The sequence below is a fragment of the Micromys minutus genome (assembly GCF_963924665.1).
Source record: "Micromys minutus genome assembly, chromosome: 10".
Classification (NCBI taxonomy): domain Eukaryota; kingdom Metazoa; phylum Chordata; class Mammalia; order Rodentia; family Muridae; genus Micromys; species Micromys minutus.
Genome location: NC_137979.1, coordinates 21,657,939 through 21,712,724, shown reverse-complemented (window position 1 = coordinate 21,712,724; position 54,786 = coordinate 21,657,939). Strand labels below are relative to the sequence as shown.

General features: G+C 49.3%; 7 protein-coding genes across 12 annotated transcripts; 2 read left to right on the top strand and 5 right to left on the bottom strand.

Annotated features, from left to right (window-relative positions):
- Nucleotides 1–346: 346 nt before the first annotated feature.
- ACADVL (acyl-CoA dehydrogenase very long chain) lies at nucleotides 347–5,442 on the top strand. Its single transcript, XM_080923170.1, has 20 exons — nucleotides 347–487; nucleotides 555–633; nucleotides 891–956; nucleotides 1,045–1,117; nucleotides 1,201–1,265; nucleotides 1,358–1,492; nucleotides 2,151–2,295; nucleotides 2,422–2,551; nucleotides 2,640–2,765; nucleotides 3,048–3,246; nucleotides 3,382–3,486; nucleotides 3,906–3,992; nucleotides 4,076–4,138; nucleotides 4,219–4,320; nucleotides 4,398–4,495; nucleotides 4,574–4,646; nucleotides 4,736–4,808; nucleotides 4,887–4,959; nucleotides 5,056–5,131; nucleotides 5,204–5,442. Exons 1-20 carry the CDS (start codon nucleotides 426–428, stop codon nucleotides 5,342–5,344), a joined length of 1,971 nt encoding a protein of 656 aa, XP_080779296.1. The 5' UTR covers nucleotides 347–425; the 3' UTR covers nucleotides 5,345–5,442.
- Nucleotides 5,443–5,575: 133 nt separating this feature from the next.
- DVL2 (dishevelled segment polarity protein 2) lies at nucleotides 5,576–15,290 on the bottom strand. Of its 2 annotated transcripts, none has more exons than XM_080923168.1 (15): nucleotides 14,890–15,290; nucleotides 10,701–10,770; nucleotides 10,266–10,411; nucleotides 10,022–10,131; nucleotides 9,771–9,906; nucleotides 9,567–9,657; nucleotides 9,381–9,450; nucleotides 9,155–9,294; nucleotides 8,991–9,067; nucleotides 8,133–8,200; nucleotides 7,686–7,814; nucleotides 7,481–7,612; nucleotides 7,175–7,354; nucleotides 6,635–6,853; nucleotides 5,576–6,505 (listed from the first exon to the last, which is right to left on the bottom strand). In XM_080923168.1, exons 1-15 carry the CDS (start codon nucleotides 15,081–15,083, stop codon nucleotides 6,057–6,059), a joined length of 2,211 nt encoding a protein of 736 aa, XP_080779294.1. In that variant the 5' UTR covers nucleotides 15,084–15,290; the 3' UTR covers nucleotides 5,576–6,056. The 2 variants fall into 2 exon arrangements, with proteins under 2 accessions (XP_080779294.1, XP_080779295.1); XM_080923169.1 differs by having other exon boundaries at nucleotides 10,034–10,131.
- Nucleotides 15,291–15,922: 632 nt separating this feature from the next.
- PHF23 (PHD finger protein 23) lies at nucleotides 15,923–20,060 on the bottom strand. Of its 3 annotated transcripts, none has more exons than XM_080922245.1 (5): nucleotides 19,884–20,060; nucleotides 18,315–18,346; nucleotides 18,107–18,199; nucleotides 16,807–17,641; nucleotides 15,923–16,702 (listed from the first exon to the last, which is right to left on the bottom strand). In XM_080922245.1, exons 1-5 carry the CDS (start codon nucleotides 19,915–19,917, stop codon nucleotides 16,488–16,490), a joined length of 1,209 nt encoding a protein of 402 aa, XP_080778371.1. In that variant the 5' UTR covers nucleotides 19,918–20,060; the 3' UTR covers nucleotides 15,923–16,487. The 3 variants fall into 3 exon arrangements, with proteins under 3 accessions (XP_080778371.1, XP_080778372.1, XP_080778373.1); XM_080922246.1 differs by having other exon boundaries at nucleotides 16,807–17,440; XM_080922247.1 differs by lacking the exon at nucleotides 19,884–20,060 and adding an exon at nucleotides 18,649–18,764 and having other exon boundaries at nucleotides 16,807–17,440.
- Nucleotides 20,061–20,964: 904 nt separating this feature from the next.
- Nucleotides 20,965–23,451, bottom strand: GABARAP (GABA type A receptor-associated protein). The gene is made up of 4 exons (XM_080922588.1): nucleotides 23,225–23,451; nucleotides 22,609–22,687; nucleotides 22,352–22,470; nucleotides 20,965–21,445 (listed from the first exon to the last, which is right to left on the bottom strand). Exons 1-4 carry the CDS (start codon nucleotides 23,312–23,314, stop codon nucleotides 21,380–21,382), a joined length of 354 nt encoding a protein of 117 aa, XP_080778714.1. The 5' UTR covers nucleotides 23,315–23,451; the 3' UTR covers nucleotides 20,965–21,379.
- Nucleotides 23,452–24,604: 1,153 nt separating this feature from the next.
- On the bottom strand, nucleotides 24,605–33,654 carry CTDNEP1 (CTD nuclear envelope phosphatase 1). 2 transcript variants are annotated; one of them, XM_080922586.1, is made up of 9 exons: nucleotides 33,501–33,654; nucleotides 32,781–33,143; nucleotides 30,234–30,300; nucleotides 30,024–30,142; nucleotides 29,767–29,838; nucleotides 26,321–26,437; nucleotides 26,108–26,219; nucleotides 25,464–25,548; nucleotides 24,605–25,038 (listed from the first exon to the last, which is right to left on the bottom strand). In XM_080922586.1, the coding sequence occupies exons 2-9, from the start codon at nucleotides 32,880–32,882 to the stop codon at nucleotides 24,978–24,980; spliced, it is 735 nt and encodes a 244-aa protein (XP_080778712.1). In that variant the 5' UTR covers nucleotides 32,883–33,143; nucleotides 33,501–33,654; the 3' UTR covers nucleotides 24,605–24,977. The 2 variants fall into 2 exon arrangements, with proteins under 2 accessions (XP_080778712.1, XP_080778713.1); XM_080922587.1 differs by lacking the exons at nucleotides 32,781–33,143; nucleotides 33,501–33,654 and adding an exon at nucleotides 30,623–30,804.
- A 147-nt stretch (nucleotides 33,655–33,801) lies between these two features.
- On the top strand, nucleotides 33,802–45,400 carry ELP5 (elongator acetyltransferase complex subunit 5). 2 transcript variants are annotated; one of them, XM_080924621.1, is made up of 8 exons: nucleotides 33,802–34,151; nucleotides 34,302–34,362; nucleotides 34,452–34,532; nucleotides 38,278–38,498; nucleotides 42,716–42,897; nucleotides 43,901–43,996; nucleotides 44,293–44,393; nucleotides 44,983–45,400. In XM_080924621.1, exons 1-8 carry the CDS (start codon nucleotides 34,106–34,108, stop codon nucleotides 45,095–45,097), a joined length of 903 nt encoding a protein of 300 aa, XP_080780747.1. In that variant the 5' UTR covers nucleotides 33,802–34,105; the 3' UTR covers nucleotides 45,098–45,400. The 2 variants fall into 2 exon arrangements, with proteins under 2 accessions (XP_080780747.1, XP_080780748.1); XM_080924622.1 differs by lacking the exons at nucleotides 33,802–34,151; nucleotides 34,302–34,362; nucleotides 34,452–34,532; nucleotides 38,278–38,498 and adding an exon at nucleotides 38,567–39,308.
- A 405-nt stretch (nucleotides 45,401–45,805) lies between these two features.
- CLDN7 (claudin 7) lies at nucleotides 45,806–47,859 on the bottom strand. The gene is made up of 4 exons (XM_080922343.1): nucleotides 47,235–47,859; nucleotides 46,308–46,472; nucleotides 46,114–46,198; nucleotides 45,806–46,027 (listed from the first exon to the last, which is right to left on the bottom strand). Exons 1-4 carry the CDS (start codon nucleotides 47,455–47,457, stop codon nucleotides 45,865–45,867), a joined length of 636 nt encoding a protein of 211 aa, XP_080778469.1. The 5' UTR covers nucleotides 47,458–47,859; the 3' UTR covers nucleotides 45,806–45,864.
- Between the last annotated feature and the right edge of the window lie 6,927 nt (nucleotides 47,860–54,786).

The window sequence follows — 54,786 nt, the reverse complement described above, 5'->3', positions numbered from 1 at the left end:
GGTTTTTCCGAGTAATCCAGGTCTCTGAATCTGACATTTACCTTACCTCTCTTAACTTTGGCTAGGAAGTCCTCCCTCCAGTCTATCTCCATCCCTCTGGCTGTAATTATTTAAACTCTTCCTGCTTTCTCTCATCTAATCTCTTCCCTTTTTTAGTGGATGAGACTTTAGTTTAGACTAGCGGCTCTAAAGAGTTTGGGAAAGAAAACGGATCTCTTGAAGATGGATCGCCCTAGGTTAAGTAGAATACAGGGACCCGGTACACGCCGGAACTTCATCTCCCATCATGCAACGAGACTCAAGACCACGCCCCTACCACGCAGTGCATTGTGGAGCATGAGTCAGGGCCCAGCCACACAACCTTTGGGCAGGCTAGACGCGACAAGAGGTCAGCAGTGGTCAAGGCTTCAGCGGCGGCTTTGAAGATGCAGTCGGCTCGGATGACCCCGAGTGTGGGGCGACAGCTGCTGCGGCTGGGGGCCCGAAGGTCCGTATATAGCAGGGGGGCAGTGGGTCTGGGAACCGGGGCTGGACTGAACCCCGACTCCTTACAGCTCGCGATCTACTACTGTGCTTCAGGGACAACCCCGGCCTACCTCTGCCCAGCGACTTTATGCTAGTGAGGCCACTCAGGTAAGTGATAGCGGATGAGGGAGAGGGTCATAGAAACGGGAGTTGCCAGCTCCCACTAGCCTACGACCGACAGGAGTCTCTTTCTTCGTCCCAGTCACCTGGTGACAGCTATGTCACAGAAAGTAGGGGAAAGGGCAAGCCAGGGTGCCCTAGTGAGAAAGGGGAAGACACTGAAGCATACTCCCTAGAGCTAGCACTTTCCCGTACACACTGTTTAAAGACCCATCTCCAGCCTAATTGCTCTGCCATTCCTCCAGGCAGTTCTGGACAAACCAGAAACCCTCTCCTCTGATGCTTCCACCAGAGAAAAAACAGCCAGGGCGGTAAGTGACCAGAAGTTGGATTGACACTTTTAAGCCAGGAGTAGAATCACCCCAGCAGCCCCCTGACAGCCTTTCCTTCCCTGTCCAGGAGTCTAAGTCCTTCGCTGTGGGCATGTTCAAAGGCCAGCTTACCACTGACCAGGTGTTCCCATACCCATCTGGTAAGTAAAAGCTTAGTCAGTGGCAGTGTGGGCAGTGTAGCCCCACCTGCCTGACTAGCTTGTTCTTCTTTCCCATCCGGCAGTGCTCAATGAAGATCAGACACAAGTTCTCAAAGAGTTGGTGGGACCAGTGGCCCGGTTCTTTGAGGTGAGGAATGACTGGGACAATCCCTCCTGGAGTGGGCAGATGTTAAGGAGCTTAAAGGAGCCTCTGAATTTGAGATCATATTCCTTGCCCAGGAAGTGAATGACCCTGCCAAGAATGATGCCTTGGAGAAAGTAGAGGAGGACACTTTGCAGGGCCTCAAGGAACTGGGGGCATTTGGTCTGCAAGTACCCAGTGAGCTGGGTGGTTTGGGCCTCACCAATACCCAGGTGAGAGAATCCCCCTTAACTAATATCCATATTGCTCAGGTTCACTAGGGCCAAGCAAGTAGCCAGAGCACACTGTCTGCCCTATTTCTCAGCTGTGCATACATCTTCCCCTGAAACATGATCTATGTGCAGCCCACTAGGACCATGAACCTAACCCTAGTTCCCAAGTCTTTAGGGACAATGAGGCAACACAGGCGACCTTCCCATCAAGACCAAGGGCAGCTGGACATGGTGGAACACACCTTTAATTCCAGCAGAGGCAGGCAGATCCCTGAGTTTAAGGCCATCCTGGTCTACAGAGGGAGTTTTGGGACAATTGGGGCTCCACACAGAAAAATCCTGTCTAGGGGAAAAAAAAGTTTCAGGCTAGTTGGAATTATAAAATGAGACTGTCTCAAAAAAAGAAAAAAGAAAAAAGTTATCCAAGATCTTTGATGTCCTTGCTCCTGTCTTAGGAAAGATTCCAGGGCCTCACGCATGCTAAGAAAGCAGCCTACCTTTGAGCTACATCACCAGTCTCCCTGTGCCTTTTATGACCCCACTTCATTCTTCATGCTCAGAGTAGATAGCCCAGGCCTGCCTCCACCCTACTGCCCATTCTTTGTTGAAGGCAAGTTCAATGCAGCCAGCTACAATCCCAGATGCCTTTTTCCTCCAGTATGCTCGCCTGGCAGAGATTGTGGGCATGCATGACCTTGGTGTTAGCGTTACCCTGGGAGCTCATCAGAGCATCGGTTTTAAAGGCATCTTGCTCTATGGCACAAAGGCCCAGAAAGAAAAATACCTCCCCAGAGTGGCATCTGGTAAGGCAACCTTAAGAGACCCAGGGGTAAGGAGTACAACACTGCTCATGGTGTTACAAGGAACCACCTGGGGGTATGAGAGGGACATGGTCATGATCCCCAGTGAACCAGTTCTCTCCCCAACAGGGAAGGCTTTGGCAGCTTTCTGCCTCACAGAGCCCTCAAGTGGGTCCGATGTAGCCTCTATCAGAAGCTCAGCTGTACCTAGCCCCTGTGGAAAGTATTATACCCTCAATGGAAGCAAGATTTGGATCAGGCAATTTTCCATTTCTCTTCTTTCGTTCAGCCCAATGTCCTGACCCTGCTGCTCTGAACCCTATACTAATCACCTCATTCTTCCACAGTAACGGGGGCCTAGCAGACATTTTCACTGTCTTTGCCAAGACGCCAATTAAAGATGCAGCCACTGGGGCCGTGAAAGAGAAGATCACAGCTTTTGTAGTGGAAAGGAGCTTTGGAGGGGTTACCCAGTGAGTGAGTGTGGGGAAAATACAGCAGAATCAAGGAAGGGGACAGCGCTGGGCTCTCAAAAATCAATCATTACAGGCCACACTGGGGCTATCTCTAAGAGCCACAGGAGGTGAGCAGGGGGAACACTGGGTCACAGGCCATGGCTAGATATCTGTAGCCTTCAGGGCATATAAGCAGTGCCTGTATCCTTTTTGCAAGTCTGCGAAGTTCTTCCCTGATCATGAGAACTGTAAAGGCCATTTCCCTGTTCACACCCCAACTTTCCTGCCCTGCCTTTTCAGTGGGCTCCCTGAAAAGAAGATGGGCATCAAAGCATCTAACACTTCAGAGGTGTACTTTGACGGAGTGAAGGTGCCATCAGAGAATGTGCTAGGAGAGGTGGGAAATGGCTTCAAGGTTGCTGTCAATATCCTCAACAATGGAAGATTTGGGATGGCTGCAACCCTAGCAGGCACCATGAAAGCCATCATTGCCAAGGCGGTGAGTCTCAGTTCAGTCTCTAGCTAGCCTGAAGGAATTACCCTTTGCAAATGTGTCTATCTTGCAGGCACTCCCACATCAGCAGTCAGGTGGAGACTACAGAACCTCAGTGGGGTGACATGCACCTTCTTTCAGGTTGATCATGCTACTAATCGTACCCAGTTTGGGGACAAAATTCACAACTTCGGGGTGATCCAGGAGAAGCTGGCTCGGATGGCTATTCTGCAGTATGTGACTGAGGTAAGGACCTCCTGTGTGTTCCCTAGAGCCCCATGGCTTTCTTCACAGTTGGGTCAGACTACAACCCCCAGCAGCACCTGGGGCAGTGGGTCTCCAGCTTTACACCAATGCCCTAGGGGATGCGAGGAGGCATAGTCAGTTCCGGCTTCTGGAGAGTAGTGCTGCTCTGCCAAGTGCTTCCCAGATGTACCAAACACTAATTTTAACCCACCCCTTTAAAACGGCTGAGGCCTCGAAGCCCCTGATTTATCAAATCAGAGGGTAAAATATTGGACGTGTTTGACTTGTCAAGGGCGTTAGAGTGAATTCAAGGGTTGGGGGAGTAGATCAGAGCTGATCTTGAAGGCTTGAGTATTAACCATCCTGTCTGATGCAGCCTTTCCTGTTTTCTTTCCCATGTCCCAACCATGCCCCCTCAGTCCATGGCTTACATGCTGAGTGCCAACATGGACCAGGGATTCAAAGACTTCCAGATAGAAGCTGCCATCAGCAAAATCTTTGGCTCGGTGAGGACCCAGGCGTGATGGAAGGGCAGAGTCCAGTTTAGGACCTCAGCTCTAAAACCAAACGCATCTGGTTCTGTTTTCAGGAGGCGGCCTGGAAAGTGACCGATGAGTGCATCCAGATCATGGGGGGCATGGGCTTCATGAAGGTAGAGTATTCCTCGCAGGGGCATCTGCTCAGAGCGGGCATCCACATCAACAGAGCTTTATGTGCCTTTCCGTGTGCCAGGAACCAGGGGTCGAGCGTGTGCTCCGAGATATTCGCATCTTCCGGATCTTTGAAGGGACAAATGACATTCTTCGATTGTTTGTGGCTCTACAAGGCTGTATGGTAAGAGGAGGAAGGAGAATCAGGGAGAGCAACTGTGAAGGACACTGAGTCCTCACTGTCGGACCCTCCTCCCCCAGGACAAAGGAAAGGAACTCACTGGGCTTGGCAATGCCCTAAAGAATCCTCTTGGAAATGTTGGCCTTCTGATAGGAGAAGCAGGAAAACAGCTGAGGCGGTAAGCTCAGGGGCCAGGGCCAGGGGGAGACAGGATGGTATGCTGCAACTGACCAGTCACTCTTCCATCTCCTCCCAGGCGGACAGGGCTTGGCAGTGGTTTGAGTCTCTCAGGAATTGTCCACCCAGAGTTAAGTCGCAGCGGTGAACTGGTAAGTGAGCCTTAGAGCAGAGCCTGTAGCAGTGCCCTGCCTTCCTGCGCTGCCTTCCTCTCCTGAGCTTGGTGACTCTGTCTCTTCAGGCAGTGCAGGCGCTGGATCAATTTGCCACCGTAGTGGAGGCGAAGCTGATGAAGCACAAGAAAGGGATCGTCAGTGAGTGAGCTCTGCAACCCCCTTACATCCCTTGTCCCTCCCTCAGACTCATAACCCCCACCCCCATCTACCTGACAGATGAACAGTTCCTGCTGCAGCGACTGGCAGATGGAGCCATTGATCTCTATGCCATGGTGGTGGTTCTCTCCAGGTAAGAAGGCAGAGTGGGAAGCTCGGTGGGTTTAAGCCAGAGTAGCTGGGCCAGCACCAGAACTCAGGATTCTTTTAACTTCCTGCTTCCTTACAGAGCCTCAAGATCCCTGAGTGAGGGCTACCCGACAGCACAGCATGAGAAAATGCTCTGTGATAGTTGGTGCATTGAGGTGAGCCTTGGAGCTACCAGTGTAGGTGGGCATTCACGGTCTGGGCCTGACCCTCTCCTTCCCTCTCCCCAGGCTGCAACACGGATCCGAGAGAACATGGCCAGCCTGCAGTCCAACCCTCAGCAGCAGGAGCTCTTCCGTAACTTCAGAAGCATCTCCAAGGCCATGGTGGAGAATGGCGGCCTGGTCACCAGTAACCCCCTTGGGATCTGAAGACCCCCAGTTCTAGCATGCTTATGTGCCTTCTCTAAGCCCCCTTTATGGAGGCGCTGCAGTACTGCCTTAAGAACAATACATTTTCTACCAAGTCACTCTCTGCTGCTCAATTCCACTGGTCCCTCTCTACTGCCTGCCTCCCAAAGAAAGGAGCCAGAGGCTTGGGGAGTTGGCCTCTATTTGCTTTATTTGGTGTTTTATACAAGTGACTAAAATAAATAGAGTAACAAAGGCAGCTACACAGTCCCCAACACACCACCAGCCTCCTTGGACTGCTGTCTAGGGTACCCAGCCCACCCTTCCTCTTCCCAGGGTACCACTGACCACCACCCACCCTCGACTTGAGAGAGCTGACTAGGCAACTGGAGGTGGTGGTCATATTCTGGGGTTAGGAGGGACCCAGGAAATTTTATATGAAGGAATTCTCCATATAAAAGAGGAACTGTCTATTTAAAAAAATATTCCCCCAAATATAAGAAAGTCTATTTTAACCCCCCCCAAAAGCTTATAAAAAATAAAGCTAAAAGTAACCAAAGGTCCCATCAACCCCCGAGGAAGGGGAAGGACCAGGCACTGCTGGTGAGAGTCACAGTGGCAAAAACTTTTTGGTAGGCACCAGCCACCAGGCTGAGCCCAGGCACTATGAAGAGCACCAAGTTGAAACTTGCCAGGCCAAGGGCACAGACCCAATGTGGCCTTAAGATAGGTCCTACATAACATCTACAAAAAACTCACTGGGGTTGCCCATGGCCATGTGGAAGCTCTGACGGCTAGCTGTCAGTTCTGGGGGCACAGAGCCCAGGTCTCTGACTGGAGGGGCACCAGGGGGCTGCACTGTCGTCGAGACAGGGGGTGGGGGTGGAGGCATCATAACTACCATCATGGGGTTATAGGGGAGAGCCATGCCAGGGGGAGGTCCATAGGGATGGAGCCCTGGGAGAGCTCGGAGATTAGGAGTACCACCTGTTGAGCCCCTGGATGGAGGGGGGCCGCCATCACCAGTCCCACCAGGTTCCCCACCCCGCCGGAGGCTGCCTCCCCGGCTGGAGAGTTCAGACTCACTGCCACTGCCAGACTTTGACTCAGGGGCCCGTTCCTCAGGCCTCCCCGTGCGCCCGGCCCCCCCATCACTTCTTGTTGACCCACTGCTCCGGCTCCCTGTTGGAGGAGGTAAGGAATGAGGAAAATGAATCTTACGAACGCCATCCCCCGCTCTTGTCTCTCCTCCCTGAATTCCCACTACTTGTGCCCTCTTTCTCTGGCTGAACTGGTATATGGGTAACTTACCCTCACTGTGCTGGCTGCTGGCACTGCCTCCACCATAGGTGTAAGATGAAAGCTCATGGTAGGGGGGAGGCTGTGGGCTGTAGGGGTGTGGGGCTGGATACTGGTAGGAGAAGGTAGGAAGCAGGGGCCAGGGAGTAGCTCCAGGAAGAGGAGCCAGAGTATCCTGGTCTGAAGCCCCACTGGAACCATCATTGTCATTCAGAGACAGGTTAACTAGGTCTGGAACGAAATGGAAGAGAGCTCCCTGCTTTAGGAGGCCAGGATTCCTGAGAACAGAGAAACCAGGAACCATTTCCCCAGAACTGCCCACAAAACAGATGCCAAAGAGACTATGATAGCTCAGAATAGGAAACTTTGCTGCTCCTGCAGGGACACAACCAGGGCCATCACCACTGGCCCAAAACTGCTTTTGTGAGACTCATGAGGCATTCTTTCCCAAAATACAACTCTGGTATCTTGCTTATTCAGCAATACATGGGCATAGATCAGCCTAGGGTTGGCTGGCAACCTGCTATCCCACAGCCAGATCTATTGACTTACAACTCTCGCAGCCACCACTGAGGTCCCCGAAGACATAGTAGCACTGCTCAGAGAAAGTAATCTTGTTGACAGTGTGCCGAATGAGTCCCGCCTTCAACAGCCCACTGGCGTACTTGCGGGCCTCCCGACGCTCAGGAAAACCTTCCACATGATGGTACAACCAGTCTACCACATCTGAGCCTAGGATCGAACACAGTGCAAAGGGGTCAGACTTTCCTCCCAACTCCTCCCCTCACCCTTGTGCCATTCCCAGCTTTGGCCTCCTCCTCCCCTTCCCATGCCACCTTGCTCAGGGCCTGGGAATACCTAGAAAGGCATTTGGGATGGTGATCTTGAGCCACATGCGGTCCCGGACTTCTAGCCCAGACTCTGGGGCTGCCATGGCCTTGGTCACAGAGGCCATGTCCATATGAATAGAAAGGCCCCGGCCTTCACAGCCTGACAGAAGAGACAACATAGCACTTAAGAAGGGTCCACAAATACAGGGAGGTGGGGAAGAAGAGAGCCTTACCATCAGGCAGAGAGGAGCCAGATGTGATCGTGCTCATAGATGAAGAGCCTGGGTAAGCAGGGAAGGCACCGGTCAACGCAGCCGAGTGGGACACCCAAGCAGCAGGATCAATTGGCTGGATGGGCTCATCTGGTACAAAAGAAATTAAAATAATGACCAAGATGTTCACTGCTCAATCCTAGAAAACTTGTCCCGATACTCCAGAATTAAGACTCCTATTCCCTCTTCCCTCCCTTGGCCCTCCTGAACCCATTCCCTACAACTTCTGGCTCTTCTAATCTTTCTCTGTAGCCAGGATGGCCTGGAACTCACTATATAGTCCCAGGCTAGCCTCAAACTTCTAGAGATCCTCCTGTCCTCGCCTCCCAAGTGTCAGGATTACAAGCTTGAGCCCCATGCTCACATTCCCATCTCTTGGCTTCAGACCCGAGCCTGAGCATCACTCACTTCGAGGGAGGGTGAAGTAGGCCTGGGGAGAAGGGTCCCAACACTTGGCCACGGTGAGCACAATGGGGCTGCAGGGAACAGAAGACCAGTTCAGTAGAGGGAAGAGGCCTCAGGAAGCCCGAGGCCTGATGGGAAGACGGCATAAAGGTGGAAAAGAAAGGCGCTCCCATAACTGGGGTAGAGAGAGTGAGGGTGAAGGTTCCAGTGTGGATGACTCACCCACACGTAAGTTAAAAACACTGCTGTGAGACAATGGAGCACATGCTGTACCACTCATTCAGAGCCTCACACAGGTAACCAAACTACCCTGTTCCAGGACTTGGGCATGGGTGGAAAAACCATTAAAGGTTTTCTTGACCAAAGAAGCCAAGACAGTAATTACTGTCAATGAGGAGGGTGGGAGTGGAAGGGAGCACACAGTGGGTGGGCTTTTCTGAGGTACTCACCCACATCTGTTTCATGCTTTAGTTTGGAGTGACATGCTAGTGAAATTTGCAGTTTTGGTTTTTTGTTTTTAAAGACTTGTTTATTTTATGTATGTGAGTACACTGTCGGTCTCTTCAGACACCCCAGAAGAGGGCATCAGATCTCATTACAGATAGTTGTGAGCCACCATGTGTTTGCTGGGATTTGAACTCAGGACCTCTGGAAGAGCACTAAGCCATCTCTCCAGCCCTTCTTTTTGTTTGTTTGTTTCTTACTATGTAGACCAGGCTGTCTCATGCTCAGAGAGCCCAAGTCTGCCTTGAGTAACATGATTAAAGGCATGCACTCCCATGCCTGGCCTTAAAACTGCAAAACAAAGGTAAATGGACTTAAAAGCAAAAGGCCCAAGGACCAGACGCAGCCCAGACTCACCCTGGCTTGTGTACAATGTCTCTCAGCACTCGGACCGCGTCGTCATTGCTCATGTTCTCAAAGTTCATGTCGTTGACCTAAAGGAAGGGGCAGTGAGTCACAGGCAGTGTGAGAGGGAAGGGGCAGAGCCTCTGCCCAAACCAGCAGCCAGCCTGTCAGCACACCTGCAAAAGCATGTCTCCTGGCTCGATCCGCCCATCCGCAGCCACGGCTCCCCCTTTCATGATGGAGCCAATGTAGATGCCTCCGTCACCACGCTCATTACTCTGGCCCACAATGGAGATGCCCAGGAAGTTGTACTTCTCTGTGGAGGGAGGCCATGTGAGGGGATTGAGCCTCAGAAACCCCGAGACCCTCTCCATTTCTTCTCCCAGTCAGGACCCTTCATACCCATGTTAAGCGTGACTGTAATGATGTTGAGCGACATCGTGGAGTCAGTGACGCTGCTAAAGGATGAGGTCTGAAGCAGGAAGACGGGAAAGGTGAGAACCGCTCCCCATCAACAAAGACAGAGCCACAAGCCCGGGTCACAGGGCCAGCTAAAGTAAAGCCAAATTCTCCCAAAACACCCCTCACCCTCTCCATGCGTGGTGGCCGCTGCTTCCTTCGCCTTCGGTGGCGCTTGAGGAGGCGGGAGGCACTGCTCTGCTCAGTGGAGCTGCTGAACCTGATAGCAATTGAGGAGCAGAGCACTGGGAGGTGGGAGTGGTCAGGAGGGAGGGAGGGGGGAAAGAGGGGGGAGGGGGGAGGGGGGCAGAGGAGAGATGTGTGAAGCCATACCTGCTCATGGTGTCATCCTCATCTGAATCCCCTAAGCTGGCACTCTCCAGCTCACTGGTCATGAGGGTGGAAGAACTCTCGTACCCAGCCAGGTGGCGCTCCAGTCTTGAGGGGCCTCCAGGCCTGTGGCCACCAGCTGTGTATAAACAAGAGTCTCAGCAGCCAGGCCTCCCCTTCTCCATGCTTGGCATGCTGAGGCTTGCCTCCCTGCCCAGTTCAGTCCACCCTGCCTCCAGGGCCTGACCCCTCACCGCCATGCTCACTGCTGTCTCTCCTCCTAGGTCGGTCTCGTCTCAGTGATACGACAGATTCGGTTTCTGTCTCGGGCTCTAGGTTTTCACGGCTGCTGGATACATTAGGGCTACACAGGTAGAGAAAGTTTCCGACCAAAGTCAGTAGGACAGAGCACCGGATCCTCAGTCTCCCTCTTAAGGGGTTTAGACTGATTTCCCTTTTCACTCCCCTCCCCTGGATTCAAGAAAGTAAAGGACTCACTGGAAGGATGGAGGCCTTGAGTCTCCAATGCCACTGGTCCTTTCTGGTGGCAAAGGAGGTAATGGTGGAGGTGGAGGAACCAGTTCTGTCCGAGACTCGTGGGCTGGGGGAGCTGACTCAGGTTGGGGGTTATCTGATGACACTAGCTGGAAGAGTGTAACAGAGAAAACATGGCTCCACTGGGAAGTGGTTTATGAGAAGAGACTAAAGAAGAGGACCAGAAAGGAAGGGAACAGAGTCCCAGAGACCTGGGCGAAGAGTCCAGAAAAAACAATCCAGTATGGGAGGCGACCGGAAGAAAAGGCTGAGGAATGCTCACGGTATCCACAAGTAGAGAAGAGGGAAGCCAGGGCTACTGGAGACTGGGGGGGTGGGGGGGTGTTGCCCGCTGAAACAGACTGAGGTTGGAAGCAGCTTGGGAATAAGTCCCCTTACCCAGGAGACAACCCTTCCATTGAAGCAAGGTAGGCGGGCATTGTCATCAGAGATCTCTTCCTTCACCACCCTGCAGAAAGAGAGGAGCGATCAGTGAGGTGTCGGGTGTGACAGGCATACCTTCATTTCTAACACTAGGGAGGCCCAGGCAGGAGGCACTCAGTGAGCCAGGGTTACACACACACACACACACACACACACACACACACACACACACACACACAAGAAGCTGGGCAGTGGTGGCACAAGCCTTTCATCCCAGTACTCTGGAAGGCAATCTGAGTTTGAGGCCAGCCTAGTTTACAGAGAGTACCAGGATAGCCAGGGCTTCACAGAGAAACCCTGGGGGGGGGGGGGGGGAAGGGTTGGTGGTGGTGTAGGGATTAGTAAAGCTAAACTAGTCACCCCCATTCCAAATCTCATTCCAATCTCCATCCAGCCCTAGCATGGTGACTCTCTGCTGCCCTGATTAATAGTCTGTTTTCTCTCCTAATGTATACATATACATGCCTGTGCACATGGCTGTCGCATAAGGGTATTTGCAGAGGACAGAAGAGGATATTACATACTCTGGAGCTAGTTACAAGTAGTTGGGAGCTACCATGTGGGTGCTAAGAACAAAACACACTGGTATCCTCTAAGCCAACTGTCAAGACCTCTGCCTGTTTGGTTGGTTTTTTTTTTTGTTTTGTTTTGTTTTGTTTTTTTGGCTGTATGTGTATGTGTACGTATGTATGTGTGTGTACGTGTGTACGTATGTGTGTGTGCTCGAGTACTCGCTCCAGATTTTGTATCCCTGGTTGGCCTGGATTCACTTATGTAGGCCATGTTGGCCTCAAACTTATAGAGACCTGCCTGCCTCTGCCTCTCTCCATCCTGTTATTAAAGTCGAATGTCATCAAACCTGGCTATGCCACACGGCCAGCATGCATCACCATGCCAGGCTCCTCTGCTTTTACAGCGAAATAATTTGCTTTCAAATAAAAATAGATAAATAAAAATTCCAGACGCTCTCCTTATTTTATCCCACTGCCACCCCAACTCATCCTTAGAGGCACAACGCTGCTCCAAAGACTTCATCCCATATGATCCAAACCTCAAAGTACCACTCCAAAGTTCCTTTGGGATAGTTCCCAACAACTGCTCCAAATATCTAACTTAGGAGCCTGGTTGGCAGCCTAACCATCTCTATCCTACACATTTGTCCCATAAAAGCCTCTGGTCCTCATGGAATCTGCTGCAGTTCCTCTGCCTTCTGGTTCTCTCTAATTCACATCCAGTGACGGCCCAAATGTGTGGCTTTGCTGGGAAAAAACACCCTTACATGAAACAACAATACTCCATGTGTGGAAAGCTCCCATGGATAGAGGAAGCTGGGCTTCCCATTTCCGGGCTACCTCACCTCACTAAGCAACCTGCAGTCTGAAATATCCCAAAGCTCAGCCTCCTACAGGCTCCTGCAGTGGGCAAGACTTGTTCCTTCTCATACCCACAAGAAATCATTAGTACCTATTCTGTTCAACATGTGTCCTGGGTCTTCGGCACAAGCCCTCACCTTTGTAAGTATTAGAAAATACACTTGACAAAATATGAGCTATGGGCTGGAGAGATGCTCAGTGGTTAAGAGCATTGACTGCTTTTCCAGAGGTCCTGAGTTCAATTCCCAGCAACCACATGGTGGCTACACAACCATCTGTAATGAGATCTGATGACTTCTTCTGGTGTGTCTGAAGAGAATGACAGTGTACTCACATACATTAAACAAACAAACAAATACATAAGTCTTAAAAAAAAAAAAAAAGAAATATGAGCCATGAGCCATTCTTTCATATACATAACATCCTCACCTTCAAATTAGAACTTCTTAGGGGTGAGGATGGGGGGTAGAGAATTGGCTCGGTGGTTAAGAGCACTGTGCTTGCAGAAGACCCAGGTTTAGTTCCCAGAATCCACCTAGTGGCTCACAACTATCCATAATTCCAGATCCAAGGGATCTGACTCGTTTCTTCTACGTTCACAGGCAGTCAGGCATGCACATAGTCACACAAGTGCATCTGTCTGACTAACTGCAGACTAGTACACTCTGGGGCTTGGGTATATGCCTCCTGAACGAATCTGCTGTCAGGACAGCACAGCCCGGCCACCACTGATCTACTCAGCACAACACAACTCTTCCCAACATAACCCAACTAGGCATAGCCCAGTCTCCTCTAAAGCAAGTAATTTCGTACCCACTATAATCTAGTGTATGAACTAGTTAGCCCCAATACTAAATGAAAATTACCAGTCACCAAGAATGTACCATGTGCTATGCACCTAAATTAAACATTCCACACTATGATTATCACCATGCCACAGATGAAGAAATCAAAGCACAAAAGCTAAATAAATTGCCCAAAATTATAATGCAAAAAGAAGACCCTTAATGGAAATCCAAAGCAACTCCCTAGATAGCATCACTTCCTCCATGTTGAACAATCTTTAACAAGGGTCCAGTTTGTTCAAGTAGCTGAGGGGGATGTGCTCTAATCACAGGGACTTTCACAGTAAGAACTCTCCCTGACCCAGGTGGTAGGTCATCTTTCTCTCCCCTGTATCCTGCTTATAACCTCAGAACCTCACAGCCTAATGCAGCCTGTGCCTGGGGACACAGAAGGCTCAGACCCAATAGTCACAACAACAAAAGATCACCCTACCCTGCCTTATTTACAGTCCCAGCCCAGCCCAGCCCAGAATCATCCAGAACATCACAAATCACCCCAGAATCAATCTATTCTGGCATAACCCCCAGTGTCTCCATACTAGCCTCCCTCTGCACCAATATTGATTACAATACCCCATTCTGCTGTGATGTAGTAGTACCACCAGCCTCTATGTTCCCATTTGTCTCTGCCTTGTAATATCATAAACCCAGGTCTGGGTCAGGCATATTGCCACACATACTTAGTTCTAACTCTCTGGATGGAGATGTAGAGGCAGGACTGTTACAAGCTCAAGGTAAGCCTGTTCTACATTGTGTTCTAGGTAGCTTCAGTAACAAGGAAGTTCTGGCTGAGCAGCAGACTGACTGGCTCAGCAGAGGACTGGAGTTCAAGTCCCAGCACACACATAGTGGCTAGCACATGCTAACTCCTGTTCTAAGAGATCCCATGCCATCTACTGGAATCTTCGGGCACTGCATGCTTGTGGTACACAACTATACATGCACACCCAAACACATAAAGTATCTTTTGTTTGTTTTGCTTTCAGACTAGGTTTTTCTGTACGGCCCCGGCTGTCCTGGCACTATCTCTGTAGAATAGGCTGGCCTCGAACTCAGACATCTGTCAGCTTCTACTTCCCAGGTGCTCGGATTAAAGGTGCACCACCACTGTCTTCCACACAAAATATCTTTTAAAATAAAAGTAAACAAACAAGCAAGCCAACAAACAAACTAAAAGGTTCTGGCCCTAAAAGAAAATAAGAACCCTGAAGAGTCCAGAATAATACATGCTTTGCCAGAAAAATCTACTTCAAAGCAGCCTAAGATATCATAATAGACCTCTCTCTGCATTATTACAGATTACATCATCCCAAAATACTATGGGACCTAATTAATAAGCCTAATTGATAGCCTAAATTAAATCACTATAGCCCAGTCTACATAAAGACACTGCATGCCCAGCAATACTGGCTCACACCTGTTAATTCTAGCTCTGGAAGCTGAGACAGGAACTCTATGAGTTCGAAGCCAGTCTAGGATTCAAAGAAAAAAGCCCTGCCTCAAAAACAAAAGAACAAATCAAAACAAAAAAAAAGTACAGAGTATCTCTATATAACTCCTGTGCAGACATCTGAGAGCACATCAGCTTATCAAACGATAGATGACTCTCTAATCTCAGCACAGCCTAGAATATCCTCAAGCATTACTTTGCCTTTTGGCTAAAATCATGAGGAGAGAAACAAACCAGTGTTCCCCATTTTTCCAACCTAATTTTCTCGCCTCTGGTTTGCTAAAATCCAGCCTATTCTTCTATGGGTCCAAATACAACCTTGTCCATCTTGGGATGGGCTTTCTACCTTAGCACAGTACAATATGCTATGCTCCACTACTGGCCGGAAACATCCCAAGGTAGACTGGTCTCCCTCAATATCGCCCAATCCACTCTAGCACACCCACTGCCCTTCCCAGTCTAGGCCTCGCGCTTACCCAAAATCCTGATCCATAGACTTGAAAAAGTACTTAGCGCCCGCGGGCCGCTGCAAAACGCTCTTGAAGTCGCCAAGCGTGATACGCTCCGCCGGGACAGGGATCTTCACCAGGTAAGGAGTCTCTTCTTCATCCAGATGGTAAATCACCTTCGTCTCGCCCACACCACCGCCCCCCGCGCAGCTGCCCGCCATGGTCTCGCTCGCGCGCTCCCGGGCTCAGCCGCCCACCCAACAGGACTAAGCGCCCCCGCCGCGCCTGCGCACACCCGCAAACTGACGCGCTAGCGCCAACAGTGCAGGGCCAGTGCGGAAGACGTGCCCCAGGAGGATGGCGTGGAACAGCGGGCTGATCGGGAAGAGCCGGGTGGCCAGACTCAAAACCAAGAACTCCACAGTAGAGGGCCACTACCACCACGGACGTCGCGAGCAGCACCGAGGTCCCCGCCCACCTCTCCCCATGCCACGTGACCCAAGCCCGCCCACTTTGCGCAGCCGACTGTCCCTCACGTGACTTCCTCATGTCACGTTACTACAAGCTCCACCTAGATGGTCACGTGACCACTGCCTTGAGCAACGGTCTTCGGCCCTAAACGACTCCGCCCCCAAACATGTATACGCCCCCCCCAAGTACTTAGCAAGCTTCTACTCTTGGAATGCTGGCACCTGGCCCCCATTTTGCTTTACCCATCAGAGGCTCAAGGCACTCCAGTAGCAACTATTAGAGGGGCGGAATATGGCCTGATAAAGAGAGAATTGCAACTTGGGCCCTTAGGGTAGCTCCTAGACTGTACTTGGGATGAGAAAGCTGAAAGCTTCTTCCTGTAGAGATTTGACTTTATGTGGAAGATGAGGGGCTTTTAGAAAGCGTCAATAGTCCAAGCCAGACTTGGCCCCTACATTTCCCATCTCCACCTCCCAAATTGTGAAATTACAGCCCTAGACTTAAAAGTGAGCTAGCTTCAGCCCCAACTCCACCCAAGGCTTCTGCCAGGTTTCCCAAAGACCCACTCCCCAAACAGGACAATGAGGGCTGTAAAACACAAGAGCCCACTCTGCTTTATTTACAACACGCAGGCTGTCTGTACAAGTAGCCAGCCAATATTATTAAAAACAAGGCGAGTGATAATTGACACCTTTCTTTGCTTTCCTTCCTCACTCCACCAGGCTTTGGGGCTCCACCTTTGAGCAACCTTGCTCAAATGGGGGAGTCCAAAATTAAAAATGCATCCGGTGTAGAAGAAAGTAAATAGGAGAGAAGAAACATGAGGAAGGGAGAGCTGTATTTACACTACAGTTTTATAGACAACTATCCCATTACATCCCAGTTTGAGCCCGGCCCTGAAATTGAAAAGGGTGGAGAGGGTCCACTGGACAGAGACTTTTCTCTGCAGATCCAGCCTCCCCTGACCCAACTGTAATGGGTGAATTTCAAGTCCATGGAGCAGGAAGGACAGAGCAGAAGACACTCATTTCCAAACATGTCTCCCTTGGGAATTCTGGCTCTCAAGTGGGGACAGCCTCCTCAATCCAAAGGAAGGCTGGAGACTGAGGCTCAGTTCCCAGATAATGTCAGAAGTTCCAGCCGTAACAGTGATGTCAGGGTTCTCCAGATTTAGGAAGACCCCCTAACCGCCGGGCCTCTGGCCGAAGTTCCTTGCATTTCTGGCAATAAAAGAAATCTGGAACATTGGTCTTCTTAATCTTAGCACAGGAGAGGTGGATCCATGTCCCACAGAGGCTGCACTCAATCATGGGCCGCCCAGCAAAGGGCTTTCTGCAGTAACATGTGATCAGATCCCATGAGTCATCACCTGGAAAAGACGTTTTTTTAGTGCTCTGCTTCAAGGCTTAGCTTGCAACAGCCCCCAAACCCATCCCCCAGCTCTTCACCCTGGGGCAGCTCTGTACTTCTCACCTGATTCTACCATGATGTCCTCATCCATGACCCGCATCTCTCCTTCACTGGAGCTGGCATCTCCATCTTGGCTTGTTTCTGTGCTGCCCACATCTTTGCCTTCACTGTCAGTAGGGGGAGCACCTTCAGGGTGTGCGTGTGCTGTAACAGGGGGCCTGGGAGCTTCAGGAGGTGTTGGGAGCACAGGGGCTGGAACACCTCCCCCCACCACTGTCATCTCTTCCTCATCATCTTCCTCTTCCTCCTCCTCCTCTTCAGAGTCTGTATCACTGGGAGGGGCCCTAGGAGGGCCAGGAGGTGGGAGTCTATCCCCCCGATCTGCCTTTTTTAACTTCCGCTTCTTGCTCTTCTTGATTCGAGACCGTTTTTCCCCATCCCCAGGAGCCGGTCGAGGTCTCCGTAGCACCCCAAAGCCAGCCCCACCTCCTGGTCCCAACTTTCTATTCTTTCGGTCCTTCTTTCGAGGCTGGGAGAGGTCACCCTGGGACAGTGGCACTGGGGTGAGAGCAGCAGGGGACCGGGAGGTATGTGTCAACGATGTGGGAGACAGTGGAGATGCCACTTTGGGCCCATCCAGATCAAACAGAGAGTCCTTGAGCTTCATCTTCTCAAGCAGAGTGGCACTGTCGGGGGCCTGCAGACGAGAAAAAGTGGACCTTGGGGGTCCTGGCTGGGTAGGACCTGCTTGAGCTGCCCTTCTCTTTGATGACTTTGCTTTCTTAACAAAAGTCTGGATAGTTCGAAGGTCCGATGGGGCTGAGTCCCAGCCATCACTGTCTGCTGCACTCTCACCTCGTAATGGAGAGCTAGAGCCAGAAGCTGGCCAATCGCTTTCCTTAAAAGGAGGAAGAGACTAGGGTCAGCCTGAGTCTAGTGACAGCTCAGCCCAGCCACATATCCAGCATAAAAACCAGGAACTAGATGTTTCTCTACCCTAAATCTGACATGCACTCTAACCCTACCTTCCCCCCCAGTCCTCACCAGGGCCTTTAGAACAAAGAGGCCACAGCTGTATAGTTTCTATCATCTGTTTCAGTGCATCATCTGCTAGGGCACTCATCTCCCTCCAACTTACCTGGAAACACTTTGTTAACCACTCAAATCCATTAAAAAAATCTAGACCAACACTCCAAATATTTGTTACTGCCAATCAAAGCAGTTACTGTCGTTATTCCATCCCTCCAAACCAGCTTTCCCACCATAGCCCCTAGGGCCTCGTTTTCTTAGTCTTATATATTACAGTAGGGTCTTCCTATAAAGTAGTTCACTGACTTAAGTCAGTTACGTTCCTGTTCCTTACCCCTTTGCTAGGGGGGATGTAACCAGCATAGGCCAAGACAAAACTGCAGAATTTGTTGAAATCCTCAATTGTTCTCCGCCGCTTCTCCGGTGGCTAAAAGGAAAGACACACATGATCGTATGAACGCAAGGGACGACCGTAAAAGGAGCACTCCCCAAAACACAGCCCCTAAATTGTCAGGCAGTATATCCGGTATGGGACAGCTCACCTGAGTCTCTGGCTTAAGAGTCGGAGGCGGATCTGTGAAATCAATAAAAGCTGAGTCAAGGCACTAGAAAAGTCTGTGTAAAATCCTACCTCTAAACCTTGGAGTTCCCGACCTAATCCCAGCCACTGTTAGGTCGCCCAGCCAGGCCAGCCAGCCCCCAGCTGTGCCGGACCCGCCCCTGCTCCCCCTTCCGCCCCGAGGGGCGGAGCCTGGGCGCGGCGCCTTCACAGACCTCGCTATAGCGCTCCCCTTCCCCCAACCAGAGGCCCGGCGCCCCGCCCCCTCCCAGCCTCTCCAGTCAACTCGGCTCTCTTGGCGCCCCACCCCGCCATACCGCTCCCGGGGCGAGACCAGGCCACCGCCCGCCCCCGTCCTTCACACGCGCCCGGAGCTCAGAGTTCCCAGCCGGCCGCGCTCCACTGCCTTGGGCCCTCCAGGACTGCACACGCCGCCTGCCCGCCCCCAGGGTCCAGGATGACCACGCTGAACTGCTCCCCGCCCTCCGGCCCCTTCTACTCGAACACGAGGCCGGGCGCGCCCCTCACCCAAAACACACACAGGCTCACACACTCCCAACACTACTTCGCGTCCGGGACAGGCAAAGAGCGGCAGCCCGGACACGGCCTCTCCTGCCCCCCCCACCCCACCCCGCGGCCGCGCTCCCCACAATTTCGCTGTCCCTCCGCCCCCATCCGGGGCTTTAGCCCCTCCCTCCCCGTCTCGAGCTCTTCGGGCTCCCCGCCGGGCCCCCGGGCCCAGTTCCGAGCTTCTCCGGCCGCCCCCCTCCTGCCCCCGGACTCAGCGGGTCCCTTAGGCTACGGACCCCTAAACTCTAGCCCCCGGTCCTCATCCAGCCACTCCACAGAAGGCCCCCTGACGCCGCCGCTGCCCCCCAATACACTCCACAACTCGCAAGCTCTTGCCCTAGCCGACCAACCCCCCCACCCGCGCAACTTGCCGGTCTTAACCCCCCCACATCGTCCCGCCGCCCCTACAAGTACCGGGCTAGCCTCGCTCCCCAGTTACCTCGCCCCACAACTACTCCTCAGGATCGGGCTCTCTACCGGAGACAATACCCAGACCCTCTCTTCACTCCACAACTACCTGCCCACCCTCTAACAATCACAAGCTATCTCTGGCGGCAACTACTAGGTGCTCAAGCGCCACCGTCACAAACTCCCCCACCTCGGCCAACTACCGGGCCCCTCACTCAGTCCTCTTCGTGCTCCCTCAACTACTCTCCGGCAACCAGATTCCCTCAACCTCTGTCTCGGAGCGCCAACCAGTCCGAGGCCTTTTCAGCCCTTAGTCTCCGAAGCTAGGTCTCCAGCGCCTATCCCCAGACACCCCACCACCACTATCCACACCGTGCCTGATGTCTTAACTATCCCGACCCAGTCTCCCACTCCTCTTTCTCCAAGGTACCTCAACTCATCGCCCTTCCACCTCAAGAGCCAGGGCCCCGACCCCTTTTCCCGCACTCCTCCGCTGGTTGCCGGGGCTCGACCTCCAACTTTGCCCATTGAATCCTCACCCGCTCGCTGTCCTCTGTGCCTACGGAGAGCTTACCTTCGGGACTGGGCTCCGCCATGGCTTCCAGCATCGCCCCCTCCCCTCCACCCGGTCCGGCGACCCCCTCCTCTAAGCCGGGATTCCCGGTACTGCCTTGGGTGCTCCGTGCTTCTTCTGCCTCGCTTCACCGAAGTGTCCGCCTTGGCGCGGTTGAGACTCCTCCAGTCCGCTACCGCCACCTCCCTCTACCACTGCCTCCCGCACTCCCGGACCGTGCCCCCTCCCCCCGCACCGCCGGCCGCCTGCTCCCTCCTCCTCCTCTCTCCTCCCTCCCTTCTCCCCCTCCCTGCCGGCTCTGTCGCGCAGTGCACCAAGGGACTTGTAGTCTGTGCAGGGGCAGCGGAAAGGGGCATGCAAGATCCTCCAGAACTTCAGTTCCCAATAAGCCACGGATCAGCGCAGGCGCAATAAACAACTTCCTCCTACCACCAGGGGAGTGGCGGGGAGATACGAAGCGGTGGGGGGGGGGGTTGGAGAGCGGAAGAGTGCGCGCTGACTCCCGGGAAGTGTAGGCTGGGCGGGACCGAGAGTAGACGAAGAAGGAATTATAACTCTCGGCCACCATACTGCCTTACTTTGTACCTTTTTACCCCCTCAGGGAACCGCCCCACTTCCGGCCAAAAGGAGAAATGAATGTTGGGAGATGAAGTTCTCCTAGTGATAATGGCACCTTCTAGTATTTGCCCTCTCTAAATCTACTTTACAGAATGCCATATACTGGCACAACCTCTGCCAGTGACAGCCAGTTAAAAACAGTCCTTTTACCACCTCCCAGACACGAACATATCTTCTTTAATCCAAAGTAACTTTGGATACGTGTACCTAAAAATGGTACTTTAAAACTTTTCCCATACCACCCCACGCTATCAACCACCACCTCTTTGTTTATATCACAACCCAATGCACATAAAGTTTCATGAGATAATGCTCAAATTATTCCACTCAACAAAAAAGAGGGAAATACCAACATCAACAATGCGTTTCTATTTCTCTGATCTATACCTCAATCCTCCTTTCCACCACTGAAGTTCACAACACTTGAAACAAAAAAACAGGACGTAGAATGACACAGGGCAAATTCAATTCAGCTCGGTGGTTTCCTCTTTATTGATGTGCCTCCTACCTCCCCCACACAATGTCAATCCCTGCCATCTACCCCCCAAAAAGAAGGTAGTGAAAGGAAGGGATTATTGGGGTTCTGAGCCCGATGGGCAGTTAGAAAGGGAATAGAAACCAAAACAATCATCCGATGTGACAGACTGACAATAAAGAAGTCTAAAGCAGAGTGGGAATGGAGGGTAAACAAAGGGAAAGAGAGGCTGTATCTGCCATTACCCCTCCCAATGAGAGGGCCTGAAGAGACAGCCTCAAACAGTAAGTGCAGGTCCTGAAGAAAGAAGATGGTGTTTGAGCCTGAAGGAGGAACTGGATGTCAAGGAAGGAGCGCCACCTCTCTTTGTAGAATGGAACCCCCCACCTCAGGTACAGCAGCTTCACAGACCATAGACGCTTTCATCACTGTAGGCAATGTATAGAAAGAAGTCTTCTTCATGGTGTTCCTGAAGGAAAAGCAAAAGGGGGGTTAAAGCAGTTGGTCACTGTCTCGGCCTCTCTGTGTGTGGGGGTGGGGTGTCTTTTTTTATGTAGCTCTGGCTGCCCTGGATCCCCCTGTGTAGAGCACACTGGCCTGGGATTCAGAGACCCACCTTCCACTGCTCACAGAGTGAGCATGACCACGCCCACCTTCAGTGGTTTTTGTGGAGTTTTAATTGGGGAGGAGGGGGGTTCTAATTTGTTTTACTTTTACTCATTTTTTTATTTTTTATTTTTTTGAGACAGGGTCTCACTAAATATTTCTGACTTATCGGGATATCCTCAAACTCCAAGAGATCCACCAGTCTCTGACTCCTCAATGATAAAATTACAAAACAGAACAGAACTGTGCAGAAGTAACTATGCTTCTTTGGATTAAAGGTCTGCACCACTGTGCAGTTGTTATTCAGGACAGGAACTTCCAACACTTTATATCAGCACTCAAGAGGAAGAAGCAGGAAGATCTCTGAGTCTGAGGCCTGCCTAGTCTACACACACCTTTCCTTAAACCCAGCCCTAGGGAGGCAGAGGTAAGTAGATCTCTGGGAGTTCAAGGCTAGTCTGGTCTACAGAGGGAGTTCAAGGGTAGCCAGGACTACACAAAGAAACCCTGTCTCCAAAGGGGAAAAAAAAAATCACTCCTGAAGCTCAATCTATTCTTTGACATCTGGGAATCTTGGACTAGGGAAAGAGACTTACTTAGGTAGTAAGAGTCCCAGTCAAAGCAACACCAGCTCCTGCTCTTCTCCCCTCCCACCGCTGTTAAGATCCTAACTAGGACTATATTGACATTTTAAAGCTAGTACGCCAACAGGAACTTCTGACCTTTACTCTCCTCTCCAAACACTGCCATTACTTCCAAGGTACTTTACCTGGTATAGCTGACCCATCGTGGCACTGGTGGGTGGAATGACATTGTTGACAAAGAAAAACAAGGCATCTTCAGCCCGGAGATGAATTCGCTTCCGGATCAAGAAGTAGAATTGACCAACTGCCAAAAACAGGAGATGTAAGAAAGTCACAGAGGTCGTAGGTGCCTCCCGAAAACAGCTGCCAGGTGAAGCCTCCTCCCACAGAAATGGCAGGCCCCCCCACAGAAAGAAACATGTACCATGAGTCAAGCTCCCACCTGTAAGATCAGAAGGCACCAGGTATTTCTTTTTGTCCAGGTCCCCTATCCGAGCTTTGGGAGCTTTTTCTACTATCACCTAACGAAAGGAAGGTACAAATGAGAAGATAAAAAAAGTACAGCCATATCGATGAACTCAAGATACAATATTCCTTTGTATTGAAAGCTACTGCAATCTCATTTCCCAATATTTATCCTTCCTTATATACATGGAGCTTTCAGCATTAGGTACAGAGAGCCTGGCCTCCCTGGCTTACCTAATATTGAGAATTGATCCCAGAACGGTGCATAAAATAACTATTTTTATCAGAGAATACAGGATAACTTGTTTGGGTCAAAAAAATCTATCTTAAGTCTAGCTAGTGAGGAGGATAGCCATGGAAACTCTGGTTGTCAAGCTCACTGAGGCCTCTGTTCCGAGAAATGCCCAGGTCTCTCTCTCCCGTCCACATCTCAGTCTCAGCTCTACTTTTTCAGGCCTCTCACCCTTGGCACCAGAGACGACAGAGTTCTAACCCCATGACAGACTGGACCCTGACCTCAGCTTTCCCAGACTCGTCTAGTTTGTGGCGACAGCGTCAGCGACGCTAGCCTCGGCCCGGAATACTGTCCTTACCGGGACCCGGTCTGGGTATTTCTTTCGGATTTTCTCGCCCTCAGAGCGGCGCTTCTCGAACGGATGCTCCTCTTTGTACACGAACTTCATTCTCCCGAGAACCGGGCTGGACCGAGCTGGGCTGAGGGAACCCAGGGGGGGGCCGGGACAGGGGGCGGCGGCGGAGGCGGCTTCGACGAACAGGCTCAGCGGAGCGATCCACGAATTTGCGCCACTTCCCTATTCACCAACCCCGCCCCCCCCCCCCCACCATCCGGACCAGCCCCGCCTGCCGACATATGCCGGTAGCTCAGCTTGCTAGCGCCGCTGGCGTAGCGCAACCCGGTCCTTTTACGCCTTCAGCGTAACTGCTTTGGAATCAATTTGTGGGTTACGCATATAAGATTGTTGTCGTTTCAAGTCAACTGAAAACCCTTTTCCGGGTAGCCCCACATTACAAAGCCGAGAACGAAACTGGTATCAAGTGGGAGTCATGAGATTTAGTTCTGCAGTTATTTTCGGAAATTACGTTGGAGAAAGGCAATTACAAATCTAAGTATTCATGAAATGTGCTGCTACGCTGAAGGTTTCTGCTGACACCAAAACAAAGTAGTGCCCAATGTGTGGATAAAGACACCATAAAACAGAAAGGAGGCTTGCAGACACGCAGAGAATGCTCAAGGCTCAGGCGGACCAATAGAAACTGCAAAAGTCCCAGATAGGGACTACACCAGGGCGGAGGAACACATTTCGCAGTGTTGTCGATAAAATCATGTGATCTCAAAAAGGGCGGAGAATCACGTGGCGGGTGCCAGAAAGTAGGCCCGGCTCTGGAGAGGAGGTGCCAGGAAACTGGGTTCCGCCCCAAGCTACTGCTGGAGTGCCAACAGCTTGTAGGCAGCGCCCTCAGCCTGTCCACGTCAACTTCCCAGACAAGCCCAACCTTTCTCCAGCTGTATGCCCTTCGAGGGTTCTAGATTTTTCCCTCTTCAGCCTTCTATATCCTAAAGTTGCTCTTCCACTATGATACCATCAAGGACTCCATCCAGTCTGCGGAGGCCTTTCCTGCCAAACATTGACATGAACTTTTATCCCTGTGCTTAATCCCACCACAACTCCAAACAGCATCTTCCCTTGTCTGCTTCGGGGGCAGAACAGATGTCAACGAAGTTCCCTCTGCTTCCAAAAACATCAGAGAAGGATCTAGGGCAGCTTTGGTTTCAAAGTTATAATGCATGGTTTAAAAGAGGAAGGAAGAAAGGAGCTGATTACAGGTATGGGGTACTGGGGAAAGAAAAAAAAATGAGGAAAAGGGAGGGACAAGTCTGAGGAAGATCCAGTGGCCCGAAATCCCAGTCCCCACCCACAGCCCAGCCCTTGGAGCAGGAGTGAAGAATTAGATCAGTTTTGTATAAGAGTTTTTAAAAAATCAAATCACAACAAAGTTGAATTGGCTTCTTTTGAGCCTCTGGGATATGTCTGTCACTCTGGCCAGTCCTGCCTCTTCACCAGACGGATTCGGCTCCCCTAGGCCTTCGCCTGTCCCAGTCTGGCATTTCCACGGAGTGTGAACACAGTGAGGCTGCTTCACAGTCTGGCCCGTGTGTCCATCCAGACTCCGTAGGTGGAGTGTAGGGCTCCCAGGGCAGAGAGGGGTGGGAGGGGCAGACTCTGCCCAGGCAGTCCTCACACTGGACAGGGCAACAGACGGCTGTCCCATGAGCTCTCCCTCCCTCTCCCCTCCACCCCAACTCAGGTGGAGGGGGAGCAGCTGTCACCAGAGCCTATGTTGGTGAAGGTTTCGGCTCAGCACCGATCGGACATCAGCAGTGAACCTGAAATGACAGTAACTTGTGTTGGTGGAATGAATACCTTACAGTTGACACCCTCACAACACTAATACAATGAGTCTCACTGCACAGGACACAACTCGATACCACTTTCACAGTGACACAGGTTCAAATGGATAGAAGCCAAAAGGCTACAAGCAGTAAGTGCTGGAGTAAGAAGACCTGGCCCATACACTTAAGTTCTGAATCACTTTTTTTTCCCAATTCTTTTAGATCTCCCCCACCTTTTTTCCTTGGCAACCCAAGTGTTGCCAGTTTTGGGTAGTGTGCTCCTATAATCACTAAAACAAGTTCCAAGAAGCAAGTTTTAAGCCAGCATGAACTGTGTAAAAAGAATTTGTCTCAAAACAAAACAACAAAACCACCACCAACAAAAAACAAGCCTTCAGCCTACAGGTGACTTCCCTTACCTGAGGGCATCCAGCATTGGGAGAAGGTTGAGAAGGGCTGTGTCACTGGGGTCACTGAACCAGGATTTTATGGGGATGGCATTGTCTAGGGTAGGTAAAATTACAATTGAGAGAAGACAAAGAATTCAGGAGCCTGTGAGATCTTCCTGAATATTATTACTTAAAAGTCCATTTTTTCACCCACCAAGTCAACCATCTAAAACCCTTATTTTTCCTCAAATTTCAAAGAGAATGAATAGATTTCACAACAGCTTGAGCTGGAGTTCTGGTCAAACTACCCCTGTAGCTCCCTTGAACTGAATTTGATAATGAAGTTCCATTTATAAAACAGACACAAGAGTGGATACCTCATTTAAAACAGACTTACATTCAGATCTATAATACAGTAGGGAATCCAAACTCTGAACCAGGATGTCACTCTTCTGCCTCCTAGCTCCCTGTATTCAACCTCTGAAGGAGTTAGAGGTATAGCTAAATAGTATAATGCTTGCCTAGAATGTAGTGTGAGGTCCTGGATTTCACCCCCAGAACCAATAAGACAGAGTCAGGTCAGTGTTATATAAAAAGACCTTGTCTCAGAAATAAAGCCCAAACTAAAATGTCCTTAGAAGCAGGTCCTGGTCCTGACAGACCTTTTCCCATACCTGGGTGGCTCCTGTAAGCCCCGGGGGAGTTATCCAGGATCACGATGCTGGAAAGGTCACTGTGGACCACAGAGAGGTCTTTGATGTAGCTGCCCAACTCCAAAGTGCAGTGCTAAAAACACAGAGGACTATGGTAGCACACGCACCCCTTCATCCCCACTCCCACCTCCCACCCTGGTAACCTGCCACTCAAACCCGATTCTGGCTCCTTACCTGTCTGTAGTATCTCCTCTTAAGAATGCTTCTGCTATTGTCCAGTTTATCTGCCACAGCAGAGCCATAAATTTCCATGCTTGCTGTAAACACCACAAGCTCATACCACTGGCTTACCTGAAGTAGGTTGGAGAGGAATACAATGTCATACAAACTAAACAACACTTAGACATCATGGTTCTTTTGCAGCCTGTGAAAACACAAAATATTTAAACTCCCTACCAAACTTCCACTCGGTGTCTGAGGCAACCAAGACCCTTAAGACCCAGAGACACAAATGTAGAAGTGTAAGCTGCCTGTGAAAGAACAGAATGTATCACTGTACCCCCCCCAGCTACTAAAAACCATTACCTTGCCTGTCTTCCACAGCCTCTCCTTTACTAAATTGTCCTTACCCACTCACTATTCTAGTTTGCCTTTCTGTTGTTATAACACTGACCAAAACCAACTTGAGGAGGAAAGAGTTTATTTCACTTATAACTCCCAGGTCACATTGCATCCCTGAGGGAAGGCAGAAACCTTGGAAGTAGGAACTAGTAGAGACCACAGAGGAATGCTGCTTACTGGCTTGCTTTCTTACACAACTCAGGACAACCCACCCAAGGGTAGCACTGCTCTCCATGGGTGAGCACTAAAGCCACTGTCAAGTCATTCACCTCTTCAACAAGGACACAGCATTTTCTGGGGATTCTCAGCCTCTTGGGTGTACAACTCATGACTATTGTAACTGAATAAATTCTTTTAATACATATTTATCTTATCAATTCTGCTCCTATAGAAAACCCTCCTACAAATTGGCAGCAGAAAATGGGATCTTGGTGTGACAGACCGGACCATGTTGATTTGAGGGAGGATTGTGGAAGCATTTGAAACTTCTGAACTGAAGAAACCATTGAATATTTATTGCTTAGTGAGCTCTCTTGGGAAAGCTTAGAAGATAATGCTGAGAACTATGCAGACAACATAGGGAAACCGAGACTACCAGAACGGTTAGTGTAATGTTTTGGATTAAGACTCTGTGGATTGTCTAAAAAAATAAATAAAATAACTACAAGAGTTTAAAAAAAAAAAAAAGGCTTTGTGGACACAGTTCCCACATCAGGCAGCAACTAACTGCCTGCACCTCCAGGTCTATGTGATCCCTCGACAGGCCTCTAGGGACATGAGGCAAGCACATGGTACACAGACATATATAGGCACTCACACATATACATAAAATTTAAAAGCCAAAACCAAAACAACTCTTTAATAAAAAGAAATCTATGGACCAAAGCCAAGTATGATGGAGCACGCCTTTATTCTCAGCACTAGAGAAGCAGAGGCAGGTGGATCTCTGAGTTGGAGGCCAGCCTGGTCTATATAGTGAGTTCCAAGACAATCAGAACTACACAGAGAGATCCTGTCTCAAACAACAATGTAACACGTCTGTAGAAGAGAAACCTGTGCTTTAATGGGACAATGGATGCTGGTTAGCTAGGGCTGAAGAATCACTTGTGATTAAGAAAGAAACTAGCATCATTGAGGTGAAATCCAGAAACTATTTCCTCGGGGTTGGCACACAGAAGTTACGGTCTAGAGGGGGTTGAGGCTAAATCTAAAGGTGACGGCCAAACTTGGTGTGTTTCAAAGTCTCACATGGCACTACTTGTTTTAAAGGTATGAAGACTCCAGAGTTAAAGGGATGTGAAGAAAAGTTGAAGCTTGGCATATGAAAGGCCAGGAGAGGTCACTGATGGAGGTACAGCCTCAGTTACAGTAGAAAACCCAGGACTGAAAGATTATGAAGAAAAGCTAAGGCTTGTTGCTGGGACAAGGTCAGACATCCTGAAAAGCTAGGAAGCAACTGGTAAGTGTGCCACCTTAGTTACAGCAGAGACCCTAGCATACTGTGTAGGCCAGGATCCTGGGATGGCCGTGAAGCACGCTGGCAGATGTGGAACATGGCTGGCCTGTGCCTGAGATAAGCTGTTTGTGCTACCGATGGCAGGCAGGCCTGGAGAAGTGATGCTGCCCAAGCCCTTTAGAGCTCAGGAAATCTAGGTGAGTTCCAAATGTCAGGCAATGAGCTGAAGGGCGTGGTTTGCAGCACCAGATGTTGCCTTGCTGTGACTTGACGGTAACTGCCCCGGCTTCTTCCCTCTTGGGATAAGGAAGTAACTTGATTTTGCAGGAAGACTCTGAATGTTTTAAAGAGGCTTTAAATGGTTTTGTTTTGGCTTGGCTTTGTTTTTTTTTTTTTTCCCCCAAGACAGAGTTTCTCTGTGTAGTCCTGGCTATCCTAGAAATTACCCTGTGGACCAGGATGGCCTTGAACTCAGAGGTTCAGAGATCTGCCTCCCAAGTGCCAGAATTCAGACTTGGAGCACCACCACCCAGCTTGAAATTTTTTGAAGACTGTGAGACTTTTAAAGTTTTAACTCATATTACTGAGGACTTAGGGACTAAAGTTAGAGTTTGTAAGATTTATTTATTTGTATATAGGTATATGTCCCTGCATGAAGTTATGGCTTTTGATTTTTTTATGGGTTTTTTTGTTTGTTTTTTATGTTTTTTCATTTTCTTAATGGCTTTTGATTTCTGTTTTTTGATTTTTTTATGTTTATGTGGATATGGGTATGCACATGTGAGTGCAAGTACCCGTGAAGGCCACAGGCGTGAGAGCCTTGGAGCTGAGTTACAAGCAGTCGTGGGCTACCTGATGCGGGTGCTTATACATAGCATCAGACCCTCTGAATAAGCAGCCCATACTACCCACCACCGAGCCATCCCTTCCACCCAAGATTATGGTTTTTAAAGTGACAAGTTAATTTCTCAGGTGACAAAGGATGGATTGTAATGTTTGGTTTTAATGTCAATTTGCCACAGTTAGAACCACCAAACTCAACAGAAGAGCCCTCCTCACTGCCTTAACTGAGGTGGGAAGACCCACCTCGAGCACTGGTGGACCCTTCTGGCAGCAGACCAGGTAGGAAAGCATGTTAGAAGGACTGTTTGCCTCTTTCATCTGACCTTCCCCCCACCTCTGTGCTGATGCACCGTACTGCTACAGCTGCTTCCTTCACGGATGGCACACCCAGTATTTCCAGGCACCTATCATTAAGGACCAGCAGCCCTTCAGGAACCTTCCAGGTTTTCAGCACCCGCTTCATGGGCTGAGCAACTACCACACTGTCAGCCTCTCCAGCCTGAGGCAAACACTGTAGGGCTGCTCCCACTGCTGAGCCACCCAGCCTGGGGACTGCACATCTACCAGGTTCTCAGTTTCTCAGGTATGAGACAACTTGTTATTTTGATATAAGCTATTATTTATATTCTATTGGCTCTGTTCCTCTAGAGAACCCAACTACTACACCAACTTCTCACCCTCTCTTCCAGATCCCCTAAGCACCCAGAACTCTATAACTGTTCTTTCATCAGGGACCCCCTATTAGCTCATGCATACTCACCACTTCTAAGAAGAAATCCACATGGGGTCTCTTATGTACAAAAAACCGGACAGGATGTTTGTCTATTACCACCTGCAGAATACAAGGACGGGGTGAGGGAACTCCTAAGTACCACGCCAGCCCTGACCCATGCCCACTACCTGCTTTTCTCCTTCTGGCTGACCCTGGTGCCAGGTCTTACCAAGCCCTAACTCTGGGAAAGAGCATTTATGTCTGGACACAGTGAGAGACACGAACATCCCATAATCTCCACATACCTTAAGGATGAAATCAGGAGGTGTTCCAGGCCTCACGGTAGGCCTCAGGACCCCATCGTGGTGAGAGTGAATAAGAGTTTCATCCAGATCCAGCACCAGGATCTTCCTCTTCACCTGGGCTGAACCACAATGAGAAGTAATAACACTAAACCACCTCCAGCCCAAAGCCCCGCTTCACCTTCTAGAAGCCGTCCTATCTGATATACTCACCTAGTCGATTCCGGGACAAAGGAGATAAGGGGAGGATATCATATCGAACGGTTTGATACTGAATTACCTAAGAATAGTGAGAGATGAGAATTAGAATCCCTTAAAAGGAAATCCTCCTAATTACAGTAACAACCACCACTGAACATTAGCATATGCCTGGCACTGCATATACGATCAGAACCTCATACATAATCCTAATAGGGACACAGGTAAAGTTCAATCGTAGGACACTTATCTAATGGACAATTAGATCCACTCTAGGTTCAAGTTCCAGAACCATGGAAACAAAACAAAATCCTAGTGATACTGTCACTATCCTTGTTTAAAAAACAATGAAACAGGCAGCAAGGATTAGACACCTCCATGCCTAGGACTGCAGCTAGACTTACCCTCTTAGTTAAAACGAAACATCCACGAGAACATGAATTCCTCTCAGTCATGCCTAATTTTCCATTGCCTCAAAAACTGTAGCAAGGAAACCGACTTAACAGCAGAGTATCTCTTACTGTGATATTACCCTGCTACACTAAACAAAGAAAGAGGTTCACAGCACCTTCCCTTCCTTCACCTCAGGAGTTCTTCATTGCTGACTCTTGTCATCCTTCATTGGGAACCAAGAACCTCACACTTAGCAGGCAGAGAGTAGGAATCAGGGAAGGAAGTTCTTGGATCATTGAGAGGAACAGTAGCTGAGGGAATCCAGGGGGTGTCAGGTCAGCTAAGTTCCTCTGGCTAGGGGCCACTAGGACTATTTTAACCAGCCACCTGTCCGCTTCGGTTTCTACGAGCCAAGTCACAAGCTGTAGTGAATGTCTGAAGAGCCTCTTTATCCTGGTGCCCAGGGAAATGTAGAAAACATTAAAGTTCTACTTGCCAAGCTGACAGGATAGAGAAGGGCAGAGTGACATAAGGACTGTGACAGAAAGAGGGGAAAGGGACAAGAACAGCACCACCTTGAGCTACCCAGCTCTGCTTCTCCAAGGCTACTCCAGAAGCTATGCCCTAATCCCCAGGGCTTCTATGCAAAGCCTGGTAGGTAATTCCCTCCTCTGCTCTTTTCTTCTAACATACAAATGCTCTTCAGTCCATTCTGAGGCCCTAAGCCACACATTCCCTGTGAAAACCAAAAGGCCCAGTCTTCTTTAATCCCAAAGCATCTGCCCTTCTTTTCTCCCTGAGCTGTGATGAGGGCTCAAACAGCTCGGGTGTCCTGCCCTGCTATCTCAGGTTGCACATGCTGGGCATGTAGGGAATGCTCCAAGTTTCTGCCAGAGAGGGCGTGGGGAAGAAACCAGACTGGAAGGGAAGGGAGGACAAAAGGCTGTGGGGTCAGTGATTTACAGAAGAGAGCAGTTTAGGAAGTAACTAGTAACTAGTCTTTCAATAATTGGGCTAGAGATGAACACTACTACACTAAAAAGAAAAAGGAAGAAAAAAATCTGTCAGGGAGGATTCTCGGGACAAGGTCAGAAAGAAAGAATGAGAGTCAATGCATACAGAAAACGACAGCCCACACCTGGTCAGCCTCACCTAGAATGGATCTTGTCTTATCTTAGCAGACTAGGTGTATTTATAACCGCTGCTCAGAATAATCCTTACCCTAAAGCAGGAAGTGGAAGAAATAAACAAACTCCCAGAGAATGAACAAGTCAAGTCTTCTACCAGTGCCACCAAAGTCCTTCTGGCTGCAGAAGCTTCCACCAGGCTCACTCATGTGCCCCAGACTCTAACCAGGAGATTTACTCCAGAGGTGAAGTGATGAGGGCATATTCACTAAGAAGTGATGGTAGCTGTAATCATTTTTACCTTGGAGAAAAGCTTGAGGACCCAGAGATGCTTGGGTTCATCCAAACAGTCTCTGCGCTCTAGCTATCCCTTCATAACCGCTTAGAGAACCCTGGAGAAACATGCCCACCTTCAGATGTTCTCCAGCTAATAGCCAGGTCTTCCAACGAGACACCCAACGTTAATGTGCAGCCTCTTACAACTAAAGATGCCTACTGTAAAAGCATCGCTTTCTGTCCCGGGGTCTTAACAAGCCCAAACACACACACTAGGGATTTCCAGAGCCGTTTTGGAAGAGTTCTTTCACACCCAAGGCTTTTCCCCAAGTTCCCATACCTGCTACATATGCCCTCCTACCCATCCACACCACTGACAAAGGAGTCTGACTCTTTCAACAGGAGGGTCTCTCCAAAGCCCATATCAACATCAACAGTTCTGGCTACCAGCAAACAGGTGTTCCCCGCCTCTTCCTTCTTTAGCAACAGCACTAGCTTTCTTAAAGAGAGCACCATTCTAGCCCCCCAAGAACTGCCAAATCCTATCCCATTTAGACAGATTAAAAAGAAAAAATCAAACCCACCCAAAATTGTGGTTCTTTTATTAAGGTCTAAATCCTACTTAAAGGTGTCCTACTTCTCCAGCGGGTAAAGCTCTGGCCAAGGCTCCCTTCCTAGGCCCAAAACAGAGGCCCAACACTATACAAAATTCCGTGAGCACCGCGGACAGAGGACCCCACCACTGCCATCACCCACGCAAACTCACCGTGCGGATCTGCCTCCGCAAAAGGTAAATAAAGAAGCTCCAGAGCTTGGCGGCGAAGGCCACGAACGTGCGCAGCCCAAGCAGACACTGCGTCCGCATCATCCCGATGACCCCGGCACCGCCGGCCCCGGGGCCCCCGCGGCCCAGCTCCGCCAGCCCCCCGGGGGCAGCCCCCCGCCGCAGGGAGGGGGAACGGGGGCCCCGAGCGGCAGGAGAGGCTGCAGAGATGAGCACGGAGTGGGTGGCTCAGAAAGCCACCCCCAGCGAAGGGAAAGCCCAGCGGAACCGGGAACTGGGGGACTGGCGTGGGCAGCCCGCGGGGGCCCACATGAGCGGGAAGTGGCACCGACGACTTCGTGTGGGCTGCAGGCCGAAACAGGTCGGGCTAGGACAGGGTCCTCTGAGACCAGGAGGGAAGGGGATGGAGAGTTGGGGGAGGGGGCAGTGGGGGAGGGGGCTAGGGAGAAGGGAGGGAGGGAGATGGGAGGGGAAGGGGGAAGCGAAGGGTGGCCCTCTGCGCAGGCGCGCTAGGGGTCTGCCCCGGGAAGGGGGCGGGCGGGGGCGACGGCGCGCGGTGGGCCGCAGCGACTCTTGGGGCCCCTGCGCGCAGGAGCTGGGAAGGAGGGGGAGGGGGAGCCAAAGGGCGCGGAGCGCTGGGCCAAAGTGGCCTCCCCCTCCCCGAGATCAGGATCTCTTAGCCGCTGAGGAGCGGGGCTGTACCCTCTGCAGCTGGGCTTCCCACTCTGACAGGCGCCATTTTACCGCCCAAAGGGCTCACTCCTCTCTTCCCTCCTCCTCTTCCCCTCTGACATTACTTCCGGTAGTGACGTGTATTCACTTCCCCGGGATTGAAGTTTCCCTCAACTCATTCTGGAGAGGGAGGGTAGAGTTAAGGAAAGCAGTGCTCTGATGGGGGGCGATGCAGCGTTACGCACGCGCACAAGGTTACTGCGGGGCGGGACCTGGAGAGAAGCCTGGAACGGTGTGGGCGTGGCCGAGTTACGTCATTTGTTCCCAGGTTCGGACCTTCTTGGGGATTGGCGCTCGTGCGACCTCTATCCTTGTCCCCATCCCACTGATAACTGTTCCAACGGCCCTTCTCTCCCCAGTCATGGTGCAAGAACAGATTAAGGATGTCTTCTCTAGGACTGTGTACAGAGGCTCAGGAGCGGCCCCTCGGAGTAAGCTTCCTGAGAATACTGAACATAAAAAAAGAAAACAGGGTCTTCGTCCCGGACTTTGAAGTCCTTTAAGGTTGGAAGCAATCGTAAGTGCCCCGCCTCCTTGGTGGTGACGACATCAGAAGGCGTCGAAAGGCGTCAGAGATGCTGGACTCGTTGTTAGCCATCGGTGGTTTGGTGCTTCTTCGAGGTGAGGGATAAAGGCATGCGGTGGTAGCCTTGGGCTTGGCTGAAGGAGCGGGAGCCTGGAGTACCCGCCGGGGATACCCGGCTAGGGGTGGAAGTCGTGGTCGGAGACCTGAGGGCTCAGTAGATCTCACCCATGCTTGGCTCTCCACAGATTCCGTGGAGTGGGAGGGGCGTAGTCTCCTGAAGGCTCTTGTCAAGAAATCTGCACTTCGGTGAGTTAGCCCACAGCTTCTCCTGGTCCGTCCCGGGAAGGGAGCCGGTAACCTCATTCTTCAACATATTTCCTTCATCTCTGCCTTAGTGGGGAGCAAGTCCACGTTCTGGGCTGTGAAGTGAGTGAAGAAGAGTTTCGCGAAGGTCTCGGCTCTGATGTCAACAGCCGGTAAGTATACATTAAAACGGGTTTTATTCGAGCTACAAATGCTAAGGGCTTCTCTTCAACAGACAGCACAGAATCCCATATTATGGAGAAACTGGGATCGGACGGCTTGGGACAGTAAAAGTTAAAAGTCTAGCGAGGTGTCTTTTAGAGACTTTAGCCCCAGCTCGACAACTTGACTGGAGAAAGGATACACCGGTGATGGAAAGGAACATGAGGCGGTTGCACACTCAACAAAAGAGAGCAGTTGACTCTTAGATATTTTGCTGTATATACATAAGCATTCTGGCTCTAATGCTTGCAGGTTAATAGTCAAGCAAGAAACTTTTGAGTTTCTCCTAAAATTGACGCCATCTTTCATAAGTATCTTTGGAGTTGTTTTGTTCTAGGCCTTATTATAAGGCTCAGGACTGTAGATGCTAGAATTGAATCAAAAACACAGGGCAGGATAAAGGAACATACTAATTCCAAAGGGTAATAGGCTAAATTAACCTTTGGGCAGAACTTTTTTCCCCCCATTTTATTTTTTTAGTTCCTCAGAAAAGGATATTTGATTAATTTTTTTTTTAATATTGATCTTGGGCTGGAGAGGTGGCTCAGTGGTTAAGAGCACTGACTGCTCTTCCAGAGGTCCTCAGTTCAAATCCCAACAACCACATTTGGCTCACAACCATCTGTAATGAGATCTGATGCCCTCTTCTGGTGTGTCTTAAGATAGCTACAGTGTACTTATATAAAATAGATAAATCATTAAGAAGAAGAAGAAGAGATGGCATAAGGTCACTTTCGTAGTACACACTTTTAATCCTTGCACTCAAGGCAGATACAGGCAGATCTCTAGTATTTGAAGCCATCCTGGTCTACGTAATACAGTTCTACAGTCGGGGCTATGTAGGGGGACCCTGTCTCTAAATGAATAATAAATATAAAATCTTATTCTTTAAAAGGCACAAATAATTAGTTATTTAAATGACTGTTTCCTTGAGGTGTTTTCACTATTATATGATAAAAGGGCAATGTTACTTTAAAAGGTTTCGTTTTGTTATGTGTATGAGTGTTTTGCCTATATTTGTGGACCATGGGCATGCTTTGGTGCTTGCAGAAATCAGAAGAGTGCTCTTCCAGAGGTCCTGAGTTCAATTCTCAGCAACCACATGGTGGCTCACAACCATCTGTAGTGGGAATCTGATGCCCTCTTCTGGTGTATCTGAAGACAGCTGCAGTGTGCTCATAAATATAAAATTGATATTTTTTTAAATGACTGACATATCTAAAGTGCTGAAGTGAGTGGAGTGTGATTCAAAAATTGAAGTAAAGAGAATGGCGCAGTGTGAAGACGGTGTGCTAAGCCTTCATCTTTCATTGTGTGTAGAATCAAGTGAAGAGTTAGTGTGCTTAGAAAAAAGATCTTTAGTTCTCTAACTGGGCAGTGGTGGCTTGTTTTGCTGCTTGTTTTCTCTTGTTTGTTTTTTGGTTTTGATTTTGTTTTTCACAACAGGGTTTCTCTGTGTAGTCCTCAGTGTATCGGAACTACTTTTGTAGACCAGGCTGGACTCAAACTCAGAGATCTCCCTGCTTGTTTCCTGAATTCTGAGATTGAAGACACGTGCCACACCTAGGAGGCCCTAGGGCAGATGCCTACTATCCAGAAGCCCACGGTAGCACATGTCTTTATACCAGCACCTGAGCTTGAGAGGCAAGAGTCAGCCAGCCTGGTCAACATAGTGAGTTCCAGGCCAGTCTCAGAAAATATAATAATAAGGGATGGAGATATGGTTCACTGGTTAAGTACACTAGTAGTTCTTCCAGAGGACCTGGGTTCAATTCCCAGCATTCACCTGGCAGCTGACTAGCTGTATTTGATGCCCTCACACAGATATGAATACACTCAAAACCACCAATGCACATTAAGTTAAATAAAATAAACAATTTTTTAAAAATGGAAATAGTACTAGAAATGAAACACAAGATGGCTCAGCAGTTAAGAGTGTCTACTGTCCTTGAAGGGGGACCTCAGTTGGGTTTCAGTACCTACACAGGGCACCTGTATTTCCAGCTCGAGGATATCTAATATTCTCTTCTGGCTTCCTTGGCCACCTGTACTCACATACACATATATACATAATTAAAGTGAGATAGAATCCTCATTAAGCTTCTTTAGAGACTAGAGGCATGGCCCTGTGGGTAATGGAGTCCCTCCTTAGCCTGCTCAGACTCCTGAATCTGATCTTCTAGCATTACATAAACCTGGGTTCTGTGGTTCCAGCATTAGGAAGTTTAGACGGGCAGGTCAAAAATTCAGGGTCATCCATGACCACACAACAGTTTTGGCCATACCCCTAAAACTACTACTAATAGTAATTGGAGGAACAGGTAGATTTTTAGGAACCTCGGATTACCTGACGCTGGAGTTTCAGGCAGCTGAGTGAGGACTGGTGACAACTTGGGGTCCAAAGCAAAGATCCTAGAAGGAAAAGGATGGGCAGTGTGTCTGCTGACCTCTGAGCTGGGAGAGTGAACAGTCTGCCCTTTAAGTTATTCTGGGTGGAGCTTAATTTAGTCCTGGAGTCAGGCTTGCATCAGCACTCACTGCACACACAGACCTGTCCTAAAGGCAAAGGAAGCAACAAAGTAAGGGACGAAGGAGCATCAGAGGTCAGAGAGATAAAGAGGCACCTGACTGGAAGTCAGACTTCCGGAGCCAAGGATGGTTGGAAGAGAGTTAGTCACACCATACCTTTTAGAAACACTAGTCCATTGATTACCTTGTAAAGAATGTAATAACAAGGCAGCCTGGATGTGGAGACTAGTTAGGAAGGTTACTGTGGTACCCATGTTCACTCACTAGGTGTATCTAAACTGAAGACCAAAAACCCGGTGCTGTGCTAGGACACTGGGGATAGAACAGTGGATGGGGCAGGCTTGTTTCCTAGCCTAGTAAACCTTAGGAAACAATGGTAAGAAATGACCGAGGCCCTGTGCATCTATACGGGAGAGGGCTTTTGTTGTTGTTGTTGCTTGGGCTTTGGTTTTGAGACAGGGTTCCAGTACATATCCCTGCTGGCCTGGCACTTATATACCAGACAGATCTTGAGCTCACAGAGATACGTTTGCCTCTGCCTCCTGACTGCAGGATTACATGCTTGCACCACCATGTCTAGTTTAGCAAAATTTTGTTTGGTTTGGTTTCGGGGGCAGGGAGGGTTGTTGTATCTCAAGACAGGGTTTCTCTGTGTATGTAACCCTGGATGGCACTCAGTCTGCAGATCACCCTGGCCTTGAACTTAGAGATCCTCTTGCCTCTGCCTCCCAAGTTCCACCAGAGCCTGGCATGGTTTGTTTTTTAGTAATGGATTGTGCACATGAGTGTAGGTACCTGTGTAATTGAGAAAAGGGCATCAGAGCCTCTGAAAGTAGAGTGGCAGGCCATATGAGCCTACTAGGAACTGAACTCCAGTCCTCCCCCAAGAACATGCCTAACTCTCTGACAGCCAGAAAGAGAGTTTGGAACTGGTGTCAAAAAACTTTGAAGGGTAGGTAGAGTTTCCAGTTAGGTGATCCTAGACAAGGTCTAAAGCCAAGCTTGGAACTTAGGTTATGAGACACAAAAATCTGTGCTGTCAGCTACTAAATCCTTCCAGGAATTAGCTTTTATTAATATTTCAGGTGTTGGTGAAAATTGAAGAAAGAGTCCAAAAATTAGGAAGAAATTCAAGGTTGTAATGTGTCTTCTGTTTTCTCATTGTAGCCTGGTTTACCATGACCTCTTCAGAGACCCTCTTAACTGGTCAAAACCTGGGGAAGCTGACCCTGAAGAGCCTCTAAAAGCCTTGAGATCCATGTGCAGAAGGACAGATGGTGGCTCAGTCACCATTGCCCTTGACTCTCTCAGCTGGCTGCTGTGCCACATTCCCTGTGTCACACTCTGTCAAGCCCTACATGCTCTGAGCCAGCGAAACGTAAACCCAGGTGCGATTCCCCCTTTGGTCTTTACCCTAGTCCAGCTCCTCCTGCCAAAGAGTGTCACCCCTTCCTTTCCTTTCCTTTCCTTTCCACTCCAACAAGAGGCATGAGGGATCTCCAGTGTGACATTCTGTCATCTCCTTTTGGGGAGAATTGGGGGTACAGTGTTGGAATTGGAGATTTATTGTTTTAAGACTTATGTGTATCTAGCTGGGCATGGATGACACACTTTTAACCCCGGCACTTGGGAGGCAGAGACAGTTGGATGAATCTCTGTGAGTTCAAGGCCAGCCTAGTCTACAGAGCTAGTTTCAGAATAGCCAGGGTCTACCCAAAGAAACCTTATCAAAAAACTAAACAAAAAAACAAAACTGTGTGCTTGTGAGCATGCACACCCATATCTGATGTGTGCAGATGTGTGTACGGATTCACATACCGCTTCTGAAGGAGGCTGGGAGAGAGAATTGGGTGCCTTCTGTCATTCTTGTCTATTTCTTTTCTGCAGAGTCTGTCTGTCCCTGAACCTGGGACTCTACTCAGCTAGGCTGGAAGCCAGCGAGCCCCAGTTCCTCAGTTAGCCAACTTGGAGCTGGGGTTACATTATGTTTCTGGGTACTGAGCCTATTAAGTGGGTGCTGGGATTCAACCTGGTCCTAACAATTGTGAAACAAGAAGCCTTAAATGCTCGGCCATTTCTCCAGCCCTGGTGGGGTGTTTTGTTGGTTTTTTATACAGGGTCTGTTCTCCAGGATTGTCTGGAACCTAGAGCATCTGCCTCCACTGCTGGAACACAGCACCACACCCAGATTAGGAGAGGTGTGAGGATTTTGTTCGGCTTACATTTTTTTGTGTGACGTTTGCCTGCATGTATGTCTGTACACCATGTGGTTGCCTGATGCCTGGAGAGACCAAAGCAGGGCATTGGATCCCATGAAACTGAAATTACAGATGGCTGTGAGCCACCCCGTGTAGGTTCTGGCCATGGAACCTGGGTTCTCAAGACAAGCAGCCAGTGCTTTTAACGGATGAGCCCTCTCTCTAGTCCCTGTTTGTTGGTTTTGTTAACTTCACTCAGTGCCAGTTCTATGTATAGTTCTGTCGTTAGTTCTCCACTTTTTTAGCAGAAGGTCTCATACAGCCCTTAAGATTATAAATCAAAGCTGGCCTTGGGCTGGACAGATGGCTTAGTGGTTAAGAGCACTGGCTGCTCTTCCAGAGGTCCTGAGTTCAATTCCCAGCAACCACATGGTGGCTCACAGCCATCTGTAATGGGATCCGATGCCCTCTTCTGGTGTGTCTGAAGATAACTATAGTGTACTCATACATAAAATAAATAGAGATATATTTAAAAAAAAAAGCTGGCCTTAACTGGGTATATAGCCAAGGATGACCTTAAACAACCTTTTTTTTTTTTAGTAAAAATTTGTGCATTAAGTTTCCAGGATACTTGTTTGTTTGTTTTTTTTTTTTTAATTTTATTGGATATTCTCTGTATTTACAGTTCAAATGTTATACCCTTCCCTAGTAATTTTTTTAATTAAAATATAATAGATCATTTTTTTTCCCTTCTCTCCCACCAGCCTCTCCCATGTACACCCTCCCTCAAACTCGTTGCTAACCTGCTTGGTTTGTGCCATGTCTCTTGTACGTGTATGATTTCAGGGCTGACCCCTTGCTATTCTATAGCAAATTGGGGCGCTTTTTCCTTGGAAAGGTTATTTCTCTTACTCTTAGTATTCCTTAGTTTCTTGTAGTTCTTTGTCTAGGGCTCAGGCCCTGTGTTAGCTTGTCTGTCGGGGTCTCCCTTGCTCGGGTCTTGTTTACAAAGCCATGTTGGTACGACTTAATGGGTGTAGCTGCTCTGATGTTTCTAAGAGATGAAATCTGAGTGAACTTCCTTTTCCTCTGGTTTTTAGTCATTTTGTCCCCTTTCCAGAGGTGACCCATCAGCTGTGGCTGCAGGAGTTGTGCGACTTTGTCAGCTGTGACTGCAGGAGTTGTGTGACTTTGTCAGCTGTCACTGCAGGAGTTGTGCTGTCCCTGTATCAGCTGTGGCTGCAGGAGTTGTGCTGTCCATGTGTCATCTGTGACTGCAGGAGTTGTGCTGTCCCTGTGTCATCTGTGACTGCGGGAGTTGTGCTGTCCCTGTGTCAGCTGTGGCTGCAGGAGTTGTGCTGTCCCTGTGTCATCTGTGACTGCGGGAGTTGTGCTGTCCCTGTGTCAGCTGGGCAGGCATCACCATTGTTGGGTCTCTGCACTTTGGTCAGTTGTGGTTCTCTGTAATGCTCTCAGTCCAGCTAGGTGATAGTGACGGTCCACCCTGAGCTTCTGATCCCCTGCTTTTGCCTCCTGACACTGAGTACAGGCCTGTACCACCATGCTCGGTATACAAGGTGCTAAGGCTGGAGGCCAGGGATTCTGGTGTGCCAGGCGGGTGTGCTCAGTAACTGAGCTACATCTCTAACCCCCTCATTCACTCCTTTAACAAATACAAATACAGTGCAATATCAGGTACAGTTTTAAATAACGGAAAAGCAAAGACTGACCTTATAAAAGGTCATAAAAGATAAAGAAGTAAATGGCTGGAAATGAATTTCCACATTCACAAAGGTCTATGTTCATTCTCAGGATCACACAAACTGTATGAGGTGTGTGATTTACACCTGTAATCCAAAACTTCAGAGGTGGAGGATCTGGCTCATCCTCAATAACAACTTAAGATTACTACTTGAGACCCTGTCTCAAAGAAAGTGACCAAAAGTGAGAGGTAATGGTTATAAGATGGTCTGACAGTGCATATAAGATGGAGGGATTGTTTTGATCTGTGCACTGAACTCAATAAAGAAACTTATGGAGCTAGAGAGATGGCTCAGTGGTTAAGAGCACTGACTGCTCTTCCAAAGGTTCTGAGTTCAATTCCCAGCAACCACATGATGGCTCACAACCGTCTGTAATGGGATCCGATGCCCTCTTCTGGTGTGTCTGACACAGCTATAGTGCACTCACATACATGAAATAAGGAACGTACATTGAGGAGCGGGGATCAGGCAGACGAAGTGTGGCTCATTTAGAAGGCAGGAAGGGCTCTATAGGTACCAGAAGATGTATATCTCATAGCTACAGGAAGGCTGGGGGGTCTAGATGTGGTTGTGAAGGCCTTGTAGTCCTTGTACTAGAGAAGCAGAATACATCTATGTCATTTTTAACTTTATTGTGAGTTTAAAACCATCCTGGACAACATAAGACCCTTCCCCCACCCTCCAAAAAGTGTTAGAGTACGATAGATAGCTTAGGACAGTATGCCAGCTGAAATTGTTGTTCAGTTTGATCTAAAAATGTTGGCCTATATAAAAATGCAGATGTTGAGAGCTGGTGGCTCAGTGGTTAAGAACACTTGCTGCTCCTCCAACAGACTGGAATTTGGTTCCCAACACCTACACCCACCTATTTCTCCAGTTTTAGGGGATCAAATACTAACACCGTCTTCTGGTCTCTGGATACCCATACACATCAATAAAAATAAACCTGTTTGTTTGTTTGTTTGTTTGATTAGATTTGGCAGTGGTGGCACACATGACCTTTAATCATAATCTTTTATGAGTTCAATACCAGCCTAGTCAAGATCCAGACTATCCAGCTAGACCTTATCTCAAATTAGATATTTTTTAATTGCAAAAATGTGCCAAGTTGGGCCAACCAACAATCTGGCTCAATGGATAAAGATGCTTACCAACAAATCTAATGACCTCTATTCAATGCCTGGATCCCACACGGTAAATGAACGAACAATTTACATGCTTCCGATCTCCATGTCATGGCACATGCACACCATGGGACATACACATGCATAAGGTAAATGTAAAAAATAAAGTGTGCCGAAGTGTGTGGTGCAGTGTATCTTGGTAATGCTCCCAAGGAGGGAGGAAGAGGCTGACGTGCACATCATACAGCAGCTCCGTAACCGTGAGGCTGCAAAGTTTGTAGGCACGTGATAAATTGTTCATATCAAAGTCAGTGGTCCCCTGATCATATCCACATTGAATAATTAAGGCGTGGACTAACAGGCACCGAGCAATGTGGTGAGATGCTAAGAAGGTTGGCTAAGGGTAAGTCCAGTTACCAGTTATGGTAGGTCATTTCTTCCTTTCACTGTTTGTTCCTAAGGCCTTCACAAAAATGCTACCTGATGTCTTTCATGTTCTGCATTTCTTGTCCCTGTCCAGGTGATAACTCTTTAATAGAGCAGGTACGGGTCCTGGGCCTGCTACATGAAGAGCTTCATGGTCCTGGCCCCATGGGAGCATTGAACACCCTTGCTCACACAGAGGTTACTCTGAGTGGTAAAATGGACCAGACTTCAGCCTCCATCCTCTGTCGAAGGCCCCAACAACGTGCAACTTACCAGGTCAGCATAGACAACAGAGAAGACTGGAGATTAGGATCCAGGAAAGGCTAGTGTCTTAGGGTTTCTATTGCTTTCTAGGACCAAAAGCAACCTAATGTTGAAAGGGTTTATTTGGTTTGCACTTCCACATTGTAGTCCATCCTTGAAGGATGCCAGGACAGGAACTCAAACTTAAGGCAGGGAACCTGGGGGCAGGGGCTGCTGCAGAGGTCATGGAAGAAAGCAAGAGCGGTTTACTGGCTTGTTCAGCATGGTTATAGACCCCAGCACCACCAGCCGGAGCCCACCCCTCCCCCCACTCAGTCACTAAGAAAACACCGCTGGCTCTTATGGAGGCATTTCTTCAATTTAGGCTTCAGATGACTTGTGTCAAACTGACATCAAACTGGCCAGGACAAGCAGCATGATGGGATGAGCAATAAATTGATGTTCTCTTGGGAAGCAGAGGCTGGAGAATCAGGAGTTAAGGGACATCTAGTAAGCTGCAGGACGGCCTGGGCGACACATGAGGTTCTACCTCAGAAAACAATGGAAAGCTGATCTAACTGTTGGTTTGGTTTGAGGCAGGGTCTCACTGTGTAGCTTTTTCAGCCTGGAACTTGACTTTATTTTAGATTAAGGTTAGCTTTGAACCCACAGAGATCTGTTCACCTCCCAAGTGATGGGGCTAAAGGGTGTGTGCTGCACCCAACCTGGGTTTTACTTCTGTGCTTGAAGCCATTGTTTCACCTTGTTATTCAGACTGGGGAACAACCCCAGGTATGTTAACATCTAAGTCACCTAAGTAATCAAGCATAAGAACCAGGATTTGAACTCAGGGTTGCTCAAGAGCTCACAAGCCAGCCAAACACACTGGTGCACACCTTTGATATCCTCACTTGAGAGGACAGCCAGGGCTACACAGAGAAACCCTGTCTCAAAAAGAAAAGAAAAAAGTTGATTAGCATAACAAATTAAGGGCCTTACAGCAAATGAGTGAAGGGATTTTTTTTTCCTTCCCTAGACTTGGTGGTTCTCCATTCTTCCTGACTTCAGCCTGGATCTCCGTGAAGGGCTTCCCCTCCATTCTGAGCAACACCCGGATCCTCACACAACCCAGGTATCAAAAATGGCAAGGCCAGAACAAAGGTGTGAGCTTAGAGTCTGGCAAAAGGAAAAACGAGAGATCAGCGGGGCAGTGGTAGCACACACTTACAATCCCAGCACTCAGGAGGCAGAGGCAAAGGATCTCTTGAGTTTGAGAACAGCCTGGTCTACAGAGTGAATTCTAAGACAGCCAGGACTACACAGAGAAACCCTGACTCAAAAAACCAAAGGGGGATGGGGAAGAAAAGTATGGATGCTGGGGGTCTGGGACTTAAGTGGAACTGAGCAATCACAGCATTCTACCTACAGGTGGATCGCACGACTCATTTGACCTTTAACCTTCACTTGTCCAAGAAAGAAAGAGAAGCCAGAGACAGCCTCACTCTGCCTTTCCAGTTCAGCTCTGAAAAGTAAGGTTGGGCTTGGATCTCAGCATCTGTGTCACAGAAAGGTGGGGTAATGACAGGTTATTGATTAACCTCAAGATTTTATAGGGGCTGAAGTCCACCTCCAGAGACAAGTCTAGGGAGTGGTTCCGTACCCACCTATATACCCAATACCCACAGTGAGGGAGGACCTTTCTGTATTTCTCTCTAGTAGAGCCATGGACCCTGAGTAGCCATGGGCCAGTAGAGCCAGACCAGATGGGGAGGTCACCCTTTTCTCCATGCAGCAGTGACAAAACCACAGTGTATATGAGTGTCTCAAGGACTTGCTCACAGGAGCTCAGGAGATGCTTCTTGCTCTGTACCTGGTGTGTGAGTGGGTGTGAAACAAGACTAAAGAATCTTTGCCTTTGAGCTAAAGACCTGGGCTTATTAAAGTAGTACAGGACAGTCCCTGTTCCAGGACCTAGGACTTCAGTGATGATGACTCTCAGAACTTTAGGAAAAGGAACAAAGACCTAGGGTGGGTTACCTATTCTAATATCCTCATCTCCTAGAAGGAACTGTCTGGATTTGACTTAGCGCCCACCCTCATCATTCCTTCCTTCCACAGACAGCAAGCTCTGCTGCATCCATCGTCAGGCCAGACCACTGGCCGCATCTTTTATGAGCCAGATGCTTTTGATGATGTGGACCAAGAAGACCCAGATGATGACCTAGATATTTGACAGACAAATGGAAGAGGAAGGCTGTGGGCTCAAGACCATCCTGCTATTAGCCGACTCTACCTTGTCCCTAACCTGCCTTCGTTGCTTTGTCTGTAGAAGCTGTCTTGTGAGCCAAGGAGCAGCATCAAGCTGGGGCAAAAGGGTGGTGAGGGCGTAGTGTGTGCCCAGAAAATAAGAAATCCCTCTTCCCCTGCCCATTTCTAATAAAGTGTGTGTGTGTGTGTGTGTGTTAATCAAAACCTCTGGTAACTGCTTGAACAAGAGTAGATGTTGGGGTGGGGAGATAGCGACAATAAAAGGTTCTTGTTACCACATTCCCAGTGACCTGAGTTCAGTTCCTGGAACCCACTGCACAAAGCTACCCTCTGCCCGACACATACCCACCCATACACCATTAGGGCACACAATGATAACGGGGATGAAGTTTGGGGGAGAGTAGGTAAGAATCTAAGACTAGAGCTGAGGCAGTAGACCGAGGAAGGTAGGGACTAAAGGCCTAGGGGTACCGCTGGTGCTATGTTGTTGTAGGTACACTTTAGTTCCAACTCCTGTGCAAGGATCTGGGTCTCGAGAAAGGCCTAAAAAGACCTAATTTCCAAAACTTAATTTTATTACTGTACAAAAGCACACCCTCCCCATATTTTGTCTTCCTCTCCCAGCCTCCCCCCCCCACTGCCCTCCCCCAAAGGAACTGTACACGATGTTTGAGGGTGCCATGACCAGGAGGCCTTTGCCTCAAACCATGCCCACAGGCATGGCGCCCCAGTTCACACGTATTCTTTGGAGGAACTGGACTTGGGGTAGGAGCGGGGTGCACGGTATGCAGCTTTGCTTTCACTGCCAGGACAGGAGCAAGACAGCAGGGCACCTCCCAGAAGGACCAGAGCAGACCCTGCCCAGCCAATAAAGATGGCAGGACCGAACTCGTACCTGTGGAGAGAGAGTAAGAGTCAAAACGTGGACCTGATGCCCTTCATGTCCCAAGTCCACATATCTGACTCTTTAGACAGACTTACTTAATATTCATGGGTACCAAGGGGTTATAAAAGTCTGTGACAATCTGATGGCCTATCCAGGAGCATGCTATCAAGGCAGCAAGACCTAGAAAGTGAAAAAAGATTCTTATTTGGGTGTCCAGACAAGACCTTGGCTATGTTCTTCTGGAAGAAAGAGTGGGGCCTTAGTCCCACCTTGGACCCCCGAGGCTCACCCGCCACGATGAAAACAATTCCTCCGGTCATAGCTATACGGGCTTTCTTCACTTTGTCATCTCCCCCACAGCGTGTGCACTTCATGCCCATCGTGGCGACAAACATGGCCAAGAAGCCCAACACCAGGGACACCACCATTAAGGCTCGAGTGGCCTGCATGGCCGCTGCAGAGAAGGAGGAAGAAGGCGGTCATTGCTGGAAATGGCAGGTCGCCTTAGGATGGCGCCAGCCTAAGCGCTGCAGACCGCGCCCACTAACCCCTGGACCGTGGTCTGCCGGTCGGGTTCCTCCGGCAGCCTGGGGCCCCCTAGTCCAAGGCAGGCCTTGTACCGACGGTTCCCGCCACCAAGGCCTTTCTGCTCCCCGCCCCGCCCTGCGCTCCAGAACCCGCCCGGGGCACCAAGGTTTCGATGAAACTGCTCCAGGTAGGGGGGAAGGGAGAAAGGGGCCGAAAGAGAAATGCAGGTGGCGGCTAAGGCCCTCGCTTGGGCCACACCAGCCGGCGCGTGTCCTAGCTTTGGCCCTGCTATCGAGGCCACCAGGTTTGTGGCTTCAGCTAATCGGCCGATAAGATTAGAGGCCACAAGTGCGGTCCCACGTCTAACGAGGGCACGATTCTGCGGCCCTGAGCACCTCCGTCCCTCTTTTGTCCAGAGAAAGAAGCAGAGAAACCACTGACTCCCGGGGGTTGTGGGCTATTTCGTCCAGGGCTTCCCCCTTCAATCTGGGCAAAGGGGCGTGGGCCCACGTGGAACAGCTAGATCCCAGGCTCGCTCCCTCCCTGTCCCACCGACTGCGCCCAAGGCGTCCACTTCCTCCTCCCTGGCAACCCCGGGCGCCCTGCTGTGCGGCCTCGGCCCTGCCCCACACCCAACCCGGACACATTGACCCCGGGCTCGTCCACCCCGTCGGTCCCACGGCCTTACCCGGCAGGGCGAGCACCGAGTCGTACATTTTGCAGCTCATCATGCCGGTGCTCTGCGTGACGCACTCCATCCAGAGCCCCTTGTACATGGCCTGGGCTGTGATGATGTTGTCGCCCGCATAGGAGCTCATCTGCCACTGCGGGATGGCAGTGCTCGCTATTAGGCCCACCCAGCCAAGCATGGCCATTGAAAAGCCCAGTAGTTGCAGGCCCGAGTTGGCCATTTCCTTGTCTCAGAAAAGATGGGGCGCGCCGGGAGGGCGACCCTACAGTAAAGCAAAAACCAGGGGAGCAGCCACACAAGAAAATTTGGATAGAGATTTTAAGTCACCCAGAGGAGGAAAAAAAAAATCTTTTTTCTTTGGACCGGGTAACTACCAATCTTGTTAACCGAGGTAAACACAAATCGTCCCCTCCGGTGAAGCGACACTCTCACAGCAGTGGGAACCGGCTTCGCCCGAAGGACTGGTTCCAGACAAAAGCGGTCCCCGAAGGCCAGGCGGTTCCCTCCGGCGTGCTCCGACACTACCCAAAGAAGTGCAGGGGCTGTTAGGGCGTGGCCCCCAGAAAGCAAGCGGGCCCTTCGGCCCCAGGCTGCGGTGCGCGGCCGAGGGAGCTGGCGGGGAGTCGGCAGGTGCGGGCGAACAGGTGCGGCGCACCTGAGTATATATATGTAGGGCGTCGGGGACGCGCCCCCGCAGGCACCCGGAGCGCAGGAGCTTGGGCGGGACCAGAGGGGCAGTCGAAAGTGACCTGACGTCACTAAAGGGACACTCACCTGAACCGGAAGTCTTGGCCCCTACCCCCTCCTGGCCCAGGTGAAGAGGAAGAAACCTGAGCTCCAGGGTCACGCCCCTTCATCTGCCTGGCTCTAACCGCTGATGGGAAGTAGGCGACCGCTTCTCAGAAGTCCCTGGGGTCGGAGTTTACCCTGCAGACCGCAGGTGGCCCCTTCCTCTCTTTCCCATACCGGTGCGCCTGAGTCACCGTGGAGCCAGTGGCCGCAGACGCCCCTGGGAAGGCTCCCCGCCACCCCTTCCCCTGCAGGTTTCAGCGCGTGATGTTTGTCCAGCCCGACTTTCGCCTCCACTCTCAGCTCGTTTTGCTTTAGTCTCCTACCTGTCTCATCTTCAGGGGCCCTAACCCATTATGGCAAAATCACTCGCGCTGCACCCTTCTAGGAATTTCTGCACCCAGACACACAGTCTAGCAACCGACCGCTTCACTGCCCAAGCCTCCATGCCAGCCTTCCACAGGGCGTGGCTCTGCAACAGCCCCGCATGCCTGGTCCCGGGACCCACTGGTGGGTACCAGGACTTAGCACCTAAGCCTGTCAGCGTCTCCTCCAACTTACAGGCTCCTTCTACCTGAAGAAGCTTTCCGAGAAGACCTAGGTCAGAAATTCTGCCACGCTACGCCCAACATTCCCCTCCTCAGGTTGTGGTTTCAAGCTTACCTTCCATTTTCCTCACCTCCTTCCCCAGCCAGAAACTTTCTCTTCATTCTGACCTATTTGTGTGCCCTTTCACGTCGTCCCCTCCGACCCACTCCAGCACCTGACTCCCCAAGGTGGCCTTTCATTCATCCTTTAAAAACCTTAGCTCATGTAAAAGACCTACATTCATTCTGACTCTTCCAAAACTTTGACCCCATCGTCCCTCCCAACGTGGCTCCCAAGGGTCCCATTCCTCCCGTTGATCTTTCCCCCTTTCCTGCCTTCTACATTTTTATTTCCTCCCTCACTTCCAGACTATGATTGTGTCTCCCAGACCCTTGGAGCCCAGTAGCACAATGTGTCCATCTCTGCCTCCCCTAATCTATTTCTACTTCTTTCTTGCAGTCTACCGCTCCTTCTGCCCCCAAGACCTTCACAGGTCTTTCTTCCTCTTGCTACTTTTTTCTTAATTTACTTATATGTGCACTGGTGTTTTGTGAGAAGTATTAAGTTTTTGTGAGGCTGTCAGGACCTTGTGACAGATGTGAGCTGCCATGTGAGTCCTAGGATTTGAACCTGGGTCCTCTGGAAGAGCAGTCCTCTTGACCGCTGAGCCATCTCTCCAGACCCCTCTTGATAGTTTTTAAAGTCAACACCTTCTCCTTCCCCTTACACATGTCTCTATAAATCCTTTATTTATCCAGTAAACACTTAGTGTCCTTCTTGTTCAGCCAATATACCCGCTTTTGTAGAAAACGCAGAACTTTGTGAGCTCTCTTATTTGTGTCTATTTTTGACCTTTCAGATTTTGTTTTGTGGGATGGTTTGTTTTGGTTCATTGGTTGGTTGGTGAGTAGGTTGGTATTTTTGAAACAGGATCTCACTCTGTAGCTCCAGCTAGTTAAAACTCACTGTGTGGACTAGGCTTGCCTCACAAGAGGGCCACCTGGTTCTGCCTCTCCAATGCTGGAATTATAGATGTGAAGCTACTCTACACAGCTGGGGTTTTGTTTTTTTGTTTTAAGGTGGTTTCCTGGTTGGATGTGGTTGGCTCATGCTTTTGGAAGATGGAGGCAGAAGAATAGACCGTTTAAAGGCAGCCTTCCAGAAGGGGAGTGCCTTCCAGCTCTGAAAGCCCGTGTTTCTCATTATCCCCTTGTTTGTATATTTGTCATTTACCACCACCGATATATGCCTAGCTGCTGTCTAGCTATTACCCGGAGACAACTGCCGCCAAAGCAATCTCCCTGCCCCCACCCTTTCCTACGTTCACCCCCAGAGCACTCTCTTTACATATACTTAAATCTTTCATTTTTTATTTTAAAAAGTCACTCATGGGAGGCTTGGGAGACAGCTCAACAATGAAGAACACTTTCTGTTCTCGACGAAGACCAGTGTTCCGTCATTAACATCCACGTGGTGACTCGGCCTTCCGTGACTCCAGTTCTACGTGACCCGATGCCTCTTGTAGCCCTGGCTGTTCTGAAACTTGCTATGTTGACAAGACTGCCTTGAACTCACCGGGATCCTCCTGCCTCTGCCAATTGACTACTAGGATTAAAGGAACTGGAGTGTGCCAGGCAGTGGGGGCACACACCTTTCATCCCAGCACTAGGGAGGCAGAGGCAGTTGGATCCCTGACTTAGAGGCCAGACCGGTTCTCAGAGTGAGTGAGTTCCAGGACCACTGGGGCTATAAAGAGAAACCCTTAGGGGAGGAAGGGTGGAGCAGAAACCTGTTACCACGACCAGTTCCAATACCTCTTCTGACCTAATCTGGCTCTTGCATGTACTCACACACACACACACACACACACAAACACACACACACACACACACACATAAATAAATAAATAAATAAATATTAAAATAAATAATCATCCGGTGGCACAATTTTTCCTCTCTGTTGCTGTGGATTGAACTTAAGTGTCACTGTTGTCTACCGATGTACCTGCCTTACCCTTCCGCTGTCCTCCAAACACACAAGGCATGTTCTACCCTCGCTAAAGCACCTTTCTGTTCTCTATGCCTGAGTGCTTTAGTCCATTCACCCCACCCACCTTTCTCTACCCAGCTAAGAAATTCATCCTTTGTGGCTCTTCTAGGAAGCTTGGCCTGACTGCCCCACCCACGCTGAGTCAGATCACCTCGCCATTCTCATGGTTACCTGAACTTTCCTTTCAAGGCCCTTCTCGTGGTCTGAAACTTTGTGTACTTACGGATTGAGTATCAACTTCCCTGCTGCCCTGGAAAGTGTATGCCTGTCCAGATTTTGAATCCCAGGAAAAAAGAAATGTTCATCCACCGGCCCACAAGTGTTTCCTAAATGCCTATAAATGTCCTTCGGTTATCCCTAGGGATATGCTGGTAGACAAGATAGATAAGGGCACTGTGCTCATCTGGCTTCTCTTCTGGAAGGAGGAAGCAGGGCAATAAAGACATAAAATGCTGGTTGTTTGGAAGGTAATGTAAAAGGCTGGGTCCAATCTCAAGTGAGATCAGGGCGACTTTCTGAGCAAGTGACTGTTAAATGAGTCAGCCACAGAGAACCATACTATAAGCAAAAGAAGATGGAGAGCAAAGGCCCTTTGCCTTCTGCCCCTTTGGAACTTAGTCATTGATTTGAAGCAGGATTGCATTTGTTTTGTTTTGTCTTGTTTTGGTTTTGTTTTGTTTTGAGACAAGGTCTTGTTTCATGGGCCAGGGTGGCCTAGACTTCATGATCCTCCTTGCTTCTTTTTCCCAAATGCTGGAATTCCAAGCATGGAGCGCCATGCCTAGCTTTTTGGGTAGATCTGCTAATGTATCCCTGGCTGGCCAGGAACTCACTGTGGAGAGTAAGATGGTCCCAAACTTGCAATGACACTCTTGCCTCTTGTCTTTTTGTTGCTGGGATTGCAGGCTCATGCCACCAGGCAAAAAGGGACAATGTTGGCAATGCTGACACTTGGAGCTAGGAAAATCTTTGCTGTTGTGGGTCATCTGTTTTTAAAACTATCCTGAGACCTATTGATGTTAGTAGAGATTAGATGTCACCAGACCCCTCTGCCACACCTCAGTATGACACAAAGCTGGGAGTGGTGGCTCGGGCCATTAGCCTTTAGTCTTGGGAGGCAGAGGCACTACTGTGTTACATTCCAACGATCTATCCATTTGAGTCTTGTTTTGTTGTTGTTAATATTTACATTTTATGTGTGTAGACATCATTTGGACTTGCATGTAGGTCTGTGCACAAAATGCATGCAGTTCCCTTAGTGGCAAGAAGAGGGTGTCAGATCCCTGGGACTGTAGTTAGAACAGTTGTGAGTCACCCTGTGAGTGATGGGATTCTAATCCAGATCCTCCAGAAGACTACAGATGCCCTTAATTAACCCTTGAGTCGGTCCTCCAGACCCTTCCTCTGCTTTTTGAAAAACCTCCAATGGATGAACATTCCAGCTACCCACCCATTTAAATTCTTGGATTCTTGCAATCCTTCCTTATCAGAGAGAGAGGGAGAGAGAGAGAGAGGGAGAGAGAGGGAGAGAGAGAAAGGGAGAGGGTGTTAAAGTAGAGCTTACTGGTAACACTAAAGCAGTGGCTCTTTTTTTTTTTTAATGTTTATTTATTTATTATATGAGCGCACTGTCGCTGTCTTCAGACGCAACAGAAGAGGGCATCAGATCCCATTACAGATGGTTGTGAGCCACCTTGTGGTTGCTGGGAATTGAACTCAGGACTTCTGGAAGAGCAGACAGTGCTCTTAACTGCTGAGCCATCTCTGCAGCTCTGAGCAGTGGTTCGTAATTGGGATCAATCTTGAATGTCTTCCCCAGGACATTTGTCAATGCCTGGAGAGGTTTTTTTTTGTTTTTTTTTTTTTTGTTTGTTTGTTTGTTTGTTTGTTTGTTTGTTTGTTTTTGTTTTGTTTTGTTTTTAGTTTTTTTGAGACAGAGTTTCTCTATGTGTGAAACTCACTCTCTAAACCAGGCCTCAAACTCAGCCTGCCTCTGCCTCTAAGGGCTGGGGCTAAAGGTGTGTGCCACCAGGAACACTATTTGTTTGTTTATACTACGTAGTCCTGGATGGTCTGGAATTTGCAGTGTAGACCAGGCTGGCCTTGAACTCACAGAGATCCTCCTTGGCTGTGCCCCCAGTCTTTTAGTTTGTTGGGTTTATTTTGCTTTACTTTGTTTTTACCTTCTCTCTGTCCCTTTGAAGCGCCTCTCTGTTCTCTTGGACATTCTAATTGATTTATCCTATTCACTTTCCTGTATCCAACTAAGGAACACTTAGGCTCACCAAGTAAGCACCATTGTGGATTTCTCTCTCTCTCGAGTATATCTGAAGTAAATCATTGAATACAGGAACACAAGAACTCAGAGCTGGAGAGGTGGCTCAGTGGTTAGGAGCTCACAGAGACTGAACCTGCCAGTCATAAAGTCTACACTAGGTTCTCTGCGTATATGTTGTGGTTGTTTAGCTTGAGGATTTTCTGGGACTCCAAATAGTGGAACTGGGGGTGTTTCTGACCCTTCTGCCTGCTCTTAGAACCCTTTTCCTCCCAATAGGTTGCCAGCCTTAATGTAAGTGTTTGTACCGAGTCTTATTGTATCTTGTTATAACAAGTTTGGTTGATACTCCTGGGAGACCTGCTCTTTTCTGAAAGAAAACAGGGGATTTGGAGGCAGAAGAGAGGTAGAGCTGGGAGAGTGAGGGGAGAGGAGGCTGCTGTCAGGAGGAATTGTATGAAAGGAATAAATAAAAAGGAGGAGGATTAAAAAAAAGACCTCTAAAGGCCGTGGGGCACTGGGGATGCAGTCAGGCAGATCTCTGTAAGTTCAAGGCCATTGCTGAACCAACAGGCATATTCAGCAAGGTTGCTATACCAGCTTTCTTTATTCTATGTGTATTAGCGTCTTGTCTGTCTGTCTGTCTGCACTGTGTGCTTGTCTTATGCCCAAAGAGGTCAGAAGAGGAGATCATATCCTCTGGAGTCAGAATTACCCATATCTGTGAGCCAACATGTGAGTGTTAAGAACCAAGCCCAGGTCCTCTGCAAGAAAGTGAGGGCTCTTAACCGCTGAGCTGTCTCTCCAACACTATGGTTTTTGAGGCAAGACTGTTTTGGGTTTTTTGTTTGTTTGTTTGTTTGTTTGGCTGTTTTGGGATTTTTGGGAGGGGTTGTTGTTGTTTTGTGTGTGTGTGTGTGTGTGTGTGTGTGTGTGTGTGGTTTGTTTTGGTTTTAGTTTTGGTTTTTAGACAGGGTTTCTCTGTGTAGCCTTTGTTGTCCTAAAAACTTGCTATGTAGACCAGCCTGGCTTAGAAGACATAGAGGTCTGCCTGCCCCTACCTCTTGCATATTAGGATTAAGACCCCTGGGAAGTGGGATCTTACTAGTTGGTTCAGACAAGCATGAAGCTCACAACCTCCCAAATGCTGACATTATAGGCACATAGCACGACGCCCATCAAAACTGGCCTGTAATTCACTTTGTTGCCAAAAATGGTCTTGAACTCCTCATTCTCCTGCATCTATCAACCTTCTTAGTGCTGACATTTTAGGATAGTTTAGGGTAGGCCACCACATTCAGTTTTATGTGGTACTGGGGATCAAACCGAGAATGTCAGCAATGATGTATGATAACTTACCAACTGTACTGTACACCAGCCTCTTAGTGTGTGTGTGTGTGTGTGTGTATGTATGTGTGTATATGTGTGTGTATGTGTGTGTGTGTATGTGTGTATATGTGTGTATGTATGTGTGTATGTATGTATATGTGTGTATGTGTGTATGTATGTGTGTATATGTGTGTATGTATGTGTGTATGTATGTATATGTGTATGTATGTGTGTGTATGTGTGTGTATGTGTGTGTATGTGTGTGTATGTGTGTATGTATGTGTGTGTATGTATGTGTGTATGTGTGTGTATGTGTGTGTATGTGTGTGTGTGTGTATGTGTGTGTGTATGTATGTGTGTATGTATGTGTATGTGTGTATGTGTGTGTATATGTGTGTGTGTATGCTGGTTAATTTGTGGGGTTTGTTCATTTGACTGAGTGATGATTGATTGTTTTCCCCCAACTTGACATAACTAGTTATCTGGGAAGAGTGAATCTTAACTAAGGGGTTGGTTGCC

Bases quoted from the DNA above. Each gene is read 5' to 3' on its own strand.
- ACADVL (XM_080923170.1), top strand. From the start codon at position 426: ATGCAGTCGGCTCGGATGACCCCGAGTGTGGGGCGACAGCTGCTGCGG. The intron at 488-554 runs GTCCGTATATAG...GACTCCTTACAG, and splicing joins CTGCGGCTGGGGGCCCGAAG to CTCGCGATCTACTACTGTGC. The intron at 4,321-4,397 runs GTAAGAGGAGGA...CTCCTCCCCCAG, and splicing joins TGGCTCTACAAGGCTGTATG to GACAAAGGAAAGGAACTCAC.
- DVL2 (XM_080923168.1), bottom strand. From the start codon at position 15,083: ATGGCGGGCAGCTGCGCGGGGGGCGGTGGTGTGGGCGAGACGAAGGTG. The intron at 9,295-9,380 runs GTATGAAGGGTC...CTCCCTCCACAG, and splicing joins TACAGTCACGCTTAACATGG to AGAAGTACAACTTCCTGGGC. The intron at 6,854-7,174 runs GTAAGTCAATAG...ATTTCGTTCCAG, and splicing joins CAGTGGTGGCTGCGAGAGTT to ACCTAGTTAACCTGTCTCTG.
- PHF23 (XM_080922245.1), bottom strand. From the start codon at position 19,917: ATGCTGGAAGCCATGGCGGAGCCCAGTCCCGAAG. The intron at 17,642-18,106 runs GTAAGGAACAGG...CCTCCTTTTAAG, and splicing joins ACATCCCCCCTAGCAAAGGG to GAAAGCGATTGGCCAGCTTC. The intron at 16,703-16,806 runs GTGAGAAGTACA...CGTCTTTTCCAG, and splicing joins GGACATCATGGTAGAATCAG to GTGATGACTCATGGGATCTG.
- GABARAP (XM_080922588.1), bottom strand. From the start codon at position 23,314: ATGAAGTTCGTGTACAAAGAGGAGCATCCGTTCGAGAAGCGCCGCTCT. The intron at 22,471-22,608 runs GTGGGAGCTTGA...TGTTTTTGGCAG, and splicing joins GGTGCCTTCTGATCTTACAG to TTGGTCAATTCTACTTCTTG. The intron at 21,446-22,351 runs GTAAAGTACCTT...CTTTTCCTTCAG, and splicing joins CGATGGGTCAGCTATACCAG to GAACACCATGAAGAAGACTT.
- CTDNEP1 (XM_080922586.1), bottom strand. From the start codon at position 32,882: ATGATGCGGACGCAGTGTCTGCTTGGGCTGCGCACGTTCGTGGCCTTC. The intron at 30,301-32,780 runs GTGAGTTTGCGT...CACTATTCTTAG, and splicing joins TGCGGAGGCAGATCCGCACG to GTAATTCAGTATCAAACCGT. The intron at 26,438-29,766 runs GTGAGTATGCAT...AACCTACTTCAG, and splicing joins TGGATTTCTTCTTAGAAGTG to GTAAGCCAGTGGTATGAGCT.
- ELP5 (XM_080924621.1), top strand. From the start codon at position 34,106: ATGCTGGACTCGTTGTTAGCCATCGGTGGTTTGGTGCTTCTTCGAG. The intron at 34,363-34,451 runs GTGAGTTAGCCC...TCTCTGCCTTAG, and splicing joins GTCAAGAAATCTGCACTTCG to TGGGGAGCAAGTCCACGTTC. The intron at 42,898-43,900 runs GTCAGCATAGAC...TTCCTTCCCTAG, and splicing joins AACAACGTGCAACTTACCAG to ACTTGGTGGTTCTCCATTCT.
- CLDN7 (XM_080922343.1), bottom strand. From the start codon at position 47,457: ATGGCCAACTCGGGCCTGCAACTACTGGGCTTTTCAATGGCCATGCTT. The intron at 46,473-47,234 runs GTAAGGCCGTGG...CCTTCTCTGCAG, and splicing joins CTCGGTGCTCGCCCTGCCGG to CGGCCATGCAGGCCACTCGA. The intron at 46,028-46,113 runs GTAAGTCTGTCT...CTCTCTCCACAG, and splicing joins TTGGTACCCATGAATATTAA to GTACGAGTTCGGTCCTGCCA.